The sequence below is a fragment of the Pinus tabuliformis genome, chromosome X, assembly GCF_031772625.1.
Source record: "Pinus tabuliformis cultivar Carrire ecotype Pingquan chromosome X, CPIR1, whole genome shotgun sequence".
Lineage (NCBI taxonomy): Eukaryota > Viridiplantae > Streptophyta > Pinopsida > Pinales > Pinaceae > Pinus > Pinus tabuliformis.
The window spans coordinates 583,058,152-583,130,240 of NC_142308.1; the positions used below are offsets into that span (position 1 = coordinate 583,058,152).

At 36.7% G+C, this 72,089-nt stretch overlaps 2 protein-coding genes and 5 pseudogenes across 2 annotated transcripts; 4 read left to right on the top strand and 3 right to left on the bottom strand.

Moving 5' to 3' along the window:
* Positions 1 to 24,682: 24,682 nt before the first annotated feature.
* Positions 24,683 to 25,534, bottom strand: LOC149141346 (pectinesterase 2-like). The gene has a single exon (XM_089451218.1). The coding sequence runs from the start codon at positions 25,532 to 25,534 to the stop codon at positions 24,683 to 24,685; it is 852 nt and encodes a 283-aa protein (XP_089307344.1).
* An 867-nt stretch (positions 25,535 to 26,401) lies between these two features.
* LOC149141347 (cytochrome c-type biogenesis protein CcmE homolog, mitochondrial pseudogene) lies at positions 26,402 to 26,792 on the top strand (annotated as a pseudogene).
* A 4,982-nt stretch (positions 26,793 to 31,774) lies between these two features.
* LOC149141348 (pectinesterase 2-like) lies at positions 31,775 to 32,626 on the bottom strand (annotated as a pseudogene).
* A 632-nt stretch (positions 32,627 to 33,258) lies between these two features.
* Positions 33,259 to 33,854, top strand: LOC149141349 (cytochrome c-type biogenesis protein CcmE homolog, mitochondrial pseudogene; annotated as a pseudogene).
* A 6,981-nt stretch (positions 33,855 to 40,835) lies between these two features.
* On the top strand, positions 40,836 to 42,020 carry LOC149141350 (cytochrome c-type biogenesis protein CcmE homolog, mitochondrial pseudogene; annotated as a pseudogene).
* Positions 42,021 to 47,002: 4,982 nt separating this feature from the next.
* Positions 47,003 to 47,737, bottom strand: LOC149141351 (pectinesterase 2-like). Its single transcript, XM_089451219.1, has one exon. It carries the CDS (start codon positions 47,735 to 47,737, stop codon positions 47,003 to 47,005), a length of 735 nt encoding a protein of 244 aa, XP_089307345.1.
* Positions 47,738 to 48,368: 631 nt separating this feature from the next.
* On the top strand, positions 48,369 to 48,989 carry LOC149141352 (cytochrome c-type biogenesis protein CcmE homolog, mitochondrial pseudogene; annotated as a pseudogene).
* The last annotated feature ends 23,100 nt before the right edge of the window (positions 48,990 to 72,089 follow it).

Genomic DNA, 72,089 nt, shown 5'->3' on the forward strand with positions numbered 1-72,089 from the left:
TAGGTTGTTTTCCATGTTTTTTTCGGGTTTTTTGGCTAGAGTTCTCGTTTTGAGTTTATAGTTCTCGTTTCAAAGTTTACATTGTTGTGGTCCCACTGGACATGTTGTAAGGACCATTTCTATACTATATATTTTTCACAATAAAATACAACCAGAAGAGAAAAACATTGGGAATTCAGTCTATTCAGCACTGTCTAACACATTCCTAAATTTCATTTCACTGAACATATCATAAAATTTACATATATTTAACTAAGGCCATAAAGAAATCATACAAATAATATTGCAACACACATGTACTGCTCACCAGAAGACGAGACTCCACTTGATTTGCCGTTACTTGTCTTCCCTTGTCGGTCACCTCTGAGAGTGAATGAAGACGTAATTGATCCGAATGTGATGACCCACCGATTAACCTCCCAGCCTACTCCTTGGGTACTCTTCTTCCCCGCGGATCCCCGAGCTGCAATGGGGTTGTACAATGGAAGAATGAAATAGCTAGTAGAGGAGAGCACTCCTTGGCTCAAGAGTCCCCTCTCTAAAATCATCTACCTCACCAAACTCACTATAGTTTCGTAATCACTGCTCTGACATAGTCTAATCCATCCAACAATAGGATTTCTAAAAAGTCCCCTCTCCCATGGCTTGCCCCTTCTTTTATAGGAGTCCTCATAGGTAACACTTGGCATGTCATGCATAATTAATTATTTTTTTATAATTCAATAGTTTGATTATTCACCCACCCATGTGTCACTCTCTCATCAAGGGTTTCCAAAATTATTTACTTAAATTTTAATTTAAACTAATATTTTCTTCACCTAAACAAGATTCCTATTTCTTCTCCTAGTTGCCTCTTGATCCCCATTTTTACTCCTTAATTTGTGTTCATTACTAAAGTCAATTAATGATTCAATATTTGATCCCTATCTACTCCCTAATTTAACTCAAGTTATCTCTTAGATGGATATTCTTATGTTGGTTGTTGCCACATGGAGGTTCTTTACGTTTCTCTAAAATTTAATTTATTAACCTTATTTTAATTCACCATCCTCTTCTCTTAATTAGGTTTAACTATTTTATGATTAATCTTTATCCTTATAATTATGTCCCTCTTTCCCCTTTACCTAATTAAACTACATAATCTACCTAATATTTTCCAACATGGGAAGGGTAGAGTTTTTAAGGTAACCTATTTTATTTCTTCCTAAGATCCTCTTAACCCAAGTTTTATTTTTGATTTAATTACCTTGGTTTCTAACATCATTTACCCTTGGTGTAACTTTACCTAGTTTTCATTTCTTGATTATATTTATCAATTAATTTATTTTTAAGGATTCTAAGGGTGCCAAGTTTGGTCGTGCCCTTCAAGAACTTCCCTTGAAGTTCCAAGGGTGCCACGCATAATAGTTTATTTGTGATGCCAAGGGTGCCAAGTTGGTCGTTCCCTTCAAGAAATTCCCTTGAAGTTCCAAGGGTGCCACACCACTTTCCCTTCAAGCATTCAGTGACTACGAGGGGAAAGTATAGGTGCATGACATAGACCACTATCATCTCTTATGTTGCCTGCTATAGTGAGACTAATGGTGTCGGGGATCAAGGAATCCGCCTTGATGTGCACCCCCCGGTAAAATCCCCATGAACGACTCAACTTTGGGACCTGCCCTCATGACATCTTGATCTTCAAGGCGAAGGTGTTTCCACCCTTCTAGCCCAAGTCACGGCGGGAGTGCTAGTGGGTGAGATCAGGGACACTATCCCACCCCTCCCATGTAGTTCCATCCACTTGTACAACCCCATCATCCATATGTGAGTCATTCGGTCAAGCGACTAATCTGTCCCTTCAACCATCAACATATCATCAGAATATAGATAAACATATATAGCAGGTTTCAAAATTGACTTAGAATTTCAAAGATAAAATAATATAAATTTTCATCAAACTAGGTGTCATCAACTCGTCATATGCGAGTGCCTCTGATGGTTTCCTGCCATACTCAATAATCATCAGTACAAGGTTTCTTAGTGTTAGTCATTGTCATAATAGCATCATTAACATCACCTAGTCATTCGCATCATTACTCATTGTGAACCAGAACTAATGCAAGTAGGTAACATGGGGGCACATCCATCATGGCTATCATCATCATAACATCAATGGAAACATACCTATCCATCAAAGCTATCATCATCATGATATCAATTTTACTGCTATCATCATCATAAATTCAATAGAGACCAAACATAACCATTTATGCTACAATCATCATATTATTAATAGAGAACATTCATAACCATAAATGCTACAATCATCATAATACCAATAGATACATACATAACCATTAATGCTATCTTCATCATAATATCAATGGAGAACATACATAAACATCACAACCGCTAATATCACAACCTCTAATAATAGAGTCATATGTTCGGATCCTCAACCTGAGGTACTCAAAGAATAAAGTGTCGAACTTAGGGCTAAATAAATGTTAATGACATATCATTGCCAGTCAACTAGAGCGGGGCACTACACATGTAAGTTTGTAAGGCTTACCTTGAAAGAAAATAAAGGTGCGCTAGGAGAAGACTGTGTTGTTGGAGTAGTGGGACATGGAGGAGTATGAGTTGGCATTGATAGCTCATCCCAACGGTATTTTGGTTGGCTATTGGCAGAAATGGATGGACCCATGAGACATGTCATCCTGTAGGGGAGATCCCGGAAGGCTTTAAAGGGAACAGAGAAAAAGCGTTAGGATAAATGGAGCTAGGGGTTAAAGTGAAGTGTGAACACTCATTTATATGGAGGCCTTGTGATTGTCGGCTCAAAAGCATTAATGTTTATGATTAAACCCTCACAACTATAGTTCAAAGAGGGGCCCAAGAGTTGTTTCGCAGTGGTCTCACGTGTTAGTGTGACCTAGGGCCTTTGGGAAGTTTTTAATGAAAAAGACATAGTGGGAAAATGTATTAAGTGCCTTTGGCTATATATATAAAGTGTTATGTACATATTAGAAAAGGGCCAAGTGTTGTGGAGTTTGAACGGGTCGGTAGATACTTTGGCAGGGTTCCACCATATTTGGAAATATTTCTCCATATTTGGTAGTTATGTAGAAAATGGTCGTTTGCCATAAGTTGGTTATGTAGGCATGGATGAGTTGGAAGCTAGAATTGATAACTAAAGTCAAATTAAATGTCCAATAAGTATTGGTGCAAGGCAGCAAGGACCACGATGTGTAGAATGAATTAATGGAGCATGTCCTTAATCGAAACAAGACATCCCTGATCTTCCTTGGATGCCATGAAGAATTAGGTGGATAAGATTGTTGAGTGCAGGGGATTTGATCATAGAAGAACAAAGCCATGCCTGAGGTACATTTTGTGTTTTGTGGGAAATTAAGAAGTATGGAGAGCCTTGCTGGAGTAAAATAGTTTGACTGAGAAATAATTCTCAGCATGGATAAACAATCGGTAGCCCATTCCGAGTGTTTAATATGGTTTCAGTGGACAAGCAATTTGATGTAACAAAAATATGGACAACCATGCATTTGAGTACACACTTGGGAAGTGTGGATGACAAAATGACAGTAGAGACAACATCGTTCCATGTCTGCAGAGGAACAAAACCCAGGATTACATTTGAGAAATTGAGGGGTGTGAGCATCATAATTGAGAGAGTCATGTGGAGAGCTCTGAAGAGTTGGTGTGCTGTAGAGAGAGGCTGAGAGTGCCTAAGGAAGATGGCAAACAATAGAGAATAGAGTGTTGAGTATGTTGCAGAAATGTTAAAGGATGAAGAGATAAATGTATGTTGTTGTAGAATGAGCAGAGTGAGAAGAGAGAAAAGTGTTACAAGGGCCAAGTATGAGAGTATGTTGTTGAGTGAGAGTGAAGGTTCTTGAGCAGAATAGAGGGCCAAAGGTAGAGGAGCACAAAGAGCTGAAATCAAGTAGAGTGGATGCCAATTACAAAGAGAAGATATTGCCTTATTGAGTGTGGGTTGGAGCCTACATACAGGGAGTTGGTGCTTCCATCCCATTGGATGTCTAAGTAGAGCTTGGGGGTTGGTGCCTCCTACAATTTGGTGATTGCATAAATCCAAGGAGTTGCAAGTTGGTGCTTCAGTTGGTCCTTTTGATAAGCTGATCAGGTGTCTGTAGAAGAAGGGAGTTGGTGCTTCCTACTAGTGGGTGCTAGCAAACAATCAAAGGGAGTTGGTGCTTCCTGTGAGTGGTGGCTCAAAAAAATTGATGTAATAGAGTAAGAGCTCTTATTTACATCATAATACAAGCACAATTTGGTGGTTTTTCTCCAGGAAGGGTTTCCACATTAAACCTTGGTGTCCAATGCATATGTTGCTCATGGTGAGTGTTGATTTTTGACTTATTCATGTGCTTCTATTATAATTGTCGTTGATCTCTCACATGATGGTTTGAAATTTTGAATAAAAAATATAAATTGGCACAAAATTTTAAATTGACCTTAATGTTGATTCATGCCCCACCTCTCAGCATTAAAAATTGTTTTCAACAATTGGTATCAGAGCATGGTTCCTTCAGGAACATCTTTATCGCTCGAAGGTATATCAAAGGGAAACAATGGCTAATCCAGTTTGGCTAACACCAGAGGGAGATCCATTTTTTAATGGATCAGACTATGAGCTCTGGAGGATTAGAATGGAAGCATATTTAATGGCTTCATATGTTAATGTATGGTTCTCAATAATGAATGGAGAAATGAACGGGCTTAATGAAGAAGCCAAAATTCTCACTATGAAAGTGTTATCAAATACAGACGTTTTTTTTTTTTTTTTTTTTTTTTTGTGAAGGTTAAGCAGGACTTTATATTAATAGAATACAATAGAATACATAATGCAGAGTGGGAGTCAAGGGGACCTCCCTGTGTCTGCCTTTATAAAGCTGTGCGGGTCTGGTCTGAGGACCCATAAAATATTCTGTCTCTGTTTTTTAATAGAACACTTACATCCGGTAGAATTATCGGTATAGATGAATACATAGAAGAATCAAAGAAAAAAATAGTGACCGTCATGATCTGCATTTTTAAATGGCTTGATGGTCAGCATTGTTTATGGTATTGCACTTAGCTTTGAGTTCCCCCTCCTCCAGGTCTTGCCAAAGGATGTGATAATCTCCAAGATTGGACTAAACGCCAGCATTGGCCATGGCATCAGCCAACTTATTTACTGTTCTTCGAACCACTTGAAAGGTGACACCTTGAATGTTGCTAAGGTGGCCTTGTAGGTCCTTCAGGATTGCCGAGAGCCTCCAGCTGGGGGTTATCTTATCCACCTGGGTGCCATTCTAGAGTTTTCGCATCATCTTGATGACAATCTCTAAATATCCTTCCACCACCAGAGGTAGAAGTCTGTAGCGATCAGCCAGGGTGATGCCTTTGATGAGAGCGATTAGCTCTGCAGCATTATTGGTATTCACACCAAGATTGCCATGATAGATATGATGGATGTTACTATCAAATACAGACGTTGATAAAGTGAGGCATTGTGAGATATCCAAGGAAATGATATACACATTGCAATGTTTGTATGGAGTAGATAGCAATGTGGCTCAAGAGAAGGTTAAATAACCTTGATGCTTAAGTAGTGAACCAAAACATCCAGATGCCCATGTTGGACATGATAAATAGAAGAAGATAAGGTAGAGGTCGACGAAAGCATTCTAGAAAAGAGATGATGAGAACATTGAAGATCTTCCTCTTAAAGCACAAAATGGTTCTCATCACTGTCAATAGGATGATGAAGAATCAGATTAGAGGCCTTGTTGCTCAGAAGGTATGCTATTATTTTGTTATAATTGTAAAGATATAGGTCATGTAGCCACTAGATGTACATATTCATGTTCTGAAGGCAAATACAATCATACATCTAGTTGTTGTGAAGAGGTACCTACATTTGTAGCAATAGCTAATGAGGGTACCTCAGAGGAAGAAGATAGATCCCAGGTGCTCTCATCCAGAGGAGAAAATAAGAGTACCCCTGGTAGTGATGAAGAAGGGATACTCCTCAGACCTATGGAAGATTCCATGGACACAGAGAGGAATTTGGATATCTATGGTGGCTTAGCTAGAACCTCTAATAGTAAAGAAAAGGATCTAGATGAAAAGGTATATTTTAGGAGGAATCTTATCTCTACTCTAAAGGATATCAAGGACCTATTAGAATAAAATCTCAAGCAAAAGGAGCAGTTGCATGAGTATGAGCTTGAGAATAAAAAGTTGAGAAAAACAATAGTTGATCTTAATGCTCAACAAGAAGACGCTAGCAGACTGAATGGGATGTTGACCGATCAGTTAAATGATAGATAAGCCCTTTGTAAGAGACTACAAGCTGAAGTAGTCTCACTGAGACATGTTCTTGAAAGAAAAATAACGAGTTGTCTCACTTTCAGAGGCTTGAGGAGAGAATAAAGGCTTTGTATGACATTATTGTTAAGCAAAGATCCCCTCTCATCAACGTTAATTTGAGTTTCAAAGAAGAACCAAGCCCCAAGAAGGCAAAGGATGAAGGGTCAACCACCCAAGTAAGGGAAGTTGGAGATTCCAACAACAACAAGGGAAAATAAGTTATTGGACAACGAAAACGACGATAAAAGCATCAGTGGCAAGAGAAGAAAAGACAATAGCAAAATGCTAAACAACAACAGTGAGGAAAGAAACATAAGAGAGTTAAGTAGCAACAAGGAAGAATGAAAGGCAACAATTCAGTTAGCCATGGAAGGCACAAGAAGAACTAGTATAGGTCCTTTCCCCCTCAAAGACAAAGCCCTCAAAGAAAATGTTTCTTCGGTTCTCAAAATCCCTTTTATGGCCACTTTTTCTCTTGCAATGATTTTGGTCATAAAGCCATGGAATGTGGATGGCTTGCAAGAAAACACGGGTTTTGGAGAAACAACAAGGGAAAGCATGTTGGTAGTCCTAGTGGCTTTGATAGGAATGTTTCCAAGTATAACAATCCTTTTGCTCCATTCCTAAGCCACGTTAAATGCTACAACTATGAAAATTTTGGACACAAGGCAACAAGTTGTAGATATGAGAAGAAAAAGCATTCTTCTTAGCATATTCACGCAAATGTTGCAAGCCAGGATTTTAAGACAAAAAGGAACAATAAAGCAGAGGAATATGAGTTAGTCTTCAACACTATGTGTAAAAGGAGCAAGATGAAAAGAGGAGAAATAAACCAAAAGGAAATCAAGAAGAATGATCCTCTTATCCTTATGATGGACCCTTCTGAGAGTATTAGTTGTGTTCACCATAAATTTAAAGCAAGTAAGAGTAGTAGTAACCTGATTACTTTTCTCTTACAAATAGAGCAGAAAGGGTGCAAGAGGATTTGGGAGAAGAAATAGGAATGATAAGAGGAGTGTCCTCTAGCCAAGCGTAGCCAAGAAAATGTCTAAACATGGAAAAAGGAGAAGCTAGAAAGAAATGCATTTGTTAGGACTTGGCCAATGAAGGTTTGGATGAAGAAGGAGGATAATCTGGTCAGGGGGAGTATGCAGTAATACTCTATGTTGTGGAAGAAATGGAGCTGTAGTAGAAGTGTGGAATTCCAAGAGGCCCACAGTTAATTTAGGCCCACAGGATCAGTCCTCGCACAGAAGCAAGGAAGTAGATGTAGGATATCAGAGAGCATTGGCTGAGGAGGAGTTTCTTTAGTAACAGTAGCAGGAAACAATCGATAGACTCAGGAAGAGAAATTGTTTAGGAACTTAAAGGTTTTCATATTGGGTGAAATATCCTTATTTCATTTAAGTTATGAATTTGATTATGCATAACAATTTTGTGTGCATGAACACAATTGGTAAAAACTTTTCATGTCCCTTAGTTGTCAATTGGTATCACTATGTCAATTGGTATTCTTGGGTTCATGTGGAGAAACCTTTTTGTGTAAATTGACATTTCTTTTTGAGAGGGAGTCATAAGATTTTTCTTGGTACAGTATTTGATTTATATCAATTTCTTGGTGCAATTGGTATTATTTAAGTAGTATTCCATATACATAGTAGTATGATCTCAGGGGGAGCATTGCTGACTATTAGGATGCTCAAGAGAAGTGAGCACAGTCTCAGTAGCAGAAGCAATAGTGGAAGGATAGGACCAAATGAATCCCTAATGGATGGTATTTGCATGCAGTAGAAATCTCATGAGTAATTTTAAATTGCTATCAATTTATTTTAAGTGGTACAAAAGATGCATTGGAAAAGAGAGTATTTAGCCAACATCCTAAGGTATTCAGAACTGGAGGATTATTCAAAGTTGAGGTAGTAGATGTTTAGGGGGAGCATATCATATGTGCTTAGTTTCTAAAGAAACAACAACAACTCCAAGAAGACACAAGGACATGTTTAGCTAATGATTGATTCTTGCAAGTTCCTTTGTTTAGAATGGTTGTCGTTGAGCTTGGATAGTAGAATTCAAGAAGAGAATTCAACCCCTAAAGAAAATTTAGCAAAGAAGAATGAACATTAGCATCCTAACCCTCAGTCATTGATTGTGATAGGGATAATAAGCAACTTGTAGCCCTTTTCCATTGGTGTCAAAGGGGGAGTGTAAGTTGTGATGGCCCATGCATAGGAGAGAAATCCATCGGTGGCTCATGCAAGGAGAAGTGTGGAAAAAACATGAGGGCTGGCCATCAATGTGGACAAGTGATGATGTGTTTCCATCAATGTTAAATTGGGATATTGTTGGATAGATGGGATTTTGTGGATGACCAATGGTAGCATAGGAGAGAAATCCATTGGTGGCTCATGCAAGGAAAAGTGTGGAAGAAATATGAGGGCTGGCCATCAATGTGGACAAGTGATGATGTGTTTCCATCAATGTTAAACTGGGATATTGTTGGATAGATGGGATTTTTTGGATGACCAGTGGTAGCAAGAGTGCTGGCATTGACATCAACTAGATTAGAATTGATGTTGGTGGTAGCAGGAGTGGTGGCATTGATGTTAACCAAGTCAACATTGCTTTCCAATGGGCTAAAATTTGTGTGTATGGTGTGTCAATCTCAGGGGGAGTCCTATGGTTGTTGCACTCTTAGGTAGAGAACCGTCATAGTAGCAGGATATGGAAAAAAACTATAAAGTTTTACAGCTATGATGGTTAGGGAGTTCCACAATTTGAAGGAATTTATACCTTATGAAATTAGCTAAAATGAGCATGTAAGTGGCACAATTACATTGTGCTTAGAAAGAGATTTCCAACAGTATGTGGAAGTCTACAAATGGGCTCTTAGATAAGGATTTATTGCTAGTCAAAGTTAAGGTGCCCCAAAGTCAAAATGGCAGAGTTAAATGTGGCTTAGGGTCAGAGTAGTGGCCAAGTTTGGCAACTAGACAAAGTTGGCAGAGCCTTTTAAAAGATTCACTAAAGAAGAAATGGGTGAATGTGGCCTGACATTGTTGCACATGGAGCGTTTTCATTAGCTAACGGTGGATCCAATCACATAAATCATCACAACGACAATTCCCTAGAATAATCATAATGTGCACAAAAGGAATGGAAATGATAACTAACTAGTGGGCGTGCATGGACAATCCATAGAGTGACGACCAATGAGAGTGAAGGTAGGTGGCCCCATAGGACAACCTATCCCAGAGGCAAATAAGGGTGTGCAAGTTATATCACTAGGATGAAGGCATCGAGGACCAAATGAAAGTGTTTAGGCATGGTCTGATGTGACGTAAAGACAAAGGAGAGGAGAACAAAGTTAAAGGAATTGTCAAGGCCCCTTTGAAAAATTAACAAAGGAAATTTCCACAAAACAAAAGGTTTGAGTCCTTTTCTCTCTCCTCAAAGTAGGCACTTGGCAACGTTTTATTGGCTCTTGAGCATGTGATAATGATGTCACCTTAGAGGTTCGACTCCCAAAGGTTTCAAATGAATTCATAAAAGAGCGGCAGGGATGACATAATAAAAGGATGACATCAAAATGATGTTGTGGTACGAGGGAGATGTGGTAGGAAAATTAAACATTTTCTGGTGGTCTAATGGGCCAAATACAGGTGACATGTGTCATCACTCTAGAGGTTCCACGTGGCACTGATGATGATAGCATGATGTCATCTCGTTGGTAGGACCCCAGAAGGTTTGAGTGGTGCACAAAGAGGAGTCAACGGCTATGTGGTGGAAGATTATTGGATCGAAGGTTTAATGGGAAATCCCATAGGATAGGTTGACAAAGCATCGAGACACGAAAACAGACATAGAAACAGAATAGGGCCAATTAACAAAGGTGTTCGGTGGTCCCACTAGACATGTAAGCTTGTAAGACTTACCCTGGAAGAAAATAAAGGCACGCTAGGAGAAGACTAGACTATTGGAGTGGAAGGACATAAGGGATTATGAGTTGGAATTGACAGCTCATCCCGACAAGCTTTTGATTGATTAATGGAAGCAACAGATGGACCCATGAAACATGTCATCTCACAAGGAAGACCTCGGAGGGCTTTAAAGAGTTCCAAAGAAAAGCGTCAGGATATTTGGAGTCAAAGGCTAAAGGAAAGCGCTGGGACTCATTTATCTAGAGGCATTGTTACTGTCGGCACGAAAGGATTATTGTTGATAATTAAGCCCTAGCAGATACATTTCAAAGAGGGGCCCAAGAGTTGTTTTGCGGTGGTCTCATGTGTTAGTGTGACCCAAAGCCTCTAGGAAGTTCTCAATGAAAAAGACAACAGATAAACATCTTAAAGGCTTTTGGGCTATATATATATATATATATATAAAGTGTTGTGTACATATTATAAAAGGGCTAAGTGTTGTGGAGTTTGGATGGGGTAGCATCTAATTTGGCAGGGTTCCACCATATTTGGAAGTTGTACCATAATTGGCTATGGCCATATTTAGTGTTAGCGGAGCCTGGACAAACAATTTAATGGATGGAATGGGTCTGCAACTATTTGGGATGATTTCTCCATATTGGTAGTTATGCGGAAAATAAACTTTATCCATAAGTTCATTATGTTGGCATGGTTGAGTCGGCAGCTAGAATTAATAATTAAAGTTAAAGACAACTCCCAAGAAGTATTGGTGCAAGGAAACATGGGCCATAAAGTCCAGAATGCATTAATGGAGCATGTACTGAATCAAAACAAGCCAACCCTGATCTTCCTTGCATGCCATGAAGAAATAAATGGATAATATTGTTGATTGTAGAATATTTGATCACAAAAGAACAAAACCATGCCTGAGGAATTTTTTTTTGTTCTGTGGGCAATTAAGAAGCATGGAGAGCCTTGTTGGAGTAAAACAGTTTGACTGAGAATTAGTTCTTTGTATGGATAAACACTCAGTAGCCATTCTAAGTGTTTAATATGGTTGTAGTGGCCAAGCATATTGATGTAACAGAAGTATGGAAAACCATGCTTTTGATTACACACTTGGGCAATGTGGGTAACAAAATGACATCAGAGACAACAACGTTCCATGTTTTGCAGGGGAACAAAACCGAGGATTGCATTTGAGCAATTGAGGGGTGTGAGAAACATATTATTGAGAGTCATGTGGAGAGCTCTAAAGAGTTTGTGTGTTATAGAGAGAGGTCGATAGTGCCTAAGGAAGAGGGTCAAGAGTAGAGAACAAAGTGTTGAGTATGCTACAGAAATGTTGAAGGTTGAAGAGCTAAATGTTTTTCATTATAGAATGAGAAAAGTGAGTAGAGAGTAAAGTGCTACAAGGACTAAGTATGAGAGTATGTTTCTAAGGTATATTGAAGGTTGTTGAAAAGAACAAAGGGCTAAAGGCAAAGGAGAATAGAGAGCTGAAATCAGGAAGAGTGGCTTCCAATTATAGAGAGAAGAGATTGCCATATTGAGTTAGGGTTGGAGCCTACATACAAGGAGTTGGTGCTTCCATCTTAGTTATGTATGAGTAGAGATTGGGGGTTGGTGCCTCCTGCAATTTGGTGTTTTCATAAATCCAAGGAGTTGCAAGTTGGTGCTTGCAACAAATCCATGAAGTTGGTGCTTTTGGTAAGATGACGAGGTGTCTGCACAAGAAAAGAGTTGGCCCTTCCTGCTAATGGGTGATAGGAAATAATCAAAGGGAGTGTCTACTTCCCGTGAGTGGTGGCTCACAAGCATTGATGTAATAGAGTAGGATCTCTTATTTACATCATAATAAAAACAAGCTTTGGTGGTTTTTCTCTCGGAAGGGTTTCATCGTTAAACCTTGGTGTCCAATGTGTATGTTGCTCATGGTGTGTGTTGATTATTGACTTATTAATGTGTTGTTATTATAATTGTTGTTGATTTCTAACATGATGGTTGTGAATTTTGAATAAAAAATATAAAGTGGCACAAAATTTTAAATTAGCGTTAACACTGATTAACCTCGTGCTCAATATTATGACATTGTTTCCAACACAAGTTTCCATATTGAGATCATATTTGACTCCAATTCTCACAATTTATAGGCATTGGTCCCAAATCCTTGGTGATCACCTTTAACTTGAAAAATTATCACTCTCTTTTCACCTCTTTTGCTCGTCTCTTTAAGGAGAAGGAGGCCTCTCTAGGGCTTAGTTGAAAAACTATTAGAGGAAGGCATTTTGAATTTCACTTGGTTAAAATTCTTCCCTAGTGTCTCCTCCAATGATCCTAAATTTTTCATGGATTTCCCATGATGGAATCTCTGAAAATTTGATGCCCTAGCAATCACACCAAGAAGGATACCTAGAATCTCATCCTTCAACTTGGGGATTATTTGAAGGCATGTGCTTTAGTACTTGCTGAAGTAAATCTTTTATTGTCTTTTCTCTTGTCTACCTTGATCTTGGATGCACTCATATATCATTGTATATCTCAACCCTAGGCTTGGTGTATCTATATTTCAAAGGGGATTTTTGTGGAAAGTCTTATTATCTTCTCCAAAAACTCGCACATTTATTAAACCTTTCCATTGAAGAGCCACCTTCCCTCACTTCACACCTGCCTTAGATACATATCCATCATAAGTGAGTCATACTGGGACTCCTACCGTCGGTGAAAATCCGAGAACAGTAGGGGACTTGGGCTATGGTAACAGTGGGCCTCTTTCCCAAGTGTTGTTGTTCCCTCTATATTTTTCCTATTTACAAGGCTTACTAGTCTGTGCAACAAAATTTTTAGCGTCGTTGCTGGTGACACAAGATGTGTGTCTTATTCCCCATACGACAATATCTTTTGGCGCCTTCAATGGAAGAATGAAGCCCTAGTTCTTAATTGAACTTCAAAGCAAATTATTGTAGGGTAAAGCAAGCATCTATCAAGGCATCTCTAAATTCACCTTAATGACTCCTACATGATTGATATGTGTAACCTAATTGGATGTCTTATCCATACCTTGCACATCACTGTCATCCTTGGGTACCCTAATCATGTCACCTGGAATACTATACATGGGGTGTCAAAGTTTAATGGTGATCTGCTTTCTGCAATTGATCATGTAGCAACATTTGTTGCAAATAATACTTCAAAGGCTGAAATGGTTCACCACAATGTCCTCATAATTTTTTTCATTAGATCCCTCCATGGTCATAGTTAATGGTTATATAATTACAATCCTAGGAGCATCTCATGAATTGAAGCATTCTTTGATGGTTTTTTAAAATATTTTCAAAATTGCTAGACATTAGATATTCAAGCGGAAGCCTCCATTGAGCACGAGGAAGATCTTGGGAAATATTAATCCACTACCCACTCGAACATTGACATTGGTGATTAGTTGCATATTAAGGAAGGGAAGTGAGATATTGATGATCATTGTTTTGACAAAGACCCTTATTATGATATTGATGATGATACTAATAGGACCTTTTTCCTGCCTTATTTCTCGTATCATCAAAATGAGGTAATTTTTTCCCAGCCATACGTTGGGAATGGTGAGCCCATGATGGTTTTCCCTTTTCAATATAATCCTCATGATGAGTATCATAGTCATTATGATCTTCCTTTCCATATTTCCCCTTTTCCTTATCATTATAATCATATGGTAACCATGAAGCATGACATCTCTAAGAAGGGCCATGAAGAGGATGATAAGTATAAGGTAGCCCTTCATCAGAGGTTCATGATCTTGATTGTACATATCTCTATATTCTGGCTGGAAGAGAAGATCCAATGGTGCAAGTTGCATCCCTCTTTTCCCTCCTCATCCATTATCCCTAGAACTTAGCCATTTTTTTTTTCCCACCTCCCGTCCTCATGATCCTGCACATGTCGATTATTATCCTTATTTCTCAATTCACCGTATGGCTGATTATAGGGTTGAGTGCTTCTATTTTGACTCAATGATGTGTTGGTTACATTGGTTATATGATTATACTACATTTGTATAGTGTAGACATGCATGGTAGAATAGATGTATTGCATATTGATTTTTGTATTAGAATTTAATATCATATTATGTTCTCATGCTAGACTAGACTTGCATCTATAATAGATTTTATTTATTGTTTGGTTTTATTATTTCATGAAAGTGTTGAGGTATAAAAGGTGTCTTTTTAACTCCTAATTATCTTCACATTAGTTATCAATCCGGGCAAGATTTTTTATTTCAAGAGTGTACATAGTTTGTGGCGGCTATTTACTTAAGAGTAATGTTTCAAATTGCAGTACAATGATTTCAAATACAAGAGTAAACATATGATTTAAATAAAACTCACTTGCAATTAAAGAAAACTCAATGTTTCTGAAACTAAATCATTTACTCGACAAAGTAACAACAATTATCAGTCAAGGATACAGTAGCAATAACTCATTCCTTGTCTAACTGATGTAAACTAAATCAAGCATAAATAAGATCCTCAATTTGAGATCTTTGACAGTAACAGCCAATGTTCTTTACAGTTGTTGATCTCACACACACCACACTAAATAACCAAATGACAATGAATTAAATCAATAATGCTATTGCAACTGATCGAGATGAGATAATTATGCTAACTGTAAAAATGCTAAAAGGCGAAACTAAATGATTGCAGAAAGTAAATGAGAAGCAACACTATATAATAGAAATGAACAACAAACCTTATGTAACTACAATGAACAACAAAGCTAAGTTACTGAAACGAACAACGAAACTCTGTAAGTAAAATGAACAACACAACAATATACTTGTAAAAAGTAGTGATCATGTTATGAGGAAAATGAACAACAACGCAATTCAATTACAGCATATAAAACAGATCAATTCATTAAGTCTGGAAATACGAAACAGTAAAGTGATGCGTCTACAATAGATAGAAATGAAACCAAACCATCACACGAAAAAAATCGTAAAGGAATGATACAAGAACAGTAAGTGAATCCACTAGGGCCGGGCCCTTAGCCGCTAGTGAACACCGCTGGACTACTTCAACATGAAAGAAGGAACAACAATTGTATTATACATTAATCATATGCAAAATAGTTACAACCAGTTCGTGCTTTGTTTCAACAACGAGAGTCAATGATCAAAGTAAAAATACAAAAGTAATTTTTGAATAATCTCCTCCCGTTCTTCACAATCACCGTCCCTTTTATAATGGCCAGGGGGATAAAATAGGAACAATAGATAGAACAGTAACAACGATCCCTTAGGATCAAGAGATCCTGAGAGATCCGCTCAATATTCCATCTTCAATTAGCTCTTTGTCTTTTGCGCTGATGCTGTAATCTTCTCCGTCCTTATCCATAACTGCGCGCTCTATCCTTGGCTTGCTGCCTGTACGTTGCTTCTTGTTGAAAGAACAACAGTTACTCCACTTTGTCTTTTTCCTTCTCTTGGGTAGGGAACGGTAGTTTTCCCATTTCATCTTTTTCCTACATGAGAAAAGACAATAATTAGCTAAATTGTAATAATAAATAGTTCCCTAGTTTTTACTATAATCCCTTGATATATGAATATCTTTAGAATATAAAGGGGATATAATTAAAGGAAAGGATGATGAAATAAATGGAAAATTCATACCTTTTCCATAGCTCAACACACTCCCCTGCTTACCCTTTTTCATGCCCTCATGAAAACCATGTAGTTTGTGTGCAAAGCAGTCAAAGAATAGGCTGGAGAATTGATGTCATGAGGTGGTCTAAAACCATGATTTTTAGCCAAAATTTCAAAGATGTTCCCTGTCTGTCCTTCAGGTAATTCATATATAGCTTTATACCCTTCTGTAGGATACCAGACAATAGGACAACGAAATTGACAGCCTAGCCAATATGGCCCTTCCCTCAAGATGAGGTTGCTATAAGTAACTAAGCGATCTGCAGCTAATTTAAAGTTTTTATAGTTGAATGGTTCTCTATCCTGTACATTACGATTGGAAGTTTTCCATCTGAATTTAGCTGCTGCCAAGGAATTGTCTTTGATAGAGAGAAAATACTCTACCCCTTACTGGACAATTTCTTTGTGGATGGGTCCCAAGGTCTGGATTACTCCTTCCTTTTGCATTAGATTCTTATGTTTGGTTAGCAGTTGTAATGGGTTTTTCGGTTCACCCCTGACCCAAAGGTCCAACCCATTTTCTTGTCTCTGGAAAGTGTTATGGGCTTTGAACCACTTCAACTGGTTAACAGCAAATGAAATGAACACTTGAAATTGTACATCACCCACAAAAGGGCTGGGGTTCTTCTCCATTTCTTCTTCCAATATAAAATTATGCAAATAAAACTCACAAAGTAATCGTTGAACTTTTACTCCATGGTGTTTACAGCAGTTTATAAAATCCTCAACAATTTTTAATTCTATGGGTTTCCCTGCCTAACAGCCTTAATTTTTAACTGTAAATACCTTTCTAATAAAAATAAAGCATATTTCTTGGCAGGGGACCTGCATGCTAAAACATATGTGTAAAGGGAACATAGAGTATCCATCTGACACATGACTATTTCCAGTCTATTCTTTATCTTTTCAGTTCTTTCTTCTGCCCTCCGACACTTCTCGAAGGCCTCACTTTCCGACGCATTGATATTCCACAATTGTTTATGTAATTCCTAGTACCTTTGTTGGGGAACAATCTCTTCCTCAAGTTTTTCTATAGTCAGCTGAGCTTGTGCCAGCTTCTCTTGAAGATTTGTTATACCAGGATTGCTACTTATGAAAACATCTCTGGCTTGGATATCTGTGTGGGTGTCTGCACTGTTGGAGGGTATTGCCTCCGTTTCAACAGCTATATTGCAGAAATGTGCAGTCTCTGTTTGGGCAACCGCTTCTGTAACGGTTGCATGCTGTTCCTTATCGTTTTGAATGAGTATGGGCTTGGTTTGAGTCTCCATAGCCCTTGTATCATGGAATTCAGTTTGAATGGCCGCATTCACCATTTTCGGGGTTATACTTGCGATTTTTCTCCTTTTTAATATTCTTATCTTTTGTCTAAGTCTTTACACTAAGCTCTGTAGCTTTTGCTATTCCTTTCACAACCTCTTAATTTCGCTTTTCTTCTTCTTGGGAGGAGAAGCTATTTCACTAACCGTTTCTACTCTTACTGAGCTTGGTTGCTCAATTGGGTTTTGTTCTCCAAGGGCTGTGTCTTTGCCCTGACTAGTTTCCATTTCCTCTGTTTGGCCCACATCTTCTGTGTTTACATCGACCTGACTAGGTTCTTTTGGAGAGGTAACCCTAGTTTGGTCTGCCTTTTCTTGAGTGGTTTCTGCCCCTGCTTCTACTTCACCAACTATTTCTTCTGATATATTCCTATTATGGGCAGAGTCTTCTTCTGATTGTGCTGCTTCAACATTGAGGTTGAGCGGACTTTTGGGCTGAATATATTCACTCATATTGGCCAAAATCTGGGCCAATTCCACCTCATATAATGGGTCTTGTGGTGGACTTGTGCTGGGAGTTAGGGGAAGTTCTGCTTCATCCCTCTCTTCTTCACTAGTATGCTCTGTTTCCTCCTCAAGTTCTGATTCTTGGTTGTCTCTTCCTTCCAGCTGTAAGGGTTGCTCATTTTCAGGGCTAGATAATTCTAAGGGTTGGCTGCTGCTACCCTGGAGGTTTTCAGCTGTTCCCATGCTTGTTCTCAATCTGGAAGAGTGTCTACGTTTTTGTGGTCTGTTTGCTGTGCTGGTGGTCCTTTTTCTTTTTGGGGCAGGTAAGGCTAATCCCCTGTCTATAGCAAACACTAATTCTTCCCAATTGGTTTGCTGCTGGACAAGATTGTAGCTTACTACCAACCGAATTAGACAATGATGACTTACAACCATATCTATATGCCGTGATTTCTTTGTGCTTTGAGCAGCATCATTCAACAAAAAATTCAAATATGTAGGCAGGTTTACAGAACATTTCTGTTTTAAAAATGCTAGTAATTTAAGGTGGCGTGGTCTTACCACATCCTTTCTTCCGTTGCATGTAATGTAGCTCTGAACTACTCTAGCCAGCTCTGTCCATGGTTCTCCCAGAGATGAAGGCTGGACTCCTTTACCTTTGATAATCAGGTTCTGTCCCTCGTCCCGAAAGACGGCCATGGCGTCTTGAAGCCTCAATTTTTTATGTGTCCATATGGGTCCAACTGCTGGTAGTCCAGATACCTCAGCTATTACTGTATCCGTCACTGTTATTCGTCTTCCTCTTACTATAGAATGATCATCCTGCAAATTCTGTAAAAATTCGATAGCCACAGTGTTGGGCAATTTAATTGCTTAAATTGCTTTCATTAAATTATCAACCAGGGAAATTCGTAAGCTTGTGATGGTGCTAGCAAAATATATGCAGGAGTAGGCAACTAATTTTATGTCTAACTAAATTATTTACGATTCAATATAATATGCAAAGGAAGAGGCTCCTAATTAAGGAGGTCCTGGTTGTCCTTCCCTACAGTATCATAGAGAAATCATTGATTACATAAAACCATAAACTTGAAATAAAGACAAGAGAATGAACTTTAATTATTGTTCAAATTCAAATAGAGAGAAAGACTAACTTAGTCCCTTGATTATCCCCTCATACACTAATCCAAACTAAACTAAGATTCATTCATAAGCATAAGAAATGAAATACTTGAAACATAAAAGCAAAAGAATGAATTTTAATTATCATGCAAATCAAATGGAGAGAGAGCATAACTTAGACCCTTGGTTATCCCCTCATATGATACTCGAAACATAAAAGAAAAAGAATGAATTTCAATTATCATGCAAATCAAATGGAGAGAGAGCCTAACTTAGACCCTTGGTTATCCCCTCATATGCTGATAAGATTTAAAACTCATTCATAAATCACAAACAAATCCTCAAACATCTAGGCAATTAAATGAAATAAGATCTATTATGAAATAAAATGTTTCTTTCATCCTTTTAGAGTGAGCTCAATTCTCTTAAGAAAAAAGTGACAAATTATTCCATTTACTACACTAAGACAACTTATATCTAAAACTATATAATGGAAATTTATGTAAAATGAATCTTTATTCTATTCCATCATAAGTTGGATACATGCTCCAAGAGTCCTCTCGTTGGAATGGAGGAGGTACTCCTATTTATACAATGGGATGAGATAAATAATGATGATCCACTAATCTCTCTTTAGTTCCATACATTTCTCAACAATCTAGACACATAACCCCCTTTTGTCCTTGATCTTCTCCATGAGATCATGATCTTCTCCATGAGGTTTATCTTCTCAAATTCGAATTTGATCCTTCAAGGCCACATAAAGGTGTCTTGGAAGCTTCCTTGGAACCTACACGTGTCACAAAAACAACCCACTTTCCATATATAAAGTAAAATATATTATTTTCTAATATTTAATCAAGAATTTCTCTCAAAAATGCTTAAAAATAAACAATATTTGGAAAATATAAATGAGACCCATTAATGGTGAATAGTAGGGAAAATGGAGTGACAAGGTGGTGAATAGTGAGTGATATAATGGAAGCATAGGTTAAAATGTATGATAATGAGTGATATTTGTATGACATTTTTGGAGCCCAACATACTCCCCAACTGAAGCTCTTGCATGTCCTCATGCAAGCTACTACAATGACTTATTTGATTTGATTCTTAAATGAGCTTCCTTTTACAAGATGTTTGGTTCTTGTGTAACAAACATCTTTCAATCATGGACTTCCTTTTAACTTTGCACATCTTTGGATAAATTTTATTTGTTTGCAAAGCATTTACATATTTTAATGATTGGTTCTTGTGTTACAATCATTATTTACTTTGTTGAGATCTCTTTTTAATGATTGGTTCTTGTGTTGACAATCATTATTTACATTGTTGAGATCAATCATATGCTCATCATTTTGTAGTATTTTTTATTGTGGGAAGACTATGTGGTTTAAGATGTAATATGAATGAGGAAAAAAAATGAAGTGTGAAATTCCCCCCTCCCCAACTGATGGTTTTTGGCAATTTTTAATGAGAAAGGAAATAGTGAAATAGTGGAATATTTTCCAAATATCATCATTTTAGCATCTAAAAAGAATTTCAAGATTAAAGGTTAGAAAACATCATACCTTACTTACCTAAGGAAGTGGATGAATCATCCATGTTCAGCTGCCACAATTCTGATCTGAAGATTCTTCTTCAAGTTGTGGATGAAAGATGGATCTGTATTGTCATATCGGCTGCTGGATCCTCTGCTACTAGATGATGAATCTGAGGAGTCTGCTGAACATGGCTGAAAGTCGTATCTGCTGCTGGATCCTCCGCTGCTAGATGATGAATCTGATGAGTCTGCTGAATATGGCTGAAAATCTATAAGGCTTGGAAGGTATACAAAAAATATATAAGTTACATGGCAATGACGCCAAAATGTTGGGCAATTTAATTGCTTAAATTGCTTTCATTAAATTATCAACCAGGGAAACTCATAAGCTTGTGATGGTGCCAGCAAAATATATGCAGGAGTAGGCAACTAATTCTACGTCTAACTAAATTATTTACGATTCAATATAATATGCAACGGAGGAGGCTCCTAATTAAGGAGGTCCTGGTTGTCCTTCCCTACAGTATCATAGAGAAATCATTGATTACATAAAACCAGAAACTTGAAATAAAGACAAGAGAATGAAATTTAATTATTGTTCAGATTCAAATAGAGAGAAAGACTAACTTAGTCCCTTGATTGTCCCCTCATACACTAATCCAAACTAAACTAAGATTCATTCATAAGCATAAGAAATGAAATACTTGAAACATAAAAGCAAAAGAATGAATTTCAATTATCATGCAAATCAAATGGAGAGAGAAACTAACTTAGACCCTTGGTTATCCCCTCATATGCTGATAAGATTTAAAACTCATTCATCAATCACAAACAAATCCTCAAACATCTAAGCAATTAAATGAAATAAGATCTATTATGAAATAAAATGTTTCTTTCATCCTTTTAGAGTGAGCTCAATTCTCTTAAGCACAAAGTGACAAATTATTCCATTTACTACACTAAGACAACTTATATCTAAAACTATATAATGGAAATTTATGTAAAATGAAGCTTTATTATATTCCATCATAAGTTGGATACATGCTCCAAGAGTCCTCTCCTTGGAATGGAGGAGGTACTCCTATTTATACAATGGGATGAGATAACAAACTCATAATGATGATCCACTAATCTCTCTTTAGTTCCATACATTTCTCAACCATCTAGACACATAACCCCCTTTTGTCCTTGATCTTCTCCATGAGGTTTATCTTCTCAAATTCGAATTTGATCCTTCAAGGCCAACATACTCCCCAACTGAAGCTCTTGCATGTCCTCATGCAAGCTACTACAATGACTTATTTGATTTGATTCTTAAATGAGCTTCCTTTTACAAGATGTTTGGTTCTTGTGTAATAAACATCTTTCAATCATGGACTTCCTTTTAACTTTGCACATCTTTGGATAACTTTTATTTGTTTGCAAAGCATTTACATATTTTAATGATTGGTTCTTGTGTTACAAATCTCTTTTTAATGATTGTCTCTTGTGTTGACAATCATTATTTACATTTTTGAGATCAATCATTTGCTCATCATTTTGTAGTAGTTTTTATTGTGGGAAGACTATGTGGGTTAAGATGTAATATGAATGAGGAAAAAAAATGAAGTGTGAAATTCCCCCCTCCCCAACTGATGGTTTTTGGCAATTTTTAATGAGAAAGGAAATAGTGAAACAGTGGAATATTTTACAAATATCATCATTTTAGCATCTAAAAAGAATTTCAAGATTAAAGGTTAGAAAACATCATACCTTACTTACCTAAGGCAGTGGATGAATCATGCATGTTCAGCTGCCACAATTCTGATCTGAAGCTTCTTCTTCAAGTTGTGGATGAAAGATGGATCTGTATTGTCGTATCGACTGCTGGATCCTCTGCTACTAGATGATGAATCTGAGGAGTCTGCTGAACATGGCTGAAAGTCATATCTGCTGTTGGATCCTCCGCTGCTGGATGATGAATCTGATGAGTCTGCCGAATATGGTTGAAAATCTATAAGGCTTGGAAGGTATACAAAATATATATAAGTTACATTTCCCCCCCAGCCTTATTTATTGAATTGTCCTTAATTCATGACAAACTGAAAAACAATGAAAGGAAATTGGCTTCATCTGCTACAAAATATGGGTCTTTAAGTCTTCAACGCTCGATGGCACAAATCTTACTATGTGATTAAATGTGTCGATGTCGAACATAGCAAGAAGTTATTGACTTAGTGGCCGTTAATGAATGCCCCTAGCCAACACAAGAGCTCCCACCATTGATTCCAATGGGAGTCAGGATGCCTAACACATCTTTGTAGGTACGAATAAATTTGTCGTGGTCGAGTCACCTACAAGATCCAATGAACAAGGGATATTAATGTACTCCCATTGTTCATTGGCAAGAATACTTGCCATTAAGGCATGCAAGCCTCTAGGTGTTTTTTACAATGATACTTAGACTCTAGGACTTTGACTCAAGCAGGGTTTTATTGGCGGAAATGAAGGGGAATGGTAATGACAAGGAAAATGGTAATAAACTTGTAAGGAATGGATGTAAGGAAATGCATGGTGTATGAATAAGAACTCTTGCTGTGAAAAATGGATATGGAAAGGTCATGCTTTATGGTTTGACAATTGGTGGAATTCAAAATCTTTTGCAAAAAGGGAGTTGCAAAGGAGTGGTTGTAGAGTTGGATTTGTCTTTAGAATTTTTCATGAATTTAGTCTTTGGAAGACCAATTGTCGTCACAATGTAATCTCCTTATGATCACTTGATTATCCTGTAACCTGTAAAAAACTTGGTACAAAGAAAACATAAGTGTGCTCATGAAGAAATGGCCAGTTTCTTCATGATTCTTACGCAAAAATTTCATACCAAAAAAAACAAATTAAGGACAGACAAAGTGTTAAAATTGACTTAATCATGATATTAATATCAATCCATTTTTTAAAATAACCATGAAAAGTAAAACTCCCTGTTTTTTTTCAGCTAACTTTTGTGCATGGCGAAAAGTTTGGCATTATAGATTTGTTGTGTCCTGCAGATTAGTACGTTATAAAAGCATACAACAATATCAAATTGCCAATGCTAAGCAAGTTAATCAGCATTAATATAATCCACCAAATGATCTTTTAAATTATTCTTCCAAATGTTCCATTATTTATTTTAAAACCTGCGTGAATTTTGTGAAAAGTGTGTTTGTTTGTTTGTTTTTTTTTTTAAATTTTTTTTTTTTTTTTTTAATTTTTTTGCTTTCATCCATTTCTTGTAATTCTCATGATTCTCTCAATTTTCATGCCCCCAAAGTTTTGTTTTATGCCAAAACAATCACAAAATACTTAACATAATTTTTTATTATTATTATTATTTATTATTTTTTAACAATCATAACATGACTATGATAACCTAATGTATTAAGACAAGCATACAACATAATAACAAAATACATTACCAACATAACAAAAAATTATAACTATATTAATTAATGCAATTATAAAAGATATTAATATATTAATACAATTTTTATAACAAACATTAATTAATAGTTAAATAGCATAAGTAACAAATATATACAACAAATTATAATTAAAAAGATAACATATTAAAACTATTATAACAACATATTAATATATTAATACAATTAATATATTAACATATTAATACAAATAACATAACAAACATAACATATTATAACATATTATAATTAGATTAATATATCAATATATTAATATAATTATAATAAAAAACATTAACTCATAGTATAACCAAATCAAATCAAAATAAATAAAAACAAAATAAACCTACAAATACAAAACAAACCAAAAGAAATGCAAAACAAAACGGGATTGCAGGCATATGAAGATTTTGGATGGATTGAGCATTTGCCCCATCTCAGCAAATGAAATGGAAACCGCAGGTACAATTGTTGACAACGTTTTTGGAGTGGATTGAGCAACCGAAGTCCTTGCAAGATCCTTCGCCATTTCAGTGCAAAATGGCAACATTCTTCGATAGCTACTGATGTTTGAGGCTTCCAATAACTTCAACTGCGAACTTGGAGAAAGTGTAACATGCCTGCTGCACTGTTCGTTGAGGATGCCCCGCCGCTTGGGTCGTCTTTACACTTATTAGCTGCCCACTGATTTGTCTCCAAATCCAGAAAAGGAGGTCTGCTCAAGGGAAGGGTTAATTCAGTCAGTCACGGTGAAGAAGATGGCTCGAATAATCCCAATCACATTGGCTTCTGCGATCTTATTAGTGGCGTCTTTTCAATCAGAGGTCAATGCCGCCATTCAGATCTTCAATGACGATCTTCAGATATTGTATGCAAGTGATCATGTGAAGACATTTGATGATGGCTAAATCTGGGAGTTGATGCTTGATAAGAAGTCGGGTTCTGGTTTTCAGAAAAAACAGAGCTACAGATTTGGATTCTTCACCATGAAGCTCAAGCTTGTTGCAGGAGATTCTGCAGGAGTTGTGACTACTTATTATATGGCCTCCAAATATGAACATGACATTCGTCTTCCTCTTCCGCAATTCCACATTCTCTGCATAAACTCCTGCTTTTATATAAATTACGTATCTCGTATTGCTCTTCTCCAGAGCTGCATTAACGGCCTGTGTAATGGTTCCATAATTTCCACTCCCGTCCTTGGCAACCATGGAGATCGGTTTCACCGCGGATCTAGAAGTTTCCAGAAGCCTTCGGTCTCCGGTCGACATCCAAGATGGAAAATTGTCGGAGTCCATGGGCAGCATGAAATGGGCGTCAGATTGATACGATAGCAAACGGAAATTGTGATTCGGAACAGTCCGTCGCCGCTTGTCCAGTCTTGAAGCCTCGGCCGAAATATTCTTGACCATAGCCAGAGAATGGCTGATCAGATGCGAGATATTCCTCAGCTCGACCACCAAGTTCTGCTTGAGATTTCCATTGGCACACGAAAGACTATCAAGGCACGTGTACTGATTTGTGATGGCGACGCTCAGATATGTCTCGAGATCACTGGTACATCGTGGAATTGACATGAACGTCGCTTTATGCAAATAGAAGAGCGTGTCGTACAATTGATCCAACGTTTCTTCGAATAACTCGAAACAATCTTGCAATGTCCGAGTCATTGCCTCTTTGTCTAAGGCTAGTAGCAGGTTCTCTTGTGTCTTCCTCAGAGCGGATGAGCCATGCGGAATGAAAGAATGCACCCTCAGGAACTCACGGAGGGAAAATGAGAACGAAAGCCGAAAATTGAGGCAAAGACATCATGCAAGAGAAAACATCGGTGCAAAGGGAAGTGAGCTAATGTCAAAATACATTCAGAATGTATTTAAATCAAGTTTTTCGGAATCAACTCATTGAAGCCCTCCAAGAAAGCATTGATCTAAGGACGTATTGCTGTTGTGAGTTGATGCTCTGCAACAACATCAACATATTCATGTTTATTTTTCTCAGTCATTCGGATATTGCGACCACCAGGAATCAGTTCATGGTCAGTAACCTCTTCCCTCTCATATAGTATTAGTTTCTCTTCATCCGCATCCATGCTAAACGTAAGATCAGGCATATCCCTTATGTCATTCTCAAGCATCCACTTCAAATTCTTATTGTAATTTGGATCAATAGCTTCGATGTCATGATAAGTAACTTTGAGTCCAAGAATGTGTTTGTAAAATGAACGTGTAAAGTGAACATCCAAAAGCTGACCATCAAACAAAGCCTTTGCAACCACTCTCCCAATAAACTTGAAGTATGAAAGATGATCTATTTGGTAGATAGAATTGGGGTTCGGCTGGAACGTTGCTTCATTACCCATAGTTGTAAATAGCAAAGCACCCTTATCAAAGATTACCCTTGACAACGATTGGTACCATTCCCTTGTAAGCCCGCCAGCATTAATGCCTTCCTCCCCTTCAGGAGCGATCCGTCCAAGAACAAATTCCGCCTCGGTGGCCTCGTTCTAGAAGGGAGCGTGGTGCAGCCAGCCTCGATTACAGAGATGGAGTTCGTTGTCACGAATCTGGTCACCGACGTTCTGGTACGCCACAAGGGGCCAGTGCCCGATCTCTTCAGAGAAGGCCACTCCGTTGTCGTCGAGGGCTTTCTCCGCCCCATTTCTACTTCTTCATCGTCGGAAAACAGCAGCACTGAATCCTTCTGTCCCCTGTCGGCCGGTCATGTTGCGTCGGAAAAGGCGAGAAGCAACAACTGCTATTTTTCTGCCATCGATGTCCTTGCAAAGCACGACGAGAAATACATGCCCAAAGAAGTTGCTGCTGCCATTGAGAAAAACCGGGCTGCAATTGAAGCCGCTCATGCCAAGCCTCAGCCTCAGCTTCAGAATTCACAGCTCCAAGAGTCTGAGCAAGTTCATTCTTGACCTATTTTTTATGTAATAAATCGCCTCCTTTTAGTGCATGGGATAATTCAAATTAGATTCCCTTTGATGAATAGATGCGGTGTATCGCTCTGGTTTCCATCTTATAAAAACAAAAGAATGAAAGTCAATAATTTTTTTTTTTTTTAATAATAATAATAACATATTTATATATATATATTATTACATGGGAATTTTTTTATTTTTTATTTTTTATTTTATTTATTATTATTTAAAAAAATTAAAATTTAAAAAGATTAAGTTTTATCTTAAAAAAATAAAATTTAAGATGATTTTTCACGCATTCACAAAATTCATTATTGTCCCATTGCAGATTAGTTCTCAAGCAAGAGTAATTTTATTTGGAATAAATCAATAGATTTTCTGATCTTCCCGATCGCACGAAGCGCAGGAAGAGAGCATACTAATCGTTTGATTTGTTTTTATTTATGCAGGGGGGGGGGGGTTTAAAAACTGAATTTAAAACTAGCTAAATACTAAAACACCAGAAAACTCAAACTTGAACTCCTTTGTGAAGATCCTGCTGTCACCAGGTTTCACAAGTTAGTTTTTCTAAAGAAAAATACTAGTACTGAATTAAATTCCTAATGCGTAATCCCTTAACACCATCCCCGGCAACGGCGCCAAAATGTTGGGCAATTTAATTGCTTAAATTGCTTTCATTAAATAATCAACCAGGGAAACTCGTAAGCTTGTGATGGTGCCAACAAAATATATGCAGGAGTAGGCAACTATTTCTATGTCTAACTAAGTTATTTACGATTCAATATAATATGCAAGGGAAGAGGCTCCTAATTAAGGAGGTCTTGGTTGTCCTTCCCTACAGTATCATAGAGAAATCATTGATTACATAAAACCAGAAACTTGAAATAAAGACAAGAGAATGAACTTTAATTATTGTTCAGATTCAAATAGAGAGAAAGACTAACTTAGTCCCTTGATTGTCCCCTCATATACTAATCCAAACTAAACTAAGATTCATTCATAAGCATAAGAAATGAAATACTTGAAACATAAAAGCAAAAGAATGAATTTCAATTATCATGCAAATCAAATGGAGAGAGAGCCTAACTTAGACCCTTGGTTATCCCCTCATATGATACTTGAAACATAAAAGCAAAAGAATGAATTTCAATTATCATGCAAATCAAATGGAGAGAGAGCCTAACTTAGACCCTTGGTTATCCCCTCATATGCTGATAAGATTTAAAACTCATTCATCAATCACAAACAAATCCTCAAACATCTAAGCAATTAAATGAAATAAGATCTATTATGAAATAAAATGTTTCTTTCATCCTTTTAGAGTGAGCTCAATTCTCTTAAGAACAAAGTGAAAAATTATTCCATTTACTACACTAAGACAACTTATATCTAAAACTATATAATGGAAATTTATGTAAAATGAAGCTTTATTCTATTCCATCATAAGTTGGATACATGCTCCAAGAGTCCTCTCCTTGGAATGGAGGAGGTACTCCTATTTATACAATGGGATGAGATAACAAACTCATAATGATGATCCACTAATCTCTCTTTAGTTCCATACATTTCTCAACCATCTAGACACATAACCCCCTTTTGTCCTTGATCTTCTCCATGAGATCATGATCTTCTCCATGAGGTTTATCTTCTCAAATTCGAATTTGATCCTTCAAGGCCACATAAAGGTGTCTTGGAAGCTTCCTTGGAACCTACGCATGTCACAAAAACAACCCACTTTCCATATATAAAGTAAAATATATTATTTTCTAATATTTAATCAAGAATTTCTCTCAAAATGCTTAAAAATAAACAATATTTGGAAAATATAAATGAGACCCATTAATGGTGAATAGTAGGGAAAATGAAGTGACAAGGTGGTGAATAGTGAGTGATATAATGGAAGCATAGGTGAAAAATGTATGATAATGAGTGATATTTGTATGAAATTTTTGGAGCCCAACATACTCCCCAACTGAAGCTCTTGCATGTCCTCATGCAAGCTACTACAATGACTTATTTGATTTGATTCTTAAATGAGCTTCCTTTTACAAAATGTTTGGTTCTTGTGTAACAAACATCTTTCAATCATGGACTTCCTTTTAACTTTGCACATCTTTGGATAACTTTTATTTGTTTGCAAAGCATTTACATATTTTAATGATTGGTTCTTGTGTTACAATCATTATTTACTTTGTTGAGATCTCTTTTTAATGATTGGTTCTTGTGTTGACAATCATTATTTACATTGTTGAGATCAATCATCTTCTCATCATTTTGTAGTAGTTTTTCTTGTGGGAAGACTATGTGGGTTAAGATGTAATATGAATGAGGAAAAAAAATGAAGTGTGAAATTCCCCCCTCCCCAACTGATGGTTTTTGGAAATTTTTAATGAGAAAGGAAATAGTGAAACAGTGGAATATTTTCCAAATATCATCATTTTAGCATCTAAAAAGAATTTCAAGATTAAAGGTTAGAAAACATCATACCTTAATTACCTAAGGAAGTGGATGAATCATGCATGTTCAACTTCCACAATTCTGATCTGAAGCTTGTTCTTCAAGTTGTGGATGAAAGATGGATCTGTATTGTCGTATCGGCTGCTGGATCCTCTGCTACTAGATGACGAATTTGAGGAGTCTGCTGAACATGGCTGAAATTCGTATCTGCTGCTGGATCCTCCGCTGCTGGATGATGAATCTGATGAGTCTGCTGAATATGGCTGAAAATCTATAAGGATTGGAAGGTATACAAAATATATATAAGTTACATTCCCCCTCCCCCCCCAACATTATTTATTGACTTGTCCTCAAGTGATGACAAATTGAAAAACAATTAAAGGAAATTGGCTTCATCTGCTACAAAATATGGGTCTTCAAGTCTTCAACGCTCGATGGCACAAATCTTACTATGTGATTAAATGTGTCGATGTCGAACATAGCAAGAAGTTATTGACTTAGTGGCCGTTAATGAATGCCCCTAGCCAACACAAGAGCTCCCACCTTTGATTCCAATGGGAGTCAGGATGCCTAACACATCTTTGTAGGTACAAATAAATTTTTCGTGGTCGAGTCACCTACAAGATCCAACGAACAAGGGATATTAATGTACTCCCATTGTTCATTGGCAAGAGTACTTGCCATTAAGGCATGCAAGCCTCTAGGTGTTTTTTACAATGATACTTAGACTCTAGGACTTTGACTCAAGCAGGGTTTTATTGGCAGAAATGAAGGGGAATGGTAATAAAATTGTAAGGAATGGATGTAAGGAAATGCATGGTGTATGAATAGGAACTCTTGCTGTGAAAAATGGATATGGAAAGGTCATGCTTTATGGTTTGACAATTGGTGGAATTCAAAATCTTTTGCAAAAAGGGAGTTGCAAAGGAGTGGTTGTAGAGTTGGATTTGTCTTTAGATTTTTTCATGAATTTAGTCTTTGGACGACGAATTGTCGTCACAATGTAATCTCCTTATGATCACTTGATTATCCTGTAACCTATAAAAAACATGGTACAAAGAAAACATAAGTGTGCTCATGAAGAAATGGCCAGTTTCTTCATGATTCTTACGCAAAAATTTCATACCAAAAAAAACAAATTAAGGACAAACAAAGTGTTAAAATTGACTTAATCATGATATTAATATCAATCCATTTTTTAAAATAACCATGAAAAGTAATACTCCCTGTTTTTGTCAGCTAACTTTTGTGCATGGCGAAAAGTTTGGCATTATAGATTTGTTGTGTCCTGCAGATTAGTACGTTATAAAAGCATACAACAATATCAAATTGCCAATGCTAAGCAAGTTAATCAGCATTAATATAATCCACCAAATCTTCTTTTAAATTATTCTTCCAAATGTTCCATTATTTATTTTCAAACCTGCGTGAATTTTGTGAAAAGTGTGTTTGTTTGTTTGTTTTTTTTTTAATTTTTTTGCTTTCATCCAGTTCTTGTAATTCTCATGATTCTCTCAATTTTCATGCCCCCAAAGTTTTGTTTTATGCCAAAAACAATCACAAAATACTTAACATAATTTTTTTTATTATTATTTATTATTATTTTTTAACAATCATAACATGACTATGATAACCTAATGTATTAAGACAAGCATACAACATAATAACAAAATACATTACCAACATAACAAAAAATTATAACTATATTAATTAATGCAATTATAAAAGATATTAATATATTAATATAATTAATATAATTAATATATTAATATATTAATACAATTTTTATAACAAACATTAATTAATAGTTAAATAGCATAACTAACTAATATATACAACAAATTATAATTAAAAAGATAACATATTAAAACTATTATAACAACATATTAATATATTAATACAATTAATATATTAACATATTAATACAAATAACATAACAAACATAACCTATTATAACATATTATAATTAGATTAATATATTAATATAATTATAATAACAAACATTAACTCATAGTATAACCAAATCAAAACAAAATAAATAAAAACAAAATAAACCTACAAATACAAAACAAACCAAAAGAATTGCAAAACAAAACGGGATTGCAGGCATATGAAGATTTTGGATGGATTGAGCATTTGCCCCATCTCAGCAAATGAAACGGAAACCGCAGGTACAATTGTTGACAACGTTTTTGGAGTGGATTGAGCAACCGAAGTCCTTGCAAGATCCTTCACCATTTCAGTGCAAAATGGCAACATTCTTCGATAGCTACTGATGTTTGAGGCTTCCAATAACTTCAACTGCGAACTTGGAGAAAGTGTAACATGCCTGCTGCACTGTTCGTTGAGGATGCCCCGCCGCTTGGGTCGTCTTTACACTTATTAGCTGCCCACTGATTTGTCTCCAAATCCAGAAAATGAGGTCTTCTCGAGGGAAGGGTTAATTCAGTCAGTCACGGTGAAGAAGATGGCTCGAATAATCCCAATCGCATTGGCTTCTGCGATCTTATTAGTGGCGTCTTTTCAATCAGAGGTCAATGCTGCCATTCAGATCTTCAATGACGATTTTCAGATATTGTATGCAAGTGATCATGTGAAGACATCTGATGATGGCTAAATCTGGGAGTTGATGCTTGATAAGAAGTCGGGTTCTGGTTTTCAGACAAAACACAGCTACAGATTTGGATTCTTTACCATGAAGCTCAAGCTTGTTGCAGGAGATTCTGCAGGAGTTATGACTACTTATTATATGGCCTCCAAAGATGAACATGACATTCGTCTTCTTCTTCCGCAATTCCACATTCTCTGCATAAACTCTTGCTTTTATATAAATTACGTATCTCATATTGCTCTTCTTCGGAGCCACATTAACGACCTCTGTAACGGTTCCGTAATTTCCACTCCCGTCCTTGGCAACCATGGAGTTCGGTTTCACCGCGGCTCTAGAAGTTTCCAAAAGCCTTTGGTCTCCAGCCGACATCCAAGACGAAAAATTGTCGGAGTCCATGGGCAGCATGAAATGGGTGTCAGATTGATACGATAGCAAACGGTGATTGTGATTCGGAACAGTCCGTCGCCGCTTGGCCAATCTTGAAGCCTCGGCCGAAATATTCTTGACCATAGCGAGAGAATGGCTAAGCAAATGCGAGATATTCCTCAGCTCGACCACCAAGTTCTACTTGAGATTTCCATTGGCACGTGAAATACTATCAAGACACGTGTACTGATTCGTGATGGCGGCGCTCAGATATGTCTCGAGATCACTGGTACGCCGTGGAATTGACATGAACGTCGCTTTCTGAAAATAGAAGAGCGTGCCGTACAATTGATCCAGCGTTTCGTCGAATAACTCGAAACAATCTTGCAATGTCCAAGTCATTGCCTCTTTGTCTAAGGCTAGTAGCAGGTTCTCTTTTGTCTTCCTCAGAGCGGATGAGCCATGCGGAATGAAAGAATGCACCCTTAGGAACTCACGGAGGGAAAATGAGAACGAAAGCCGAAAATCGAGGCAAAGACATCATGCAAGAGAAAACATCAGTGTAAAGGGAAGTGAGCTAATGTCAAAATACATTCAGAATGTATTTAAATCAAGTTTTTCGGAATCAACTCATTGAAGCCCTCCAAGAAAGCATTGATCTGAGGACGTATTGCTATTGTGAGTCGATGCTCTGCAACAACATCAAAATATTCATGTTTATTTTTCTCAGTCACTCGGATATTGCGACCACCAGGAATCAGTTCATGGTCAGTAACCTCTTCCCTCTCATACAGTATCGGTTTCTCTTCATCCGCATCCATGCTAAACGTAAGATCAGGCATATCCCTTATGTCATTCTCAAGCATCCACTTCAAATTCTTATAGTAATCTCGATCAATAGCTTCGATGTCATGATAAGTAACTTTGAGTCCAAGAATGTGTTTGTAAAATGAACGTGTAAAGTGAACATCCAAAAGCTGACCATCAAACAAAGCCTTTGCAACCACTCTCCCAATAAACTTGAAGTATGAAAGATGCTCTGTTTGGTAGACAGAATTGGGGTTCGGCTGGAAAATAGCAAAGCACCCTTATCAAAGATTACCCTTGACAACGATTGGTACCATTCCCTTGTAAGCCCGCCAGCATCAATGCCTTCCTCCCCTTCAGGAGCGATCCATCCAAGAACAAATTCCGCCTCGGTGGCCTCGTTCTAGAAGGGAGCGTGGTGCAGCCAGCCTCGACTACGGAGATGGAGTTCGTTGTCACGAATCTGGTCACCGACGTTCTGGTACGCCACAAGGGGCCAGTGCCCGATCTCTTCAGAGAAGGCCACTCCGTTGTCGTCGAAGGCTTTCTCCACCCCATTTCAACTTCTTCATCGTCGGAAAACAGCGGCACTGAATCCTTCCGTCCCCTGTCGGCCGGTCATGTTGCGTCGGAAAAGGTGAGAAGCAACAACTGCTATTTTTCTGCCATCGATGTCCTTGCAAAGCACGACGAGAAATACATGCCCAAAGAAGTTGCTGCTGCCATTGAGAAAAACCGAGCTGCAACTGAAGCCGCTCATGCCAAGCCTCAGCCTCAGCTTAAGAATTCACAGCTCCAAGAGTCTGAGCAAGTTCATTCTTGACCTATTTTTTATATAATAAATCACCTCCTTTTAGTGCACGGGATAATTCAAATGAGCTTCCCTTTGATGAATAGATGCGGTGTATCGCTCCGGTTTCCATCTTATAAAAACAAAAGAATGAAAGTCAATATTTTTTTTTTTTTTTTTTTTTTTTTTTTTTTTAATAATAATAATAACATATATATGATATCTATATATATATATATATATATATTATTACATGGGAATTTTTTTATTTTTTATTATTTAAAAATACTAAAATATAAAAAGATTAAGTTTTATCTTAAAAAAATAAAATTTAAGATGATTTTTCACGCATTCACAAAATTCTTTATTGTCGCATTGCAGATTAGTTCTCAAGCAAGAGTATTTTTATTTGGAATAAATCAATAGATTTTCTGATCTTCCCGATCACACGAAGTGCAGGAAGAGAGCATACTAATCGTTTGATTTGTTTTTATTTATGCAGGGGGGGTTTTTAAAAAACTGAATTTAAAACTAGCTAAATACTAAAACATCAGAAAACTCAAACTTGAACTCCTTTGTGAAGATCCTGCTGTCACCAGGTTTCACAAGTTAGTTTTTCTAAAGAAAAATACTAGTACTGAATTAAATTCCTAATGCGTAATCCCTTAGCACCATCCCCGGCAACGGCGCCAAAATGTTGGGCAATTTAATTGCTTAAATTGCTTTCATTAAATAATCAACCAGGGAAACTCGTAAGCTTGTGATGGTGCCGACAAAATATATGCAGGAGTAGGCAACTAATTCTATGTCTAACTAAATTATTTACGATTCAATATAATATGCAAGGGAAGAGGCTCCTAATTAAGGAGGTCCTGGTTGTCCTTCCCTACAGTATCATAGAGAAATCATTGATTACATAAAACCAGAAACTTGAAATAAAGACAAGAGAATGAACTTTAATTATTGTTCAGATTCAAATAGAGAGAAAGACTAACTTAGTCCCTTGATTGTCCCCTCATACACTAATCCAAACTAAACTAAGATTCATTCATAAGCATAAGAAATGAAATACTTGAAACATAAAAGCAAAAGAATGAATTTCAATTATCATGCAAATCAAATGGAGAGAAAGCCTAACTTAGACCCTTGGTTATCCCCTCATATGATACTTGAAACATAAAAGCAAAAGAATGAATTTCAATTATCATGCAAATCAAATGGAGAGAGAGCCTAACTTAGACCCTTGGTTATCCCCTCATATGCTGATAAGATTTAAAACTCATTCATCAATCACAAACAAATCCTCAAACATCTAAGCAATTAAATGAAATAAGATCTATTATGAAATAAAATGTTTCTTTCATCCTTTTAGAGTGAGCTCAATTCTTTTAAGAACAAAGTGACAAATTATTCCATTTACTACACTAAGAAAACTTATATCTAAAACTATATAATGGAAATTTATGTAAAATGAAGCTTTATTCTATTCCATCATAAGTTGGATACATGCTCCAAGAGTCCTCTCCTTGGAATGGAGGAGGTACTCCTATTTATACAATGGGATGAGATAACAAACTCATAATGATGATCCTTCCATACATTTCTCAACCATCTAGACACATAACCCCCTTTTGTCCTTGATCTTCTTCATGAGATCATGATCTTCTCCATGAGGTTTATCTTCTCAAATTCGAATTTGATCCTTCAAGGCCACATAAAGGTGTCTTGGAAGCTTCCTTGGAACCTACACATGTCACAAAAACAACCCACTTTCCATATATAAAGTAAAATATATTATTTTCTAATATTTAATCAAGAATTTCTCTCAAAAATGCTTAAAAATAAACAATATTTGGAAAATATAAATGAGACCCATTAATGGTGAATAGTAGGGAAAATGGAGTGACAAGGTGGTGAATAGTGAGTGATATAATGGAAGCATAGGTGAAAAATGTATGATAATGAGTGATATTTGTATGACATTTTTGGAGCCCAACATACTCCCCAACTGAAGCTCTTGCATGTCCTCATGCAAGCTACTGCAATGACTTATTTGATTTGATTCTTAAATGAGCTTCCTTTTACAAGATGTTTGGTTCTTGTGTAACAAACATCTTTCAATCATGGACTTCCTTTTAACTTTGCACATCTTTGGATAACTTTTATTTGTTTGCAAAGCATTTACATATTTTAATGATTGGTTCTTGTGTTACAATAATTATTTACTTTGTTGAGATCTCTTTTTAATGATTGGTTCTTGTGTTGACAATCATTATTTACATTGTTGAGATCAATCATATGCTCATCATTTTGTAGTAGTTTTTATTGTGGGAAGACTATGCGGGTTAAGATGTAATATGAATGAGGAAAAAAAATGAAGTGTGAAATTCCCCCCTCCCCAACTGATGGTTTTTGGCAATTTTTAATGAGAAAGGAAATAGTGAAACAGTGGAATATTTTCCAAATATCATCATTTTAGCATCTAAAAAGAATTTCAAGATTAAAGGTTAGAAAACATCATACCTTACTTACCTAAGGAAGTGGATGAATCATGCATGTTCAGCTGCCACAATTCTGATCTGAAGCTTCTTCTTCAAGTTGTGGATGAAAGATGGATCTGTATTGTCGTATCGGCTGCTGGATCCTCTGCTACTATATGATGAATCTGAGGAGTCTGCTGAACATGGCTGAAATTCGTATCTGCTACTGGATCCTTCGCTGCTGGATGATGAATTTGATGAGTCTGCCGAATATGGCTGAAAATCTATAAGGCTTGGAAGGTATACACAATATATATAAGTTACATTTCCCCCTCAGCCTTATTTATTGACTTGTCCTCAAGTGATGACAAACTGAAAAACAATGAAAGGAAATTGGCTTCATCTGCTACAAAATATGGGTCTTCAAGTCTTCAACGCTCGATGGCACAAATCTTACTATGTGATTAAATGTGTCGATGTCGAACATAGCAAGAAGTTATTGACTTAGTGGCCGTTAATGAATGCCCCTAGCCAACACAAGAGCTCCCACCATTGATTCCAATGGGAGTCAGGATGCCTAACATATCTTTGTAGGTATGAATAAATTTGTCGTGGTCAAGTCACCTACAAGATCCAACGAACAAGGGATATTAATGTACTCCCATTGTTCATTGGCAAGATTACTTTCCATTAAGGCATGCAAGCCTCTAGGTGTTTTTTACAATGATACTTAGACTCTAGGACTTTGACTCAAGCAGGGTTTTATTTGCGGAAATGAAGGGGAATGGTAATGACAAGGAAAATGGTAATAAACTTATAAGGAATGGATGTAAGGAAATGCATGGTGTATGAATAGGAACTCTTGCCGTGAAAAATGGATATGGAAAGGTCATGCTTTATGGTTTGACAATTGGTGGAATTCAAAATCTTTTGCAAAAAGGGAGTTGCAAAGGAGTGGTTGTAGAGTTGGATTTTTCTTTAGAATTTTTCATGAATTTAGTCTTTGGAAGACCAATTGTCGTCACAATGTAATCTCCTTATGATCACTTGATTATCATGTAACCTGTAAAAAACTTGGTACAAAGAAAACATAAGTGTGCTCATGAAGAAATGGCCAGTTTCTTCATGATTCTTACGCAAAAATTTCATACCAAATAAAAAAAATTAAGGACAGCCAAAGTGTTAAAATTGACTTAATCATGATATTAATATCAATCTATTTTTTAAAATAACCATGAAAAGTAATACTCCCTGTTTTTGTCAGCTAACTTTTGTGCATGGCGAAAAGTTTGGCATTATAGATTTGTTGTGTCCTGCAGATTAGTACGTTATAAAAGCATACAACAATATCAAATTGCCAACGCTAAGCAAGTTAATCAGCATTAATATAATCCACCAAATGTTCTTTTAAATTATTCTTCCAAATGTTCCATTATTTATTTTCAAACCTGCGTGGATTTTGTGAAAAGTGTGTTTGTTTGTTTTTTTTGTTTTTTTAATTTTTTTGCTTTCATCCAGTTCTTGTAATTCTCATGATTCTCTCAATTTTCATGCCCCCAAAGTTTTGTTTTATGCCAAAAACAATCACAAAATACTTAACATAATTTTTATTTTTTATTTTTTAACAATCATAACATGACTATGATAACCTAATGTATTAAGACAAGCATACAACATAATAACAAAATACATTACCAACATAACAAAAAATTATAACTATATTAATTAATGCAATTATAAAAGATATTAATATATTAATATATTAATATAATTAATACAATTAATATATTAATACAATTTTTATAACAAACATTAATTAATAGTTAAATAGCATAACTAACAAATATATACAACAAATTATAATTAAAAAGATAACATATTTTTTTTTTCTCTGTAAATACTAAGTCTATTAAAAAAGTAAAAATATGTACAATGAGGTCAGAGCCTCAGAGGAGGCCGAAGCCATTCCCCATCCAAAAACTCAGGCTTTATCCTTTCAGCCGGATTTACAATGCAGACTTTGGAAATTTGATTACAGTTCTTGACATACTGACAAAAATTGCCCGGATTACATTTATCAAGCCCATCAGTGACTTCAAAAAACACAGTAGCGTCTGGCATATCTGACTTTAAAACAAAATTGAAATCAGTGGTAACTGACATAACTACCTGAAACATGAGACTGAAACAGACCAAGAGAATAGCTGCCAAATCAAGGACACCGGAACACAGGCACAAAAAGAACAAAGCAGGTGCACCCAGTGGAGATTATTCCGCCTGGCTTGGAGATGCTTGCATCTCCTCCTTCGCCGGGCTTGGAGAGGCGACCCACGTGACATACCCATCTTCGTCCAGAAGCGGCGCTCCCCCAGAATCCGTGACCAAATGTAAACGGCCAGAAGGTCTTTGAGAATGGTCGCGAACATTGTCATCCTCCATAGCTGGGTCATGCTGCTGAGGCATTTCCTGTGCAGGGGCGTCCTCATTCATGCGATCAACATGAAACACCCGCCCAGTCATGTCCCCAAGAAGAATGCTGTCATCCTGCGAATTTGAGGATGCAGGAGGGGTCGGGCTGACTTGGTTCCTTTCCTCCTCTGAGACAAAAACTGTGAAATTCACAGTCACCATCGGCCTGTTGAGCCGGCTTTGGAAGACAAATCTAGAGGAATGATAAGAGTTGTTCGGGATTATCTCCTCAAATTGGGGAAACTTGCTGGGGAGCCGAATGGGAAGGGCTAGCCCTGATTCCAGACCGACCCCCCCGACGCGGAATACCTCGACTGCGAGGCATTGAAGCAGAAACCAACGACTTGAGAGGGCAATTGAGGCAGAGGAAACCAGAAATGGCAGGCGTGCTGCTGAGGAAATAACAGAGCCGAGCGATTAAGTCCACAGGAAAGATGAGACAAGGAAACTGAAGCAGCTTAGCTTCATATAGAACTAAAAAGATAACATATTAAAACTATTATAACAACATATTAATATATTAATACAATTAATATATTAACATATTAATACAAATAACATAAGAAACATAACATATTATAACATATTATAATTAGATTAATATATTAATATATTAATATAATTATAATAACAAACATTAACTCATAGTATAACCAAATCAAAACAAAATAAACCTACAAATACAAAACAAACCAAAAGAAATGAAAAACAAAACGGGATTGCAGGCATATGAAGATTTTGGATGGATTGAGCATTTGCCCCATCTCAGCAAATGAAACGGAAACCGTAGGTACAATTGTTGACAACGTTTTTGGAGTGGATTGAGCAACCGAAGTCCTTGCAAGATCCTTCACCATTTCAGTGCAAAATGGTAACATTCTTCAATAGCTACTGATGTTTGAGGCTTCCAATAACTTCAACTGCGAACTTGGAGAAAGTGTAACATGCCTGCTGCACTGTTCGTTGAGGATGCCCCGCCGCTTGGGTCGTCTTTACACTTATTAGCTGCCCATTGATTTGTCTCCAAATCCAGAAAAGGAGGTCTGCTCGAGGGAAGGGTTAATTCAGTCAGTCACGGTGAAGAAGATGGCTCGAATAATCCCAATCGCATTGGCTTCTGCGATCTTATTAGTGGCATCTTTTCAATCAGAGGTCAATGCCTCCATTCAGATCTTCAATGACGATTTTCAGATATTGTATGCAAGTGATCATGTGAAGACATCTGATGATGGCTAAATCTAGGAGTTGATGCTTGATAAGAAGTCGGGTTCTGGTTTTCAGACAAAACACAGCTACAGATTTGGATTCTTCACCATGAAGCTCAAGCTTGTTGCAGGAGATTCTGCTGGAGTTGTGACTACTTATTATATGGCCTCCAAAGATGAACATGACATTCGTCTTCTTCTTCCGCAATTCCACATTCTCTGCATAAACTCCTGCTTTTATATAAATTACGTATCTCATATTGCTCTTCTTCGGAGCCACATTAACAGCCTCTATAATGGTTCCGTAATTTCCACTCCCGTCCTTGGCAACTATGGAGATCGGTTTCACCGTGGATCTAGAAGTTTCCAAAAGCCTTCGGTCTCCGGCCGACATCCAAGACGGAAAATTGTCGGAGTCCATGGGCGGCATGAAATGGGCGTTATATTGATAGGATAGCAAACGAAGATTGTGATTCAGAACAGTCCGTCGCCGCTTGGCCAGTCTTGAAGCCTCGGCCAAAATATTCTTGACCATAGCCAGAGAATGGCTGATCAGATGCGAGATATTCCTCAGCTCGACCACCAAGTTCTGCTTGAGATTTCCATTGGCACGCGAAAGACTATCAAGACATGTGTACTGATTCGTGATGGCGGCGCTCAGATATGTCTCGAGATCACTGGTACGCCATGGAATTGACATGAACGTCGCTTTCTGCAAATAGAAGAGCGTGCCATACAATTGATCCAACGTTTCGTCGAATAACTCGAAACAATCTTGCAATGTCCGAGTCATTGCCTCGTTGTCTAAGGCTAGTAGCAGGTTCTCTTGTGTCTTCCTTAGAGCAGATGAGCCATGCGGAATGAAAGAATGCACCCTCAGGAACTCACGGAGGGAAAATGAGAACGAAAGCCGAAAATTGAGGCAAAACATCATGCAAGAGAAAACATCGGTGCAAAGGGAAGTGAGCTAATGTCAAAATACATTTAGAATGTATTTAAATCAAGTTTTTCGGAATCAACTCATTGAAGCCCTCCAAGAAAGCAATGATCTGAGGATGTATTGCTGTTGTGAGTCGATGCTCTGCAACAACATCAACATATTCATGTTTATTTTTCTCAGTCACTCAGATATTGCGACCACCAGGAATCAGTTCATGGTCAGTAACCTCTTCCCTCTCATACAATATTAGTTTCTCTTCATCCGCATCCATGCTAAACGTAAGATCAGGCATATCCCTTATGTCATTCTCAAACATCCACTTCAAATTCTTATAGTAATCTCGATCAATAGCTTCGATGTCATGATAAGTAACTTTGAGTCCAAGAATGTGTTTGTAAAATGAACGTGTAAAGTGAACATCCAAAAGCTGACCATCAAACAAAGCCTTTGCAACCACTCTCCCAATAAACTTGAAGTATGAAAGATGCTCTATTTGGTAGACAGAATTGGGGTTCGGCTGGAACGTTGCTTCATTACCCATAGTTGTAAATAGCAAAGCACCCTTATCAAAGATTACCCTTGACAACGATTGGTACCATTCCCTTGTAAGCCCGCCAGCATCAATGCCTTCCTCCCCTTCAGGAGCGATCCATCCAAGAACAAATTCCGCCTCGGTGGCCTCGTTCTAGAAGGGAGCATGGTGCAGCCAGCCTCGACTACGGAGATGGAGTTCGTTGTCACGAATCTGGTCACCGACGTTCTGGTACGCCACAAGGGGCCAGTGCCCGATCTCTTCAGAGAAGGCCACTCCGTTGTCGTCGAGGGCTTTCTCCGCCCCATTTCTACTTCTTCATCGTCAGAAAATAGCGGCACTGAATCCTTCTGTCCCCTGTCGGCCGGTCATGTTGCGTCGGAAAAGGCGAGAAGCAACAACTGCTATTTTTCTGCCATCGATGTCCTTGCAAAGCACGACGAGAAATACATGCCCAAATAAGTTGCTGCTGCCATTGAGAAAAACCGGGCTGCAATTGAAACCGCTCATGCCAAGCCTCAGCCTCAGCTTCAAAATTCACAGCTCCAAGAGTCCGAGCAAGTTCATTCTTGACCTATTTTTTATATAATAAATCTCCTCCTTTTAGTGCACAGGATAATTCAAATGAGCTTCCCTTTGATGAATAGATGCGGTGTATCGCTCTGGTTTCCATCTTATGAAAACAAAAGAATGAAAGTCAATAATTTTTTTTTAATATATAATAATATATATATATATATATATATATATATATATATATATATATATATTATTACATGGGAATTTTTTTATTTTTTATTATTTAAAAAAACTAAAATTTAAAAAGATTAAGTTTTATCTTAAAAAAAAAATTTAAGATGATTTTTCACTCATTCAAAAATTTCTTTATTGTCGCATTGCAGATTAGTTCTCAAGCAAGAGTATTTTTATTTGGAATAAATCAATAGATTTTTTGATCTTCCCGATCGCATGAAGCGCAGGAAGAGAGCATACTAATCGTTTGATTTGTTTTTATTTATGCAGGGGGGGTTTTTAAAAAACTGAATTTAAAACTAGCTAAATACTAAAACATCAGAAAACTCAAACTTGAACTCCTTTGTGAAGATCCTGCTGTCACCAGGTTTCACAAGTTAGTTTTTCTAAAGAAAAATACTAGTACTGAATTAAATTCCCAATGCCTAATCCCTTAGCACCATCCCTGGCCACGACGCCAAAATGTTGGGCAATTTAATTGCTTAAATTGCTTTCATTAAATAATCAACCAGGGAAACTCGTAAGCTTGTGATGGTGCCAACAAAATATATGCAGGAGTAGGCAACTAATTCTATGTCTAACTAAATTATTTACGATTCAATATAATATGCAAGGGAAGAGGCTCCTAATTAAGGAGGTCCTGGTTGTCCTTCCCTACAGTATCATAGAGAAATCATTGATTACATAAAACCAGAATTTGAAATAAAGACAAGAGAATTAACTTTAATTATTGTTTAGATTCAAATAGAGAGAAAGACTAACTTAGTCCCTTGATTGTCCCCTCATACACTAATCCAAACTAAACTAAGATTCATTCATAAGCATAAGAAATGAAATACTTGAAACATAAAAGCAAAAGAATGAATTTCAATTATCATGCAAATCAAATGGAGAGAGAGCCCAACTTAGACCCTTGGTTATCCCCTCATATGATACTTGAAACATAAAAGCAAAATAATGAATTTCAATTATCATGCAAATCAAATGGAGAGAGAGCCTAACTTAGACCCTTGGTTATCCCCTCATATGCTGATAAGATTTAAAACTCATTCATCAATCACAAACAAATCCTCAAACATCTAAGCAATTAAATGAAATAAGATCTATTATGAAATAAAATGTTTCTTTCATCCTTTTAGAGTGAGCTCAATTCTCTTAAGAACAAAGTGAAAAATTATTCCATTTACTACACTAAGAAAACTTATATCTAAAACTATATAATGGAAATTTATGTAAAATGAAGCTTTATTCTATTCCATCATAAGTTGGATACATGCTCCAAGAGTCCTCTCCTTGGAATGGAGGAGGTACTCCTATTTATACAATGAGATGAGATAACAAACTCATAATGATGATCCACTAATCTCTCTTTAGTTCCATACATTTCTCAACCATCTAGACACATAACCCCCTTTTGTCCTTGATATTCTCCATGAGATCATGATCTTCTCCATGAGGTTTATCTTCTCAAATTCGAATTTGATCCTTCAAGGCCACATAAAGGTGTCTTGGAAGCTTCCTTGGAACCTACACATGTCACAAAAATAACCCACTTTCCATATATAAAGTAAAATATATTATTTTCTAATATTTAATCAAGAATTTCTCTCAAAAATGCTTAAAAATAAACAATATTTGGAAAATATAAATGAGACCCATTAATGGTGAATAGTAGGGAAAATGGAGTGACAAGGTGGTGAATAGTGAGTGATATAATGGAAGCATAGGTGAAAAATGTATGATAATGAGTGATATTTTTATGACATTTTTGGAGCCCAACATACTCCCCAACTGAAGCTCTTGCATGTCCTCATGCAAGCTACTACAATGACTTATTTGATTTGATTCTTAAATGAGCTTCCTTTTACAAGATGTTTGGTTCTTGTGTAACAAACATCTTTCAATCATGGACTTCCTTTTAACTTTGCACATCTTTGGATAACTTTTATTCGTTTGCAAAGCATTTACATATTTTAATGATTGGTTCTTGTGTTACAATCATTATTTACTTTGTTGAGATCTCATTTTAATGATTGGTTCTTGTGTTGAAAATCATTATTTACATTGTTGAGATCAATCATATGCTCATCATTTTGTAGTAGTTTTTATTGTGGGAAGACTATGTGGGTTAAGATGTAATATGAATGAGGCAAAAAAATGAAGTGTGAAATTCCCCCCTCCCCAACTGATGGTTTTTGGCAATTTTTAATGAGAAAGGAAATAGTGAAATAGTGGAATATTTTCCAAATATCATCATTTTAGCATCTAAAAAGAATTTCAAGATTAAAGGTTAGAAAACATCATACCTTACTTACCTAAGGAAGTGGATGAATCATGCATGTTCAGCTGCCACAATTCTGATCTGAAGCTTCTTCTTCAAGTTGTGGATGAAAGATGGATCTGTATTGTTGTATCGGCTGCTGGATCCTCTGCTACTAGATGATGAATCTGAGGAGTCTGCTGAACATGGCTGAAAGTCGTATCTGCTGCTGGATCCTTCGCTGCTGGATGATGAATCTGATGAGTCTGCTGAATATGGCTAAAAATCTATAAGGCTTGGAAGGTATACAAAATATATATAAGTTACATTTCCCCCCCAGCCTTATTTATTGACTTGTCCTCAAGTGATGACAAACTGAAAAACAATGAAAGGAAATTGGCTTCATCTGCTACAAAATATGGGTCTTCAAGTCTTCAACGCTCGATGGCACAAATCTTACTATGTGATTAAATGTGTCGATGTCGAACATAGTAAGAAGTCATTGACTTAGTGGATGTTAATGAATGCCCCTAGCCAACACAAGAGCTCCCACCATTGATTCCAATGGGAGTCAGGATGCCTAACACATCTTTGTAGGTACGAATAAATTTGTTGTGGTCGAGTCACCTACAAGATCCAACGAACAAGGGATATTAATGTACTCCCATTGTTCATTGGCAAGAGTACTTGCCATTAAGGCATGCAAGCCTCTAGGTGTTTTTTACAATGATACTTAGACTCTAGGACTTTGACTCAAGCAGGGTTTTATTGGCGGAAATGAAGGGGAATGGTAATGACAAGGAAAATGGTAATAAACTTGTAAGGAATGGATGTAAGGAAATGCATGGTGTATGAATAGGAACTCTTGCTGTGAAAAATGGATATGGAAAGGTCATGCTTTATGGTTTGACAATTGGTGGAATTCAAAATCTTTTGCAAAAAGGGAGTTGCAAAGGAGTGGTTGTAGAGTTGGATTTGTCTTTAGAATTTTTCATGAATTTAGTCTTTGGAAGACCAATTGTCGTCACAATGTAATCTCCTTATGATCACTTGATTATCCTATAACCTGTAAAAAACTTGGTACAAAGAAAACATAAGTGTGCTCATGAAGAAATGACCAGTTTCTTCATTACGCAAAATTTTATACGAAATAAAACAAATTAAGGATAGACGAAGTGTTAAAATTGACTTAATCATGATATTAATATCAATCCATTTTTTAAAATAACCATGAAAAGTAATACTCCCTGTTTTTTTCAGCTAACTTTTGTGCATGGCGAAAAGTTTGGCATTATAGATTTGTTGTGTCCTGCAGATTAGTACGTTATAAAAGCATACAACAATATCAAATTGCCAATGCTAAGCAAGTTAATCAGCATTAATATAATCCACCAAATGTTCTTTTAAATTATTCTTCAAATGTTCCATTATTTATTTTCAAACCTGCATGAATTTTGTGAAAAGTGTGTTTGTTTGTTTTTAATTTTTGTTTTTTGTTTTTTAATTTTTTTGCTTTCATTCAATTCTTGTAATTCTCATGATTCTCTCAATTTTCATGCCCCCAAAGTTTTGTTTTATGCCAAAAACAATCACAAAATACTTAACATAATTTTTTTTTTTTTTTTTTAACAATCATAACATGACTATGATAACCTAATGTATTAAGACAAGCATACAACATAATAACAAAATACATTACCAACATAACAAAAAATTATAACTATATTAATTAATGCAATTATAAAAGATATTAATATATTAATATAATTAATACAATTAATATATTAATATATTAATACAATTAATATATTAACATATTAATACAAATAACATAACAAACATAACATATTATAACATATTATAATTAGATTAATATATTAATATAATTATAATAACAAACATTAACTCATAGTATAACCAAATCAAAACAAAATAAATAAAAACAAAATAAACCTACAAATACAAAACAAACCAAAAGAAATGCAAAACAAAACGGGATTGCAGGCATATGAAGATTTTGGATGGATTAAGCATTTGCCCCATCTCAGCAAATGAAACGGAAACCGCAGGTACAATTGTTGACAACGTTTCTGGAGTGGATTGAGCAACCGAAGTCCTTGCAAGATCCTTCGCCATTTCAGTGCAAAATGGCAACATTCTTCGAAAGCTACTGATGTTTGAGGCTTCCAATAACTTCAACTGCGAACTTGGAGAAAGTGTAACATGCCTGCTGCACTGTTCGTTGAGGATGCCCTGCCGCTTGGGTCGTCTTTACACTTATTAGCTGCCCACTGATTTGTCTCCAAATCCAGAAAATGAGGTCTGCTCGAGGGAAGGGTTAATTCAGTCAGTCACGGTGAAGAAGATGGCTCGAATAATCCCAATCGCATTGGCTTCTGCGATCTTATTAGTGGCGTCTTTTCAATCAGAGGTCAATGCCGCCATTCAGATCTTCAATGACGATTTTCAGATATTGTATGCAAGTGATCATGTGAAGACATCTGATGATGGCTAAATCTGGGAGTTGATGCTTGATAAGAAGTCAGGTTCTGGTTTTCAGACAAAACACAACTACAAATTTGGATTCTTCACCATGAAGCTCAAGCTTGTTGCAGGAGATTCTGCAGGAGTTGTGACTACTTATTATATGGCCTCCAAAGATGAACATGACATTCGTCTTCTTCTTCCGCAATTCCACATTCTCTGCATAAACTCCTGCTTTTATATAAATTACGTATCTCGTATTGCTCTTCTCCGAAGCCGCATTAACGGCCTCTGTAATGGTTCCGTAATTTCCACTCCCGTCCTTGGCAACCACGGAGTTCGGTTTCACCGCGGCTCTAGAAGTTTCCAGAAGCCTTCGGTCTCCGGCCGACATCCAAGACGGAAAATTGTCGGAGTCCATGGGCGGCATGAAATGGGCGTCAGATTGATACGATAGCAAACGGCGATTGTGATTCGGAACAGTCCGTCGCCGCTTGGCCAGTCTTGAAGCCTCGGCCGAAATATTCTTGACCATAGCCAGAGAATGGCTGATCAGATGCGAGATATTCCTCAGCTCGACCACCAAGTTCTGCTTGAGATTTCCATTGGCATGCGAAAGACTATCAAGACATGTGTACTGATTCGTGATGGCGGCACTCAGATATGTCTCGAGATCACTGGTACGCCGTGGAATTGACATGAACGTCGCTTTCTGCAAATAGAAGAGCGTGCCGTACAATTGATCCAGCGTTTCGTCGAATAACTCGAAACAATCTTGCAATGTCCGAGTCATTGCCTCTTTGTCTAAGTCTAGTAGCAGGTTCTCTTATGTCTTCCTCAAAGCGGATGAGCCATGCGGAATGAAAGAATGCACCCTCAGGAACTCATGGAGGGAAAATGAGAATGAAAGCCGAAAATCGAGGCAAAGACATCATGCAAGAGAAAACATTGGTGCAAAGGGAAGTGAGGTAATGTCGAAATACATTCAGAATGTATTTAAATCAAGTTTTTTGGAATCAACTCATTGAAGCCCTTCAAGAAAGCATTGATCTGAGGACGTATTGCTGTTGTGACTCGATGCTCTGCAACAAGATCAACATATTCATGGTTATTTTTCTCAGTCACTCGGATATTGCGACCACCAGGAATCAGTTCATGGTCAGTAACCTCTTCCCTCTCATACAGTATCAGTTTCTCTTCATCCGCATCCATGCTAAACATAAGATCAGACATATCCCTTATGTCATTCTCAAGCATACACTTCAAATTCTTATAGTAATCTGGATCAATAGCTTCGATGTCATGATAAGTAACTTTGAGTCCAAGAATGTGTTTGTAAAATGAACGTGTAAAATGAACATCCAAAAGCTGACCATCAAACAAAGCCTTTGCAACACTCTCCCAATAAATTTGAAGTATGAAAGATGCTCTGTTTAGTAGACAGAATTGGGGTTCGACTAGAACGTTGCTTCATTACCCACAGTTGTAAATAGCAAAGCACCCTTATCAAAGATTACCCTTGACAACGATTGGTACCATTCCCTTGTAAGCCCGCCAGCATCAATGCCTTCCTCCCCTTAAGGAGCGATCCATCCAAGAACAAATTCCGCCTCGGTGGCCTCATTCTAGAAGGGAGCGTGGTGCAGCCAGCCTCGACTACGGAGATGGAGTTCGTTGTCATGAATCTGGTCAACGAAGTTCTGGTACGCCACAAGGGGCCAGTGCCCGATCTCTTCAGAGAAGGCCACTCCGTTGTCGTCGAGGGCTTTCTCAGCCCCATTTCTACTTCTTCATCGTCGGAAAACAATGACACTGAATCCTTCCGTCCCCTGTCGGCCGGTCATGTTGCGTCGGAAAAGGTGAGAAGCAATAACTACTATTTTTCTGCCATCGATGTCCTTGCAAAGCACGACGAGAAATACATGCCCAAAGAAGTTGCTGTTGCCATTGAGAAAAACCAGGCTGCAATTGAAGCTGCTCATGCCAAGCCTCAGCCTCAGCTTCAGAATTCACAGCTCCAAGAGTCCGAGCAAGTTCATTCTTGACCTATTTTTTATATAATAAATCACCTCCTTTTAGTGCACGAGATAATTCAAATGAGCTTCCCTTTGATGAATAGATGCGGTGTATCGCTCTCGTTTCCATCTTATAAAAACAAAAGAATGAAAGTCAATACATTTTTTTAATAATAGTAATATATATATATATATATATATATATATATATATATATATATATATATATATATATATATATATATATATATATATATATATATATATATATATATATATATATATATATATATATATATATATATATATATCTATCTATCTATATATATATATATATATATATATATTATTACATGGGAATTTTTTTATTTTTTTATTTTATTTTTATTTTTTATTATTTAAAAAAACTAAAATTTAAAAAGATTAAGTTTTATCTTAAAAAAAAAAAAAAATTAAGATGATTTTTCACTCATTCACAAAATTCTTTATTGTCGCATTGCAGATTAGTTCTCAAGCAAGAGTATTTTTATTTGGAATAAATCAATAGATTTTCTGATCTTCCTGATCGCATGAAGCGTAGGAAGAGAGCATACTAATCGTTTGATTTGTTTTTATTTATGCAGGGGGGTTTTTAAAAAACTGAATTTAAAACTAGCTAAATACTAAAACATTAGAAAAATCAAACTTGAACTCCTTTGTGAAGATCCTGCTGTCACCAGGTTTCACAAGTTAGTTTTTCTAAAGAAAAATACTAGTACTGAATTAAATTCCTAATGCCTAATCCCTTAGCACCATCCCCGTCAACGACGCAAAAATGTTGGGCAATTTAATTGCTTAAATTGCTTTCATTAAATTATCAACCAGGGAAACTCGTAAGCTTGTGATGGTGCCAACAAAATATATGCAGGAGTAGGCAACTAATTCTATGTCTAACTAAATTATTTACGATTCAATATAATATGCAAGGGAAGAGGCTCCTAATTAAGGAGGTCCTGGTTGTCCTTCCCTACAGTATCATAGAGAAATCATTGATTACATAAAACCATAAACTTGAAATAAAGACAAGAGAATGAACTTTAATTATTGTTCAGATTCAAATAGAGAGAAAGACTAACTTAGTCCCTTGATTGTCCCCTCATACACTAATCCAAACTAAACTAAGATTCATTCATAAGCATAAGAAATGAAATACTTGAAACATAAAAGCAAAAGAATGAATTTCAATTATCATGCAAATCAAATGGAGAGAGAGCCTAACTTAGACCCTTGGTTATCCCCTCATATGCTGATAAGATTTAAAACTCATTCATCAATCACAAACAAATCCTCAAACATCTAAGCAATTAAATGAAATAAGATCTATTGTGAAATAAAATGTTTCTTTCATCCTTTTAGAGTGAGCTCAATTCTCTTAAGAACAAAGTGAAAAAGTATTCCATTTACTACACTAAGACAACTTATATCTAAAACTATATAATGGAAATTTATGTAAAATGAATCTTTATTCTATGCCATCATAAGTTGGATACATGCTCCAAGAGTCCTCTCCTTGGAATGGAGGAGGTACTCCTATTTATACAATGAGATGAGATAACAAACTCATAATGATGATCCACTAATCTCTCTTTAGTTCCATACATTTCTCAACCATCTAGACACATAACCCCCTTTTGTCCTTGATCTTCTCCATGAGGTTTATCTTCTCAAATTCGAATTTGATCCTTCAAGGCCACATAAAGGTGTCTTGGAAGCTTCCTTGGAACCTACACATGTCACAAAAACAACCCACTTTCCATATATAAAGTAAAATATATTATTTTCTAATATTTAATCAAGAATTTCTCTAAAAAATGCTTAAAAATAAACAATATTTGGAAAATATAAATGATACCCATTAATGGTGAATAGTAGGGAAAATGGAGTGACAAGGTGGTGAATAGTGAGTGATATAATGGAAGCATAGGTGAAAAATGTATGATAATGAGTGATATTTGTATGACATTTTTGAAGCCCAACACACAGTTTCATGGGGTTGTCGCAGTCGTGTAAAATATGCGACCCATCCAACCCTTACTAGAATTTCTCATGCGGCATCAGAAACTGCTATTGTGTGGGGCTCGCTAAGTACTGCTCATCCTCCCATTTTATCTGAATTCTGCACACTGTTATTTTTACACAGCAATGCATAGAGCCAACAATGGAACAACAAACTGTAAATATCAGATAATACCTTTTTTTTTAACATAGATACCATTAAAACTTGCTATTATGGGATATTATACAGCCTAGTACAACCAAATAAAAGATTGACACATATGCAAAAGTGTTTTGGAAGTCACCTGTGCCCCCTTGAAAAATGATAGGTCACCTTCGACCAGTTAAATGGAGGAACGACGTACTGACGGCCATCGTACCGTAGTGAAAAAATGGCAAGGTGTACATATTTGTGACAAGATCACAAAAATATCGAGTTGCTGAAATCGATGCATTAGAATGGTAATTATGAATAAATATGGAGATGCTATGAAGTGATGCGAAAAAGGGAAAAGGACAGCTGACGTAGGTAAGATGCTATGCGGTCATTATTCCACTTAAACCGTTATGATTGACTTTTTAAACGATATTGCATGCATAAAAGGTTCAAAAGGAATTGAAAACATAATCTCTTTTGAAATAGAGATAAAGAAATAAGAAAAGGGTTTATAGTTACTATTGATGTTTGAAATATATGACTCCAATACCATCAGCAGAGCTCTGTTGCCCACATGTGTTTATAACCTTGACAAAGTTGCTTTTTCACCCTTTGGAACCATAATCCTTTATGTATGCCTAGGAAAGTTCCTTGTGATGTCAGAATGGCGGCCATTGTGTTGGCTTGGTAACCAGATGGATCACAATGCCATTCACTGGGAAGGAGTGAAAGGTGGACAGGCTGGCTCGTGATGAGACCTCTTGTTCCAAGGACTTTTATTTTTCTGATGTGTCCATTGGATCATATCCCTGGTGTGGTGGCCATAGTGGGAATGCCACTTCACTGCTTCCTTATGATCATTATAGGCTGGCTCATGATGAGACCCCCTATTCTCCATCTGCCAAATCATAGAATTGTTAGTGAAAATATATACATATACATTTTTTCTCTTTTCTTTTATATAGCACTTCCTATTTATATATAGAGGATGGCTCAACACTCCTTAAGAGTAGGGATGGTGGAAGAAGTCTGAACATATCAATAGAAGAAAATATGCCCTTATTCTTATTTACTAATTAATAATCAAAGAGAATTATGAGAATTAGGGAAGAACCAACATGATAAAAGTAATCAATCAATTTGAGTTCTAGTGAAGATAAGGACAGCAAAGTAATATAGATAGTTGTGTCCTTCCCTTTTTCTAATCAATACAAAGCAATCTCATTAAAGATGATAATTTTTCTTTGATTTTCTTATTCCAGCAACCTCTAATTTTGTATCCTTGCATATATTTGTATTCTTGCTTCCAAAGGATCATGAAGAGTGAAACATTATTCACAAAAAAATGCACTCAAAAAAAAGGTGTTGTTCCTTAAATGGAACGGTTGTTGTTCCTTAAGAGGAACAACAAAAAGACAACTGCACGCAAAATTGTTGTTCCTTAAGAGGAACGGCAGAAAGATAAAAAAATTGCACACGAAACTGTTGTTCCTTAAGAGGAACAACAACTGTTCCTTAAGAGGAACAACAAGTAAAACAGACGCAAGTGAAAGTGTTGATCCTTCGGCAGAACAACATAAAAACAAACCGAAGTGAAACTGTTGTTCCTTAAAAGGAACAACAACAAGCAAAAAAAATGACAAAACTGTTGTTCCTTAGAAGGAACAACAATTGTTCCTTAGGAGGAACAACAACTGTTCCTTAAATGGAACAACGTAAAGCATGTGCATACCAAACTGTTGTTCCTTAGATGGAACGGCTGCTGTTCCTTTTAAAGGGAACAACAACTGTTCCTTAAACGAAACAACGTAAACAAATGTAAACGGGACTGTTGTTCCTTAAATGGAATGGCTGTTGTTCCTTAAGAGGAACAACAACATACAAAAACGCAGAATTGTTGTTCCTTAAATGGAATGGCTGCTGTTCCTTAAGAGGAACAACAAAATACAAAAACGCAAAATTGTTGTTTCTTAAATGGAACGACAGCTGTTCGTTAAGAGGAACAGTAAACATATAAACACGCAAAACTGTTGTTCCTTAAGAGGAACGACTATTGTTCCTTAAGAGGAACAACAACTGTCCCTTAAATGGAACAACAAAAATAGACCACACATGGCACCGCTGTTCCTTAAATGGAATGGTTACTGTTCTTTAAGAGGGACAACAACTGCTCCTTAAGAGGAACAACAAAAATGCAAACATGCAAAATTGTTGTTCCTTAAATGGAATGACTAATGTTCCTTAAGAGGAACAAAAAAAATATAAACATGCGCAAAACTGCTGTTCCTTAAATGGAACGGCTGATGTTCCTTAAGAGGAACAACAACTATTCCTTAAGAGGAACAACAAAAAGAAAACACACGCAAAAACTGTTGTTCCTTAAATGGAACGACTGCTGTTCCTTAAGAGGAATAGCAGCTTTTCCTTAAGAAGAACATCACGAAAATTAAATAAAGAGAAAAATGTTGTTCCTTAAATGGAACAACTGCTGTTCCTTAAGAGGAACAACAACTGTTTCTTAAATGGAACAACACTAAAATCTGTACAAAAAACAGTTTATACAAGCAAATTTAAAAAAATAAAAGTTTATATACAAAATTCAAAAACAAATGAGTTGTTTACTGGATTGATGCTGAGGATGGGTTAGCCTCCTCAGCGAGAATGCATGGTGGAATCTTCCTGTAACTGTTGGTAAAAGGACTCCTTGGTAAGCGGTTTGTGATAAAGTCGCACTTGATGACCATTCGCTTTGAAATAATATCCAATACCATCAATGTTTGTCAATGTAATGGTGCCATTATCATGCACCTTTTGTATCTCATAAGGTCCTAGCCATCAGGTTTGGAGTTTTCCGGGGAAATCCTAGAACCTTGAATCTTATAGGAGTGCCCAGTGTCCTTCGTGGAAGATCTTCTTTTTAATAAGGGCATCGTGCCATTTCACTCTCTGTTGTTGAATTAATGCAGTGTGTTGAAGAGCTGAGAGCCTGATTTCATCTAATTCATTGATTTGTTGTAATCTATTGGTATGAGCTTCATTTAAATTCAAACCCACCTCCTGCACTATTCTTAATGTTTGAATCTCGAATTCGATTGGGAAGATGGGTTCCTTACCAAATACCAATTGATATGGTGAATATCCCGTGGTGTTTCTCCATGTTGTGCGGTATGCCCACAAGGCTTCTGGCAATCTTGAAGCCCAGTCACGTCTATGTGATGCAACTGTTTTTGTAAGTATTGCCTCAATCACCTTATTAGTACTTTCTACTTGGCCATTTTCCTGTGGGTGGTATGGAGTTGTAATTTTGTGCTGAATATGGTAATTTATCAATGTTGTGACAATCTTTTTACCTACGAATTGCGGTCCTCCATCTGTAATTATGTCTCTCGACAGGCCATATCGCACAAATAATTGGAAAAGAAAATGTATTACTGAATCCTCTGTAGCTCTTGGCAGCGCCTCTGCTTCAACCCATTTAGTAACATACTCTGTTGCAACCAGTATGTATGTTTTTTGATTGGATGATGGGTTAATAGGACCAACAAAATCTAGCACCCACCACTCGAAAGGCTCGATTACTAATTGCAGGTTCAAAGGCATCTCATCAGATTGTCCAGGGCGTCCTGCCCTTTGGCAGCTATCACAGGCTTGAAAAACTTTTTAGCATTTTTAAAGGTAGTGGGCCAGTAATAACCTGTTTGTAAGACTTTGTGACTAGTTTTGCGGTTTGCAAAATGTTCGCCACACGGTCCATTGTGGCATCCTTTTAGAATGTCAAACACTTCATCTTCCCGAATGCATCTTCTGATGTGCATATCTGCCCCTGTATGGAATAAGTAGCCCCCAATCCAAGAGAATCAGGTACTGCACTGCACTATTTGTTTTCGTTCATTAGGCATTAGGTGCTTGGGTAATTTTCCCACTGCCAAGTAATTTGCAACGTCGGCATACCATGGTGTTCTGACAGTAACAACAAATAAATGTTCATTAGGAAATTAATCCTCAACTGCTGCTGCGTCCGCTGGCTTTGGCATTCGTGAGAGAAAATCAGCTACAGGGTTTTCTTTTCTAGGCCGATCCTTAATTGTGATGTCAAATTCCTGCAAGAGAATCAACCATCTTGTCACTTTTCCATTTGTAACATGTTTATTTGCTAAATACTTAATGGCAAAGTGATCTGTATAAAACTACAGGATATCTAGTTATATAATGTCTAAATTTATTTACAGCATATATTACAACTAAAAATTCTTTTTCAGTCACAATATAGTTTAATTCAGCAGGAGATAGATTTTTGCTGATATAATATATTGCATATGGCTTTTTATCTTCTTCCTGTCCAAGAACTACTCCGATTGCTGTGTCTGAAGCATCAGATGAAATTTGGAATGGAAAATCCCAATTTGGGCCCCTTAGCACTGGGGCTGTTGATACAAGCTTTTTTAGATCCTCAAAAGCACGGTCACACTTATCTGTCCAAATGAAATCAATATTTCCTGTTAGTGCGTATAAAGGTGCAACAATCTGAGAAAAATGCTTTATAAATCTTCTATAATAACCAGAAAATCCCAAAAGATTGCGTACCTCTGTTTGTGTGGTAGGGGTAGGTATTAACAAAATTATCTGAACTTTAGTCAGATCTACCTGTATTCAGTTGATAACATATAATGACCTAAGATGAGTCCCTCAGTCATCATCATATGACACTTTTCATGGCTCAAACAGAGCCTGGTGGAAATGCATCTTTGCAACACTTTTTCTAATGTTTGTAATGCTGGCTCAAAGTCATCCCCATAAGGTGTGAAGTCATCCATATATATTTCGAGCCCTTCATTTATTAAATCTAAAAAAATGTTGAGTACAACCCTCTGAAATGTGGAAGGTGCATTGCATAGCCCAAAGGGTAAGACCCTGTAAGCAAATGTTCCCCAAGGACAAGTAAAGGTAGTTTTATCCTGATCTTCAGGGGCAATCTAGATCTGATTGTATCCACTGAAGCCATCTTGGAAATAAAAGAATTTCTTTCCTGCTAAAGTGTCCAAGACCTGATCAATGAATAGAAGGGGGAAGTGGTCTTTCTGGGTTGCTTTAGTCAGTTCTCTATAGTCAACACATATCCGCCACTTTCCATTCATTTTCGGCACCACTACTAATGGAGAGATCCACTTGCTGTCAAATATTGGGTAGATAAAGTTTACATCTAAAAGCTTTTGCAATTCAGCTTTCACAATATCCTTAAGATGAAGATTTAATCTCCGTTGGGGTTGGCGAACGGGTCTAGCATCCTTTTTTGTATAGATGTGGTGCATACACAACTGGGGATCAATTCCTTTCATGTCTGGGTAATCCCATGCAAAGGATTCTTTATATTTTCTTAGGAGTTGAACTAGCTTTTCTTCTTGTTTAGCAGTCAGGTTTTTCTTAATGTTCAAAGTTTTTCTTGGCTCAATTTCTATGGTTTTGCTGTTATAAACAGAGGTGGTTGGTATTGATTGATCATGAGTATCTTTCAGGGGATCTTCTTCTACTTCATTATCAAATGCTGCTTCGATCATGTGACATTTTAGATGGGATCTAGTTTCTGGTTGGTTAATGAAGCTGTTAATGATGTTGTCCTCTGTTTGGTCTTTAAATTCGAGGGCATATTCTATGGTTAGTGGTGATCTAATGTTTTCAGTTAGTATGATACATGCTATTTTTTTGTTTTGATTATTGTTAAACTTGGCTGGGTTGGAGGATATAAGGCTAAATTATTTACATTGCTTCCTCTTGCTATAGTCATGCTGCCTTGTCTACAACCAATGTAAGCGTCAGTAGTTGCTAGCCAAGGTCTACCTAGAATTAAGGGGTGTCCATCCAGTCGGTTTTTAGGATTGATGATCAGAAAGTATGTAGGGTATTCCCAAGAGTCTACATACACCATTACATCATGTAATGTGCCTTTTGGTTTGACTACCGATCAGTCAGCCAATTCCAATTAGGTTGTGGTTGGGTCTAATGATGTAATGCCAAGTTTTTGATAAGTGGTGGTTGTAAGAATGTCGATTGCAGCTCCTAAATCAACTAAGGCATTGAGGAAGGTGCATCCATTGATTTGCACCGTGACTATAGGATTTCCTGTGTCCTCATATTTTACATGTGCTTCTCTTCCTGATAGTAAGTCAGATAGGGTACCGACTACATGGACAATTGGATTTGTTGTTATTTTCCTCTTTGGCTTTTTCATACATAATTCTTTGATAGTTTTTTCATAAATCGGGATGTCTTGATAGCTTGAAGGAGTGGAATTTTTATACAAAATTTTTTTAGTTCTCCCAAAAGATCAAAATTTGGATGTTCTATTGTGCGAGGTATGATCAGTCGTTTTGGGAATGGTGGAGAAGAGGTGGTTTCTTGTTCATGAGTTTTCTGTCTAAGCAGATTCTCTTCTTGTAGTGTTTGTTCTATAGGTAATGGATTTTCAGTTTGAACATTTTTATCTCCCTCTGATTCTATTATACGCCTAGATCTTAATTGAAGGTCGTTGCACTCCCTTAACTTGGTTTCTGGTTCTGGTCCTTCAATTATTTGCACAGATTGAACTGGTCTATTGTTGGGGTTCGGGTTGGGTTGGGCTGGGAGCTGCGGTCTTAAGTTGGTCTGGGGGTTTTGTTGCAATGTATAAGGTGCTGGCAGTGTGGGTTAAGGGAGATGAACCGTTCCAACTGGCTGATTTATGGGTCTTTGCCAGTTTGACTGCCAGTTTTGACTCTGCGAGGTGGAGGGTGACCATTGTGTTGAATATGCATTATTTTTCCAAAATTGAGGACAATAAGGAAATTTCGGCCAATTGGTTTGATTTGGCCATGGTGATATGGGGAATGGCTGTTATGACCAGCTGGAGAGAGGTGGTTGATTCTGCCACATTCCATTATACTGCTGATCATTACATTGAGGAGGTTGAAAAGAAGAGGATGGATCAATGGGCATACCTGTTTGTCGCGACTGCCACTGGCGGTGCTGATTTAGTAGTTGAACTGGTTCTGTTTCTTCTTTTGCTTCTTTGTAGACTGCTTTCAGTCCTGGGAGTGATGGGCAACTTTTTGTGGCGTGATCTTTCATACAAATAGCGCAGATTTTGACCATATCCAGCGGGCACTCTTTGTGGCTATGTTTCTTTTTGCATTTAGGGAAGAATATCGCCAAATTTTGTTCCGCTTCTGCTTTCTTTTGTTTAGCTTGCATAATGTCCAACTGCATTGTCAGAGTCCCTAGAATATCAGTTTTGAAATCTTCTAGTAGATTGTCGATTTCTGTGCAGGTTATACCTCCACCGGAGATCTTGTTATCCCTTGTGATCATGTCACGTTCTGCTGGCTTCAGTCTTGTGCTGCCTCTTGAACTCCTGATACACAAATCAATGATGTTAGCAAAATTTTCCTGATATATGTCACCTTTACCCATAATGTTTAATGTTTCAATCCATTGTTCTTTCATCCCTTTAATTAGTGTAGTTTTTAACACGTTGTCAAGCAAGAGTAAAGATGCATAAGGAGATCTTTAGAGATTGTATTGAAAGCATTCTACATATTCCTCCAGTGTTTCACTAGGTCTTGCTGTCATTTGAAATATCTCATCCTTTAATTCTCTGGATCTGCAATAGTCCTGATATTTCTTTAGAAAAACAGTTTTCATCTGATCCCAGTCATTTATAACGCCCCCACCTAATCCCATAAACCATCATAAAGCTGCTCCTTTTAATGTGGAGGGAAATAATTTTAGTTTTTGGGGACTGGTGGTATAGTCATACCCCCGACATAATACATTAAACTCAAACAGAAATTCATCTGGATCCTCTGATGTTAGGCCATGGCATGTAGGAATATTCTGGAGAGGAATGGCCTTCATAGGTGCATTTACTGCAGTGTCCACGATGGGATACTGCAGTGTGGAGGTTTGAGGTGTTTGTTGGTTTTGGGCCATTTGATCAAATATGTGCCAATACCCTTCTGAGATTTCCAGAGAGTTATTCCTAGGATGACTAGAAGGAATAGGAATGAGCTTAACATCACTTCCTTGGTCTGGGATAATGAGTGTTCCTTACTAAACTACTATCTGGAGGGATCTTGGCTCCTCAGGTTCTTCTACAGCACTCCCCTTATCTGGGCTGCTGAGTGTTTGAATTATTTCGAGAGGGGATCTTGGCTCTTCTGTTTCCCCTGTTTCTCCTCCTCCTTCACGGAGATTACTAGAATTCCCTTCTTGTAAAGAAATTGGGCGAGAATTCTCAATTTCTTGAAAATCTTGCTCAGTTTCTTCTGTTTTGTTGTGCACCTCAGCAAAGGCTACAGATGGTGAGTTTGTGGCCCAAAGGGAGCCAATAGGTTGTCTAGAAGCAACTTTTCTAGGGCCTACTGATGGCTGAGATTCAGATTTGTTAATGATATTGTCTATGAAGGTTGATCGACCAAGGGTCACCGGTCCCTTACCTTTGTCGGTTTTGGGTAGTGGTTTTGGATTATTTTCAAGCTTTTTTCTTCTTAGTCATACACACAACTCAAATATTTATTTCTACCCTAAGTTCTTTAACAATCCTATTGGAAAGTGGGCGGGGGAGCAAGGCTTTTACATGCTCCGTACGCAGGTTCTTACCTTCCGTTTTTAATACCCAACTCTTTCCTAACAGGCACCCATCAGATGCACACTACTCTTTAGAAATGGCTACACTCTCCCCGGCAATGGCACCAAAATGTTGAGGTATAAAAGGTGTCTTTTTAACTCCTAATTATCTTCACATTAGTTATCAATCCGGGCAAGATTTTCTATTTCAAGAGTGTACACAGTTTGTGGCGGCTATTTACTCAAGAGTAATGTTTCTAAATTTCAGTATAGTGCTTTCAAATACAAGAGTAAATAGATGCTTTAAATAAAACTCACTTGCAATTAAAGGAAACTCAATGCTTCTGAAACTAAATCATTTACTCGATAAAGTAACAACAATTATCAGTCAAGGATACAGTAGCAATAACTCATTCCTTGTTTAACTAATGCAAACTAAATCAAGCATAAATAAGATCCTCAGTCTGAGATCTTTGACAATAATAGCCACTGTTATTTACAGTTGTTGATCTCACACACACCACATTAAATAACCAAATGACAATGAATTAAATCAATAATGCTACTGCAACTGATTGAAATGAGATAATTATGCTAACTATAAAAATGCTAAAAGGTGAAACTAAATGATTGTAGAAAGTAAATGAGAAGCAACGTTATATAATAGAAATGAACAACAAAACTTATGTAACTGCAATGATAGCAAAGCTAAGTTATTGAAATGAACAACGAAGCTTTGTAAGTAAAATGAATAGCACAACAATATACTTTCAAAAAGCAGTGATCTTGTTATGAGGGAAATGAACAACAACACAATTCAATTACAGCATATAAAACAAGTCAATTCATTAAATCTGGAAATACGAAACAATAAAGCGATGCGACTACAATAGATAGAAATGAAACCAAACCATTACACGATAGAAATCGTAAAGGATTGATACAAGAACAACAAGTGAATCCACCAGGGTCGGGCCCTTAGCCGCTAGTGAACACTGCTGGACGACTTCAGTATGAAAGAAGGAACAACAACTATATTATATATTAATCATATGCAAAATAATTACAGCCAGTTTGTGCTTTGTTTCAACAATGAGAGTCGATGATCAAAGTAAAAATACAAAAGTAATTTCTAAATAATCTCCCCCTGTTCTTCACAATCGCCGTCCCTTTTATAATGGCCAATGGATAAAATAGGAACAACGAATAAAACAGTAACAACGATCCCTTAGGATCAAGAGATCCTGAGAGATCCGCTCAATCTTCCATCTTCAGTTATCTCTTTGTCTTTTGCGCTGATGCTGTGATCTTCTCTATCTTATCCATAACTGCGCGCTCTATCCTTGGCTTGCTGCCTGTACGTTGCTTCTTGGTGAAGGAGCAACAGTTACTCCACTTTGTCTTTTTCCTTCTCTCGGGTAGGGAATGGTAGTTTTCCCATTTCATCTTTTTCCTACATGAGATAAGACAATAATTAGCTAAATTGTAATAATAAATAGTTCCCTAGTTTTTACTATAATCCTTGATATATGAATATCTTTAGAATATAAAGGGGATATAGTTAAAGGAAAGGATGATGAAATAAATGGAAAATTCATACCTTTTCCCTAGCTCAATAGAAAGCGTGGGGGATCAAAGTACACACATGACACATGCTGCCTTGTTTGCTTGTCTGTTATGTGTAGGTAAGAGGTCTGCGGTCCCAAGAGATTGTTGGTGTTCTCATGACCTCCTTGTTCAAGTACATGGCTTGTGCACTCTACTGAGAGTTGATGTCCTTGATGGAGCCAAATGTTACCCACCACCAATGGGTGACTCCTATAGGAAATGATTTCTCCTAGATTTTTCTTGAATCGGCAGAGAGCGGCCCCTTATAGTCACCTAATAGCTTTCATGTGCAACCATTCTCCACCACTTGAGCCAACCATTGTGTCCCCTCACTCATTTGTCATGATTGTATGTTTGAAGGTGGGTTATCCAACCCCGAAGGTATGAATTTTGATTATGTAATTAGGTGTTTATGCTTATTTTTCTTGGGCATGTATTATTGGGAAACTTAGAAGAAGGAAGGGCCTTGATTGTACTCTTATTTACTTACCTTAATTGGGGGGTTAATACTAAATCCTAGTTATGTGGGATATCCATTATTGACTATTAGATTTAGGAGTGGCACTATATGGGGAAACCTAATTTTGGTTGTGTGGTCCCTCTTCCCAAAACCATATATCTCACTCCCCTCCACTCATTACAAGCCCTTTTCACACTTTCCCCATCTTGGTCCACAATGTGTTAGCGTCCCTTTCCCCTTCTTGACACCTTAATTCAGTCCTCGAATGATGCCTTGAAGTTTGATGCAACCAACAAGAAAGATAAAATCATAAAATGAACACAAACAACAAGAAATTTACAACAAAATACAAAATTTTGTTAGGAAAATAAAATTTAGCACATGGGAAACAACCAAACATGAGCCCTACCCCCTATCATTACTGCCATCACCCTAGTTCCTAGGGACACTATGAGTACCCTCTACATCATTAAGGAACCCATGAGTGTTCCCACCCTTGTTGCATGATGAACTACCCCACCTTAAGGGGGTAATCATTGTTATATCTTACACATCATGCTCTCATTCCCTAGAGCCTCAACAACAAAATGAAGAAAAATTAATAAAAGGAAAAAGTAAAATGAAGAAGGGTGGAAAAACAAAGGTCGGGGTAACTCATGTACCATGATTTCTCCCTACTACTCTCATATACCCAAGGTGTGGGATTCCCTCATCATAGCTACCCTTGTACTATGGCATGTGGCTTAAAACCTTCCCTTTGTCCCCACTATGTTCCATCATTATTTCACATGACACCTGCCACTTGAAGTGTGTACCTTAGACTTGTCATTCCCTTAGAGGTTGAAACCATATAATAGGGTTCTTCATTAACCTTTCCTTCCCAGGAAGGTAACACCAGTACATGTTCAAAGCCCCAAATTTAGAAGGGAAATATACTATAAAGTTTCCACTTCTTCCCTTGATTTTCAAACGTATTTACTCAATTGCACTAATGAATCATTGTATTGGAAGGTTAGGAGACACATTGGATCTTATGTAAGATTGTAGGTGGGTTTTCATCTTGGACTTGGCCTCCCTATATGGGATCCAAGCCCTCTAGAGGATCACAATGACATTTGTAGGTGAGCATTGAGATCCATGGGCCTCCATCCACGAAGAGAATTGATTGCCACATCATGGGATTATGTAACACCACCATTTTATTACTCATGCCCCAGTTATTTAGATATGATGATACACTTGAACCACGTCGCCCCAACCAACTACACATTGCACCTGAAACTTGGAAATGGTTCCAAGACCCAAAGGAGGTTATGTCTTTCCTAGGGAGACATGGGAGGGCATGTGTTATCTTCGATCCCTCATTGATGAAGCATCGACTTGATCTTGAGCCACTTGTAGAGCCATGAGACCCATTTGGAGCCCACACAAACCACATAGGGGTCTAGATATGTTTTGCAGCATATGGAGGGAATCCCCCTCTTCATCATCATTTTTTAGGCCCTCTCTCTCATTTTTAGCACATGAGGTCTCAAATCTTCCCCTCTAGGTCTTCATGCATGCATGCTAGCAGCATTGCATTGGCTTGAGAGAGTATTTCGATTTTATTCTTGAGTTTTCATGGTTTCCTTGTAACCATGGGTGGGTTACTTGACATTTTAGGCTTTGGAGGGGTTTGTCTTTTATAAATATGAGAGACCTAGTCCCTAACTATCATCATCACTTGGATTTTCGATACCTCTCTTGAGAACTTTGGACCTACAATTTTCAGGACGAATTTGGATGATTTGGATGAATTTTGATGTTTGGCTAATTTCACTATCTCTCTTGGAGCTTATTTTTGGCATTTTAATGGATGGATATATTCTTCATTTTCTTGTAGGTGCTATTTAATGTTGTATTTATGATTTTGATTAATTTCGAATGCATGGAATATTATCTCATGGTTATGAATGTGCCCTAATTGTTAAAATATTGTCTAAAAATTGTAATTATTGGGAAATTTTGCATGTATTATTCATAGATGATGAATGCTTGAATTTTCAAGGGGATTTGTTGCATATGTATTCTTGAAACTCCACTAACAATTTCCATCTAAGTATAAATATCTAGAAGTGTTGTGTAGTTGCTTCATTAAGGGAAACAAAGCTCCTTCTATGTCTCCTTGAAGAGAAAGTTTCCATGTTGAGATCATGTTTGACTCCATTTCTCCCAATTGATAGACATTGGTCTTAAATCCTTGGTAATCACCTTTAACTTGAAAAATCATCTCTCTTTTCACCTATTTTACTCGTCCCTTTAAGGATAAGGAGGCCTCTCTAGGGATTGGTGTGAAATCTATTAGAGGAAGAAATTTTGAATTTTGCTTAGATATAACTCTTCCTTAGTATCTCCTATAGTGATCCTCAAGTTTTTGTGGATTTCCCATGGTGGGATCTCCGGAAATTTGATGCCCTAGTCATCACACCAAGAGGGAACCCTAGAATCTAATCATTCAACTTAGGTATTCTTTGAAGGGATGTGTTTTAGTACTTGTTGAAGAAAATATTTCATTGCCTTTTCTCTTGTCTATGTTGACTTTGGATGCACTCATATCTCATTGTATATCTCAATCCTAGGTTTCATGTAGCTATCTTTCAAAGGGATTTTTCATAGAAAGCCTTATTAGCTTCTCCCAAAACTCTCACATTTATTGAACCCTTCCATTGAATGAGCCACCTTCCCTCACTTCACAACTACCTTAGATACATATCTATCACAAGTGAGTCATACTGGGAACCCTCAATCTGAGAAGACTAAGGGACTTAGGTTGTGGTGACAGTTGGATTGTATCCCCAGTGTTGTTGTTCCCTCTAGATTTTGCCTATTTACAAGGCCTAATAGTTTGTGCAACAACGCACACCACACAATACTTTAAATACTATAAAATAAAAATAGAATCCAAATGTGAAATACACAAAATATATTTCTTGAACATAATATTTACCCTAGAGAAATGCGGCGTGGTAAAAACTCTAGAAAATGAAAAATTATGCCTTTCCTCTTCAATATCAAAGATTATAATTCCAAGTATAAATAATACCAAGCCCACTATGGAGAAATAGGACACTAAAGTATGTTATATTGCCTTAATTATTGCTCTTTCTCCTTTACTGTTGTATCTCTCTAGCACCGTCCATGGCTACTATGCCATGGAAGATGAAATCACTATAGTCGGGCATAAACCTATTTTCCCATTTTTTTATTAGGAATTTAACACTTTCTTGGTTGTTAGGCTTAATATTTTGGGTTCCCTTGAATCTTATAGAAATATCTCGTAAATTTCATGCTTTACTAGCTCCAAATAGGTGAATCATAAAGATATGAAATTTCTTCAACATATACTTGTGAGGAAAAAAAATATTATTACCTTGTTAGGGGAATAAGATATGAAATTTCTTCAACATATACTTGTGATGAAAAAAAATATTATTACCTTGTTAGGGGAATATCTTTATCAAATAGTACAATGGAAAGTATAAATAACAACAAGCACACTATGGAGCTATAAGACACTACAATATTCTATAATGTCGTAAATATTGTTATTTCTCCTTTTCTTTCCTATTTGTCTATTCCACTTCCCTTTTGACAACTACTATGTTTTGGAACATGAAATCAATATAATAGGGGATAACCTCCTTCCCCCATTTTGGTAGGGATTTAACACTCTTTCTTGGTTGTTAGGTTTAAGATTTTGGGTTTTCTTGATTATACTAGAAAAATCTAGTCAATTTTTTGCAATATTAACTTCAAATGGTTGAACCATGAAGAGATCGAATTGCTTCCACATGTACTTGTGAGGAATAATCGATTATTACATTGTCATGGGAATACCCTTTCGATACAAATTTTCATTGCAGAAAACTAGTCATCATTAGAAATTTCTTAACCTATAAAATGTGTTGTGGCTTAGTGTCAACTAAGTGCTAGTGTATAATAAAGCTTATAATAGAACCTTGACTATGCAGTGGCATAGAATCTTGAGTAATTGGAGGATAAAAAATTAATGTATACATCCTCTACACCTAATTCCCCTTTCCTTGATGAATGTCTCTAAGGATGTAAACACTTTTGTACTCTTTTGTATGACTAGGTTACAATTGTAATATTTCATAATATATTTGAAATCTTCTATAAAAGCACTAGTTGCTTATATATATGAGGCATGTAATGTAATGATATATTTTTTGGTTGCAACTCCAAGATTTTCTTAAAGTTATTGAGATTCAAGAGCTTAGAGTTTTATGTTTTGTTTTGAGTTTTTCATTAGAGTACTTATGTAATGTCATTCCATTACTAATAAAATGGAGAATTGTTATGCTTATGTGTTTTTGTGTGTGGTATTCAATAGTAATGGAGAATTGTTATGCTTAATGTGTTTTTGTGTGTGGTATTCAATAAATATGAAATGAAAGAAATTATTTCCCTACATATTCATATTAATTTCACTAATATATGAATATATGGTAAATAATTACTTTCTCTTGAACACTACTTGAACCTCATATTCATATATATTAGTTTCACTAATATATATGAATACATGGGGAAATGTTTGCTTTTAGGTCACATTCTACGTGGGGAAATGTTTGATTTTAGGTCATATTCTTTAAACATTGCATGCACATAAGTTTTCAAATATATTGAACGTTTACCTTTATTTCTTATTTGTTAAGCATGAGATGCACATATCTTAAGGAAAGTGCTTAAGGAAAGTGCTTGAAAGGTGATTGATATTAATGATTGTAATCATGTAATGATGATTCTAAATATAGGGGAAATGTGTTTAAACATTACATGTACACAAGTTTCCACATGTTGAATGATTATTTTATTTCATATTCATTAAACACCACATGCACATAAGTTAAGGCAAGTTAGAGTATTAGTGATATTAATTATTGTACTCATGAAATGTTGATTCTCAATATAGAGGTAATATGTGGTTCCACTTGTATTCAAATATTAGTTTTAGCAATATTAAAATATGTATGAGAATGTTTACTTTTGTTTCATATTCATGGATAGCCCTTTATCATAAGTAATAGGGATTGATGTGGCATCTTCTCGAATTACGATGGTTAAACACAATAGGGGGTTGATGTGGCATCCTCTCGAATTACTATGGTTAAACACAGTAGGTCAACTTCTAGGAAGTGTAACTTTTGCATATGAACTTTGATTGATACAAATCTTAAACCAACGGAAAGATATTTGAATTTAGATTAGCACCAAGGTGTGCAACATTTAGGTGGCAAAGTGTTACACCCAAAAACATCATTTAAGGCATTAAACTTAGTCTTGGAAGGTTATTGATCCCAATTCTCTAAACTAGGTGCCATTGCTAATGTTGATTTCTCTAATTTTCCCACCCTAAAAACATCAATATTGATGACAAACAATATAGTAATCCAATCTGAATTATATTTATTTAACATTACATCGTATTAATCTTAACAAACATATGAATGCATCATTCATTATGCATGTATCTATTAGTTTTTCTAATATATGAATACATGGAAATGCTTACTTTTGCTTTATATTCATTGAACATTGTGTACACAAATTTGTGTTTATATTTATGTTGAATGCTTACTCATATATTTATGTATTAGTTTACCTTTCCAAAGATATCCATTTTATGAACCATTTTATTTATGTATTAGTTTACCTTTCCAAAGATATCCATTTTATGAAACATCATTTCATGGTTTATTAGTTTGAATCCTATGTAAAGAACTCCAAATTTCTTTACTTATTTTGAAATAAAAAGGGTGAATAACATATGAAAACCCATGTATTAATTTTATTTATAAATTTGAATTATAACTTTTCCTTTTATATATTCAAAAGTATTTTACTTTAAGATTACACTTCAAAAATATTCATAAGTTGAATATAATGTAAATCTACTTACAAAAGATTAAAACTTAATTGAATTTATATTCTTATTTTAGAATATAAAGGGTGAATAATATATGAAAACCCATGTATTCATTCATTTATTTATTTTGAATTAATACTTTTCTTTTTTATATATCAAAAAATATTTTACTTTAAGATTACACTTCAAAAATATTTATACGTTAATTTTGAATATAATATAAACACATTCATAAAATATAATACTTAACTGAAATTGAATATAATATAAATCTTCTCATAAAGAGAAACACTTATGCATCATGTTAAATGTTCATCAACCCGATGCATTGGATGTAAGGTCCAACCAACATATCCAAGGCCCCTACATCCAATATAGCATAGTGTGATATGTTTTTTTTGAGTGAATATGGTGGGACCTCAAGAAGAGAGAGCTAGAAGAAGAAAATGGTTAGGGTTCCAATATTCAAAAGTTTTTTCGTCGCAGTTGATGATCTCTAGCTACTTGTTATGGCCTAACGCTCATTGCAGAAGCACGAATGGGTGAAATCTTAAATTGATTTTTCTGACCATGGTGGATTTAGGGCTGATGTGAGGTTTGTTTCAAAGCTTACGCTCTTAAACAACCTAATTTTGGATTTCCTTTGCCCTGCAGCTGAGGATCTATGGAGATTTGTTATTGTTTATACATGTCAGGGTTATGGGGTCCGAGGGAAAGTTTTTGTGTGTATGTTCCTCGTAGATATGGTATGGGAACGATGGCTCTCAAGAGATATTTTGGTAGGATCTCTTAATATAGTTCTTGAATGGTTTCCACTCTTCTTAAACATAGATTGGGCCATGTGCAGGCTTGTTGAATCCCCATTTGTTACAGATCCGCCTTATATATCCACAAATTTGACAAAAAGGAATAATAATATTAGTCTTAAGAAGAAACTTCCTTTAAAATTTTTACAATGACTCCAGATGGTAGTTTTATTCTCATAGGGGTTTGAAAGTAACTTTCGGTGTGGGATATGAAATAGGAGATATATAAAAGAACATATATTCCTATGGATATGAAAATCTTGATCAATGCAGTCAAATCTATGCAAGATGAAATGTTGCTACCTGACCAAGGAGTTGAAAAAAACTCCACAATATTTATCAATTTGAGGCTTAGGGGGGAGTTTCCTAGATCTAGTGTGGGACAAGCAAATGCAAGTACATCATTCAAAGATGCCCTTAAAGGGAAGGCTGTCGCCTCAGCCAAAACAAATCAGACTCTCAATATTGCCAACCCCTATATTGTCGAGCAACTAAATCAAGTCTTGGAAATGGCAGTAGATCTATCAAAGAAAAATGATCTCCATACAAGATTCCAATCCTAGGAAGTAATATATCGATTCAATGGTTTTTGGCGAAAACCAGTGGATCTATTTCAGTGGATCTTCACAACTTGGACAAATAATTATGATATTCACTTATGCTCCAGGGGTTTCTTCATAGTAAATTTTGAATCATCAGCTTAAAGAGAGTATATCTCATGAGAGGGCCCATGGTTCTAGGGTAATGTAGGAAATTTTCTCACCCCATGGTTCCTAGAATTTGATGCCAATACAATGATGGTATCTAGAATGTTGCTTCAGGTTACATTACATAATCTTCCTCTTCATTTCTGGCACCATAAAGTGCTAGAAGGAATTGAAAATCTATTAGGGAGGTACATACAGATAGATACACAAAGAACTAAAGAAGGAATCTACACTTCTGTTAGAATTTGTGTGGAGGTGGACCTCAACAAAATATTGTTGGATTACATCATTGTGACACATAACAAGAAGTGTTGGACACAATTTTTAGAATTTGAAAACACAAAATTTAGATGTCGAACATGTAAACAAAGAGGAAATCTACAAAACTCATGTCCTATGGCCAAGAAAGATCGAAGAAGGAAATATAAACAAGTGAAGAAACCCAAGGGATGGAAATTTCCAGAGCAACAATTTGAAGAGGATGATGACGAAATGAGTCTCCCTATAAATGAAGAAACCCAAAATCCACAAAAAGTGTAGCTAATAGATGAGCTAATAATGAAGAAGTTGGAATCCCAATCCAAACAGTGTAGCGGGAGAAGATTCTCGAATAAAAGGATACAAAAGGTTTCAAATAACATCATGTTTCTGACAGTTCGGATTGAGATAAGGAAAATCCAAGGATAAATGATGAGAACCAGCTAGCACTTGTAATGACTGTAAAATTATAAAACTATGGTCAAATTCCAATTTGGATAGCTCATTTTATGGATATTATGATTTCATTGAATTCCTCTTTTCGAGAGGACCAAAATCGACCTAAATATCACTCAAATTGGATAAGGGAAAGTGTACTTATGAAGGAAATCCCATATATGCACATTTGGACAAGGTCGACCCCAAAGCAAATTGGATACCCATGGAACCTTATAAATACAAGTGAAATAAAGCTCATTTAGAAAAAACCAAGCATATTCTTCTTCTCTTCTTCATTTATTGGTTCGCACAGGTCTGAGGTTAGGATGACAAAAGAAGTTCACAAAGGTCTAAAATTACAGGGTCTGAGATTCACATATGTTTTAGGGTTTTAGGTTATAGCCGCTAGCTTGCCACAGGTTAGATTTGGCCACATTCACATGAATCATAGGCTCAAGGGAGTGACTAGAAACCTTTAGTTGCACGCACAAATCCTCATCCATGTGGCTAGGAAGTTTGATTGATTTTTGACCATTGACCGAAGCTGACCGCAATTGACCGCATATAGTAAAAGTTGTCTATGATATATCTTGATGCTGGAACCATATTTCTGAATGTGATTGGGTTATTGGATGATATTGTATTAAACTCATTGTACTCTCTGTTGAATATTTATGACAATCTAATAGAAGAAATTTTTGAAAGGGTTTTCCCCTTTGTTGGGTTTTTCCCTAGTCCTTGACCAAATTTGACGTCTCTTGTTGATGTGTTGATTGTCTCAGGATTTCAGGCGGAAAAAGTGATTAGAGGTCAAAATGAGTGAAAGGAGGGTGTGAGGGAGCAACAGCGCACGAGAACCGTTGGATCAATCGGGTGAAAGGAAATGAATGACGAAGATTTGATCGCGGAAGGTTACGTAGGTAAGATGGGTGAACAGGGTTGATAACGTGATAGACGGTTGAGATCTTATCGCGAAGGTTTTAAGTGAAGGGATGGATGGATGAGGGAGCAAGGCGGATGAATGACGGAGATTGTGTCGCGAGGGATGAGGTGAGTGGATGGACGGATAGGGGAATAAAGGAGAGGAGTGGCTGAGATTTAATCGCACTAGTGAGGCCAAGAGATGGATGGGCAAGGCTAACAGGAGTGATGGACGGCTAAGATCTTATTGTGCAGGTGAAGGTCAGAGATGGACGACGGAGATCACATCGCGGGAAAAGCAACATGCGGAAATGAGGGAGTGGGTTTCTAAGGTGGAAAGTAGTTTCTCGCGTGCCCTTCAGGAAGTAAACAGTTTTCATAATTTTCATGTGATTAGCCTTACTGTGCGACACATAGCACGAGAAAATGACTTTTCTCACGTGCTCTCGGGTGGATAACTTTCATGCATTAATCTGCGCGAGATTGCGTGATAGCCGTTGGATCAGGTGGGGTTGGTCAACGGTGGAGATCGGCTAAGCTAGTTGGTGATCGGGTGAAGCGACAGCTGTCGGATCAGGCAAGGCATATCGATGGTGGGGGCTTAAAGTGCCTAAAGTGATCGAGTGAAGTGACAACCGTCGAATCCGGCAAGGCAGATCGACAGTGGGGACTTAAAGTTCATAAAGTGAATGGTGGACTCCACGCGAGGTAGCAGTTGAAGAAAATAGTGAATCAGATGGTGATTGTGAAGGTTTGTTGGTGATCAAACGACGAGGAAGTGATGGAGGGAGAACATGCTGGAGGCGGTATCAAAGGAAAATAACTGAGAAAACCAACGTGGGTATACAACTAACTGCATTTGAACAACGAACTCCATAGCCTATGCGAGAACTAGAAACTGTGTTTTTGGGGTTGTTGGCGGGTCTCTGCCTCAAGTCATGGTCCCAAATGGAGGAGATGAGGCCGAGACACTTGCGCACAACTTGATAGTAATATTTTCCTCTAATCTGACCTGTGAATTAAAAAAACACAAATGGCAATAAACCACAGCAAATGAAACTACTGAAACAGATGAACAGAAACAGGAAGCTATTCAAATAAATGAACATAACCAGAAAGTTGCTTAACCAAATGAATTAGAACCAAAAATTCTTGAGTAAATGCATCAGCAAACCATGAAACTACTTAACAAATAAACAGAACATAATTTATGC

Bases quoted from the DNA above. Each gene is read 5' to 3' on its own strand.
- LOC149141346 (XM_089451218.1), bottom strand. From the start codon at position 25,534: ATGACTCGGACATTGCAAGATTGTTTCGAGTTATTCGAAGAAACGTTG.
- LOC149141351 (XM_089451219.1), bottom strand. From the start codon at position 47,737: ATGACTCGGACATTGCAAGATTGTTTCGAGTTATTCGACGAAACGCTG.